This window comes from Schistocerca piceifrons, chromosome X (genome assembly GCF_021461385.2).
Source record: "Schistocerca piceifrons isolate TAMUIC-IGC-003096 chromosome X, iqSchPice1.1, whole genome shotgun sequence".
Classification (NCBI taxonomy): domain Eukaryota; kingdom Metazoa; phylum Arthropoda; class Insecta; order Orthoptera; family Acrididae; genus Schistocerca; species Schistocerca piceifrons.
Window position 1 is genome coordinate 753,331,028 of NC_060149.1, and position 72,089 is coordinate 753,403,116.

Consider the following 72,089-nt stretch of genomic DNA (forward strand, 5'->3'; position numbering starts at 1 on the left):
GCTTGTAAATCACAGTTTCTTCACGAAAATGGACGCTCGAAAAATGCTACGTTACCTCTCTTGTCCACATGCTGGTCAGGTTGTTCTGTCTGTGTCATACATAAATAACAGCGAACTTCATTAAAATTGTATAAGGCATAAAGGAAAGCTCCATGTCCAGTCAGTAAGACATCAGCAATTAAAACTTCCATTACAGCTAGCACGATTCAAATTTACAATAGTCTTTTACATAAGATAATATTAATCCCTCATTCTCACTTTTAAGTAAGAGCCCTAGGGTCATTCTTACTACGAGAGGCGTTCAATAAGTAATGCAAAATCTTTTTTTCCTCGGTCAATTTAAGTTAAAAAATTGCAGAGCCCGTTATGAGACATCTTGGAATATTCCTGCTTCAGTCCCTGTGGATTCGTGAAGTTCCGAAAAGTGCGGCGCAAGACGTGGCCTTCAAAATGGCGTCTGTAACGGAGATGCGTTCCAAGCACTCAGCTGTCGCTGAATTTGTTTTGGCGGAAGACCAGAGCATCGCAGATATTCTTAGGCATTGCAGAATATCTTTGGAGACTTGGCAGAGAGCAAAGGTTCGGTGAGTCGTTGGGCGAGTCTTTTGTCGTCATTGCAAAGGATCACGCAAACCTGCCCATCTCGCGCTTGCGGCCGGCCGCAAACAGCTGTGACTCCTGCAATGTTGGAATGTGCAGACACTCTCATTCTAGGTGATCGATAGATCACATACACCTCGCTGTTCAACTGGATGCCTCTGTTGGTAATGCTGATACACTCGTTCAGCAACTAGGGCATTTAAAGGTTTGTGCCTGCTGGCTTCCTCGCTACCTAACAGAAGATCATAAAGAGTTCCCCTTTGTTTGGCCCAATGGACGATTCACCCCACGGAAAGTAGTACGTGCACGATGGAAGGTTGTTGATGCAGCAAGACGTTGGGTCCGACGTCTACCAGTAGAGTGGTACCATGCGGGCGTACAGGCCCTCCCAGTAAGGTGACATAAGGCCGTCGCATTTAACGGAGGTTATATTGAAAAATAGGATTCCTTTACCCAAAAGAGTGAGAAATAATATGATATACTGGAAATCCTGAATAAAGCCAACGTGCTTTCAGAAAGAAAAGTTTTGCATTTCTTATTGAACGCCCCTCATAGATCACTGCTTCTATTCAGTAGCAGAATTTTCTAAATGCCAATCGAGCCAAAGCTTCCCTCCGGAATGGCTTCTTGATCTGCATCAGATGGGCTGCTGAGAGACAGGCTACTCTCCAGAACTCAGAAACTCAAGAAAACAAAGTTACACAACGGACTTTAATCAACACTAGTGATGAAAAGGGGTGCCCCAACACTGAGTCTTGAGTATTGACATTTCCACAATCCAGTATTAATAACTGCATAAAGGTATTGACTAACCATGAACTCAAAGACGTGGCTCATGTGAACCCAGATTTTATTACAAGAGTTCAGTGTGCACAAGTGATAATACACATTTCATTAAATTGAATTGCACACTCTACAAAGGACATTTGACTAACGTGAAATTAAATGACAGTAACACGGATATATTAGGCAAAGTTAAGCGATAGAAAAGTAGTATAGGTAGAAATCAGCTTCCTAGCCTAATTAATGACCTCAGCAGTTGAGTCCCATAGTGCTCAGAGCCATTTGAAGTGTAGATAAACAACAGTGATTGGGAGCGATCGTACCACAAAGAGAAATAAAATTAGTCATACAACTGTGCCTGTGCGTCTGGTCATGTGTGAGACTGCCTGAATTGAATGAAGTGGTAGAGAACTCCAAACTCCATTCTGTTCTAAGAAGCCGATGATGCCAGACGATCGGGCCATAGTTACCGAATGTTGGAGAACAGGCTGCAGATGATGTAAATGAATGCTGCTGGAACTCGTCTACCGAATCACGCGGCCTCTCAAGCAGCAGGAAGTCCGACCATTGCTGCCAAAGGGGGTAAAGTGAAAGTCTGCACTCCGTGTCCGTGTCAGAAAGGATAAGTGAAGAGAAAGGCTGTCCAAAAAGAGCTCTACGTCTGCTCTGTCCTCAACTTTGCGTCTAACACCATCCACCAATGAGGAAAAGTTTGTCCGTCCCTAGGAAATATTGTAATTGTTTTGTTGTTGTTATTATCCTACCAAAAACTGAGTAAAACGCCGTCTCAAATCGAGTGGTCTCCTACCTCTCTGTTCTGAAAATTTTGCACTGACGTGCCCACGTCATTGTTTTGCGTCTTAATTCCATCTATGTGCAGTCTTTCTCTCTGAAAAAGGACTCTACCATGCCACCCACCAAGTGGTGAAAAGAAAATAGTCTGAAAATGTTTTGCTCTTTTCGGACAAGGCAGGGAGAGAGAGACCTGTTCATATGGGCCCTCCTTTCGCCTTATTTCTTAGAACATCCTGGTCGAGATGCAATGTTATCAAGTGAAAGTATCTCACTGGAAGGGTCTAGCTGTGAACTATCCATTTAGTTGCTGACGCGAGCCTCCACAGAACAGCGTTTTTCAATTTTTCTGTTGAATACTCCTATTGTAGCCTGCTTCCAGAAAGGCTTAACGAAACTAATTTTGCTATAGGATGCCAGCTTGTCGCCAGCGCTCAACCAATACAGAGATCCAGCGGTCTCCCTGGAGAATTTCCAGATGAGGTGGATGAGGCCTCTGTCTGTGCAGCAGGTTTAAAAGCCCCTCAGCATGACGCAGCGTTGTGGTCGGGGGTCAGAGTGGTGGGGGGGGGGGGGGGTTCGGGAGGGTCAGGGGATGTTCGCAGGTTGATACAAGTCGTCTTAGATGAAATTTCTAGTTGATGTGATAAATGGCAGCTATCTTTAAATATGGAAAAATGTAAGTTAATGCGAATGAGTAGGATGAACAATCCTGATCGGATACAGTATTAATGGTGTCCTGCCTGATACACTCAAGTCGTTTAAATATCTGGACGTAACGTTGCAAAGCAATATGAAATGGAACGAGCATGTGAGAACGGTGGTAGGGAAGACGAATGGTAAACTTCGGTTTATTAGAAGAATTTTAGGAATGAGTTTGTCACCTGTAAAGGAGACCGCATGTAGGACGTTGCTGCGACCTACTCTTGAGTACTGCTCGAGTATTTGGAATCCATACCAGGTCGGATTGAAGGAAGAAGAAATTCAGAGGCGGGCTGCTAGATTTGTTACCGGTAGGTTCAAATAACACTAAGCGTTTCGGAGATGCTTCGCGAACTTAAATGGGAATTCCAGGAGGGACGGCTACGTTCTTTCCGAGAAACATAATTGAGAAAATTTAGCGAACCGGCATTTGAAGCTGACTGCAGAAATATCCCGCTGTCTCCAACACACATTACGCAGAAGGACCACGAAGATTAGAGAGGAGAAATTAGGGCTCATACGGAGGCATATAGAGAGTCGTTTTTCCCTCGCTCTATTTGCGAGTGGAACAGGAAAGGAAATGACTAGTAGTGGTACACGGTGCCCTCCGCCACGCACGCCAAGGTGGCTTGCGGAGTATCTATGTACATATAGTTGTAGATATACCTCCTGGTCTGTCGAAAGTTCGCTCTCTCAGAATCCTCCATTCACACATGCTAAAAAAAAAGCTTCCCTTACGTGCACAGAGACAAAATTAGAATATAAAGAAGGAAAATATAGTTTGACCTATACGATCGCTTACAGAGTAATAAATTTGATCAACCTACTTTGGTATAATCGATGTTTGATTATGTTCGCATATGAAAAGTATCAAGTCAAAAACAGCTTCACGCTTTTCAAATTTACAAAACATGTAAAATACAAGACTTTACAAAAGGAAGTGGCACATCTCCTACCGCAAATAGCACAAGCTCTCTTGTAGATAAGCCAAAATAATGATTTATATACGGAAATACTATGGTCAAATTTTCTGTATTTCATGTGGGTATATATGTGTGTGTGTGTGTGTGTGTGTGTGTGTGTGTGTGTGCGTGCGTATGTGTGTGTGTGTGTGTGTGTGTGTGTGTGTTTGTGTGTGTGTGTGTGTGTGTGTGTGTGCGTGTGTGTATGTATGTATGTATGTACGTGCAAAGCCATACACAGTATTTATAAACTAATTATGTATCCAACAATCTTGGAATATTTTATTATAAATAAATAAATATTGAATTGTGATCGAATCAGACAGTGACATGGAAAGCAATCTTGCTATTTGTTGGTATGTATTCTCTGGTATCTTCACGAAATCGAACAAATTCACTCGTGGGACAGAGCGTTCTTGTATGTACACAACTTCGAACACTATTGAACAATTTCTATTAAATTAATAAAAAAGTCACAAAAACTCTTCGAAAACGCTAAAGTGAATAAAAAGAACATTTTAGTGTAGCAGGACGCAAACCAATTCACTCTGATTCCGTGTCTGCACACTTATACCCACGACATCACGGTAAACTGGGTTAGTAGATAAACATGTCTTTCATCTTTCGATCCTCTGAAGACTTTAAACACCTATGAATCATTACCTGACATGTAATTATAACAAATCTACCAAAAAACGACGTGTTTCTGAAAATTCTTCAATGTGCCATTGCAGTGAAATGGCTTACTTTCGTAACTCGCAGATTACAATACGGAAAAAAACCAACTACGAAAATTTTTTAACTGCTAGTATGAGTTTTCCCTTCATTTTAATACGACAAATCGTAACAATAACGATGCGTTTCGAGAGATCCTCAATGTGCTGTTGCTTGGGAACAGCGTTATATTCACGGGACAAAAGTTATAATATGAAAACCGCCAAATATGGGCTTCAACTGGAAAAATCACGAAATCCAATATTTCTTTTTTAAAATTTATTGATTGGCTTTCGGGACGTAACCACACAGGCATTTCAATAGTTGAATTTCAAATTATAACGATACGAACGTAAGAACAAGACAACAGCCAGTCCCCGAGCAAAGAAAATGTTAAGACTGGTGGCCGAGCGGTTCTAGGCGCTTCTGTCTGGAACCGCGCGACCGCTACGGTCGCAGGTTCGAATCCTGCCTCGGTCATGGATGTGTGTGACGTTCTTAGGTTTGTTAGGTTTTAGTAGTTCTAAGTTCTAGGGGACTGATGACCTCAGAAGTTAAGTCCCATAGTGCTCAGAGCCATTTGACCCATTTTTTGTCCAAACTGGCCGGGAATCCAACCCGGCTCCTTCAGTTAGCAATCTGCACCGTTGATCTCGCGGCTACCGTAGTGGACTTCCGAATTTCTGCGTGCGACGTAGAATGCGATCTTACATCTCACTGGCCATGTTCCTCTCCATGAATCAAAAATCTGACTTTTCCCGCTCAGTCTTTCACGCTCTTGAATTTTGTGTAATCACAAAACTCGTCCAGCTTCCCGACCATGAACGTCTCATCGTCCCGTGTGAGTATGGCTTCCGTCAGTGCTGGCGATGTGACCACACTTCACGGTGAGTGGGTAGTGCTGCTGGCTTGCCTTTAAATGCCTTGTGGCGAAGGCAGTGTCGTCCAGGCAACTAACTCTGCCTGGCAATGCCCGGCAAAGGTAGTCGCTGAGCTGTTCCGTGTCTAGTGGTCTCCCAGTTCGACTCTCGGTGCTATAGGTGCTTGACTGACAGCCATATGGCACAGAAAAATATTCAGAGACGTATATAGTTGCACTCGGGGACGGTGACTAAGGTCGGTAGTACACTATCACATTTCTTTGCTAAAGAAATATGATAATATATTCGTAAAATTTCTTTGACAAGATCTTTGACGTGGCGTTAAAAAGGGGTATTGCACTTTCATTATATTTTTTGTCAGATTTAAAGATGACGGACAACAGCAACTAGTTACTATGCGTTGCAGTTGCTTGTACTACAACTTCATTGTATGTGCATTTGGAAGCGGAGCGGTGGAAGAAAAAGAAACGTACTTGGGTGAAGCCATGGGTTTTACGTCTAGATGATAAAAGCATTCAGCAAAACTTTTTATGAGAGGAGGACGTCAAGTCTTATATAAATTCCTTACGAATGGATGAGAGTGCATTACAGAATTTTTTGCTCAGTAAAGTGGCTCCTCATATTAAAAAACAGAATACCAAGCCCAGACATGCTCTATGTGCACAAGACAGGCTCACGTAACACTACGATTTCTTGCTACAGGAGGGAGCTATTCTAGCTTAAAATACAGCACTCTAGTACCACAGAACAAATTAACCAAAGCAGTTCTCAGAAATGGATTATCAGATCATGATGCACAATTGATTAACTTACAAAACCAAGCAGGGCGTACAGTTCAGAAACCTTGGATTATTACAGGTATTAAAGTGTCTTCGGAAAGAAAAAAAATTGTAAGAGACAGCAAGAATTAGTAAAGGCCCAGAAGTAATTTTACACGATAGAAATTATTGTACCATACTGAGAAAAGTTGCCAGAAAATAAAAAAGTACGTATATTAGAGGTGAAATTAACAACACGGGCAATAAAATCAAATCAATATGGAATATTGTTAGAAGAGAGACAGGAAAAGCAACCACTGGGGTAGGCAGTATTACTATTAAAGAGAATGAGACCATCTTAACCAACAGTACACAAGCAGCTTACGTATTTAGCAACCATTTCTTAAGAGTAGGTGAAAAAATGGTGAGAATAGTTCGAAAGAAAAAGCCAAGCAGTATATGGAAGAGTCAGGTTTGAGAAATGCTTGTCAGATTAATTTTCATCTAACAAACTCATGTGAAATAAGGAAAATCATAAAACCCTTGAAAAATAAATGTTCTGTTGTAGTAGATGACATCTCTAACAAAATATTGAAACGATGTGGAGCAGTTACAGCTGATGTTACGAGTCACATTTACAACGCATCACTAATTCTAGGTATTTTCCTAGACAGGTTAAAATATGCCATTGTCAAGCCTCTCTACAAAAAAGAGGACACCACAGATGTCAATAATTACTGGCCAGTGTCCTTGCTTACAGCATTTTCAAAAATCGTCAAGAATGTAATGTACACAAGAGTGGTTAGCCATCTCAACAATAATGGGATGTTTAGTATATCACAGTTTGGAATTCAAAAAAGCTGTTCTACTGAATCAGCCATATACAATTTCACTGCCACATAATACGAGGTGCATTCAAGTTCTAAGGCCTCCGATTTTTTTTCTCCGGACTGGAAAGAGATAGAAACATGCGCATTGTTTTAAAATGAGGCCGCGTTCATTGTCAATACGTCCCAGAGATGGCAGCACCGTACGACAGATGGAATTTTACCGCCAGCGGCGAGAATGAGAACTGTTTTAAATACTTAAAATGGCGACGTTTTCCTTACTTGAACAGCGTGCAATCATTCGTTTTCTGAATTTGCGTGGTGTGAAACCAATTGAAATTCATCGACAGTTGAAGGAGTTACGGATGTGTCGAAAGTGCGTTCGTGGGTGCGACAATTTAATGAAGGCAGAACATCATGCGACAACAAACCGAAACAACCTAGGGCTCGCACAAGTCGGTCTGACGACATGATCGAGAAAGTGGAGAGAATTGTTTTGGGGGATCGCCGAATGACTGTTGAACAGATCGCCTCCAGAGTTGGCATTTCTGTGGGTTCTGTGCACACAATCCTGCATGACGACATGAAAATGCGAAAAGTGTCATCCAGGTGGGTGCCACGAATGCTGACGGACGACCGCATGGCTGCCCGTGTGGCATGTTGCCAAGCAATGTTGACGCGCAACGATAGTATGAATGGGACTTTCTTTTCGTTGGTTGTGACAATGGATGAGACGTGGATGCCATTTTTCAATCCAGAAACAAAGCACCAGTCAGCTTAATGGAAGCACACAGATTCACCGCCACCAAAAAAATTTCGGGTAACTGCCAGTGCTGAAAAAATGATGGTGTCCATGTTCTGGGACAGCGAGGGCGTAATCCTTACCCATTGCGTTCCAAAGGGCACTACGTTAACAGGTGCATCCTACGAAAATGTTTTGAAGAACAAATTCCTTTCTGCACTGCAACAAAAACGTCCGGGAAAGGCTGCACGTGTGCTGTTTCACCAAGACAACGCACCCGCACATCGAGCTAACGTTACGCATCAGTTTCTTCGTGATAACAACTTTGAAGTGATTCCTCATGCTCCCTACTCACCTGACCTGGCTCCTAGTGACTTTCCAACAATGAAAGACACTCTCCATGGCCGAACATTCACCAGCCGTGCTGCTATTGCCTCAAGGATTTTCCAGTGGTCAAAACAGACTCCTAAAGAAGCCTTCGCCGCTGCCATGGAATCATGGCGTCAGCGTTGTGAAAAATGTGTAGGTCTGCAGGGCGATTACGTCGAGAAGTAACACCAGTTTCATCGATTTTGGGTGAGTAGTTAATTAGAAAAAAAATCGGAGGCCTTAGTACTTGAATGCACCTCGTAGAGTCTTTAAATAGTAAAATGTCACCAATAGGAGTTTTCTGTGACTTATCCAAAACATTTGATTGTGTGAAATATGACATTATGTTACAGAAATTACAATTGTACGGTATAAATGGAACAGCATATTTCTTTATATGAATTAAATTATTTAAGGTAGTTACCCACTTAATCTAACGGGGGTGAAATTACATTAGGTATTCCACAGCGTTCGATCATGGTTACCCTTCTGTTCTTGATATATGTGAATAACCTCCCTTCTTATCTGAAACAAGAAGCTAAACTGACACTGTCTGCTGATGATACGAACATAATTATTAATCCAGTAAAAGAAACTCCAATTGAAAAAGATACAAATAATGTCTTTAGAAAAGTTATTGATTGGTTTTCTGCGAATGGCTTGCTTTCAGCTATGAAAAAAGCACAGTACATCCAATTTTCTACTGTTAGGAGTCCAGTACCATCAATAAATATAACACATCAACAGAATTCAGTGGCGAGGGTAGAGCATACTAAGTTTTTGGGTGTACATATTGATGAGAATCTTAATTCGAAAATTCATATTTTGGATCTCAAAAGCGACAAGGTTCAGCAAATTTTGCAATCAGAATAACTGCTGATTTTGAGCGTATAGAAATTAGCAAGCTAACATACTTTTCATACTTTCACTCTCTGATGTCATACGGGATATCATTTTGGGCTAACTCAAAACTTAGGGAAAAAGTATTCACTTCTCAAAACAAAGTGGTTAGAATAATGTGTGGCACTCGTAGTCGTACATCTTGTAGGCATCTGTTTAAAAGGTTGTTCTCAACAGCATGGACCATAAAAAAAAGAAAACAGTGACATTCATGATTATAATACCAGAAAAAAGAAAGACTCACACTATCCTCTACTCAACCTATCTTTGGCACAGAAGGGGGTAATATATCCTGCTGTAAAACTTTTCGCTAAATTACCAGATGAAATAAAATGTCTGACAGACGGCAGTAATAATTTCAAAAATAAATTGAAATCATATCTCATTGACAACTCTTTTTATACCATGTTGTATGTTAACCGGGGACATAGAAACGACGGAGAGACTCCGTCCCCGCCGTATCCGCAGTGGTCCACAAACCCACGACGACTACCGCAGTCCACTTCACCACTCCGCCGCCCCACATCGAACCCAGGGTTATTGTGCGGTTCGACCCCCGGTGGACCCCCCAGGGAAGTCTCATACCAGACGAGTGTAACCCCTATGTTTGCGTGGTAGAGTAATGGTGGTGTACGCGTACGTGGAGAACTTGTTTGCGCAGCAATCGCCGACATTGTGTAACTGAGGCGGAATAAGAGGATCCAGCCCGCATTCGCCAAGGCAGATGGAAAACCGCCTAAAAACCATCCACAGATTGGCCGGTCCACAGGACCTCGACACAAATCCTCCGGGCGGATACGTGTCGGGGACCAGGCGCTCAGCCGGCCGGTGTGATGTCCTTAGGTTAGTTAGGTTTAAGTAGTTCTAAGTTCTAGGGGGACTGATGGCCACAGCAGTTGAGTCCCATAGTGCTCAGAGCCATTTGAACCACCAGGCGCTCCTTCCCGCCCGGAAAGGCGTGCGTTAGACCGCACGGCCAACCGTGCGGGCTTTCTATACCATAGATGAATTCATGAATAGGAAGAAATAAATCTATAGGAATAATATATGCATTTTGTGCCACTTAAGGGATTGTGGTAGGTAATAAAAACCTTAAACTTTGAAAAAAAAAGAAACCTTGATCCATGTGTACATGTCTTATGCACTTGACACGGTCCACTTCACAAAAGTTTCTGTGAGAGTGATCAATGGAACCAGTAACTAACTAAGTAACTAACCTCAGCGGCGACGGAACCATCCCGACTCGATCTGACCCCTACCACCCTGAAGTAGTACTGCTCGATCGCTGCTGTAGTACTGATTATTCATAGTGCTTTACAGTTCTCGTTAATACATATCGATAAAATAAGTATCGTACCAGCCTAATTTTGGGACCGCTCTATCGAATGAGTACGTAAAATTCCGCTTTAAAAATAATTGTCGTAGTAATGGGAGACAAACCTGCGCCTGTGAGTGACATGAGAGATTTGATGGTTAGCATCTCCTTGCGCTAGCTCCAGCTACATATCGCGAACACGAAATTGCAGGCATCTGCCGGAAATGCTTGAGAAAATACACCTGACGACGCTTAGGAGAGACACCCCGTACACTGCTCTGTAGCACATTTCCAAAATTTAGTGATAACGTTAATTTATTATCCAGGTATATGACAGTGGTAATGAGTATATTAATCTTGACGTCGCGCAGTTGCCTACGTTTATGTGATTTATGTCCATAGATTATGAATGAGCTGTTGATATCCCTGATTATATAATTTCATTTCAAATTTGTTTTATTTGTGTTATAGGCATAGCTAAAGAAAGTTGATGTATTTAGTGAGTAAAGGTTCACAAGAGCGCCGGCCTTTGTGGCTGAGCGGTTCTAGGCGCTTCAGTCTGGAACTGCACGACCGCTACGGTCGCAGGTTCGAATCCTGCCTCGGGCATGGATTTGTGTGATGTCCTTAGGTTAATTAGGTTTACGTATTTCTAGGTTCTAGGGGACTGATGACCATAGATGTTAAGTCCCATAGTGCTCAGAGCCATTTTTTTCACAAGAGTATTCGTGAAGTTTGAGATCGGTTTGTTCGTTCAAAATAATGCCTGGATGTTTCGTCGTGTACTGGGTGGTTAATACTAAAGTGCATCTATTCACAGAGGTTCAGTGGGGGCTGCAATTGTCGTATGGCAGCGAAACGTGGTAGATATTCTAATGCGTTAGTGAAAACCGACTTACGCTGGAAAAAAGTTAGTCCCAATATTGTCCCCCAGGTATAATTCTGACGCTGTAAATGCAAGAAACACGTATTGAAATGTTTCCATACATAAAATGTTAGAAACGGGACGTGGGAAGATTAGGTTCGACAAGGGAGAAAGGCATAATATTGATTTTAGTATTAATCGCCGCTTACACAGTTTCTTCAATATGAGCGCCGAAGACGTCGACGAGACACTGCATCTTTAAAGCCATGTCATCAACAACTGCTCGCAGCAATTCCGGAGCAATCTGAGCGACGCGTTCCTGTATAGTCGCCTTCAGATCAAGTAGAGACCGAACGTATCCCTGATAAACGCATTCTTTTAGATACCCCACATCGATTCAGATCAAGTGGTCTTGCAGGCCATGCATGTGGAAAACGTTTGGAGATAAAACGTTCGTGGAAGGTTGGATTAAGCAGATCTTTCGCTGGGCGAGCGACATGAGCCTATTGTGCATTAAAGCATTGGTTTCCAAACAGTTGTACTCTTCCGAAGCAGAAATCACGCGATGTACCAGGCCGTCTCAATACCATGCAGACGTCACGGTGCTCCTGATGAGCCCTCTAGGTGTATTATCTTCAGAAAAGAATGGACCAAAAATAAAGGTGTTTGTGAATCCACACGACACGGTCCTGAACGCGTGGTTTAATGGTATCCCGAATTCGGCAGTTCTTTGTATTCACTACCCCCTGTAGTGTAAAATGTGCCTCGTCACTCCATAGAATATTGGCCGGCCGTATGTCATCAACTCAGATTCGTTCCAGAAACCGGAGAGCAAATTCAGAACGTTGCTATGGATCATTAGGTTTCAGTTTCTGCACGGTCTGGTTCTTGTACGAATACCAGTGTAAAACAGACGGCTAAACTCTCCATACTGTTGACCATAGTGTTGACAATAGTGTTATTCCCATCACTTTTCTTAAATTTATGATAATGTAGGTTACTTCATTCTGGCAGTAAACACATATTTTGTTAGTAGAGAGCAACAATGACGTATAAAAGCACAAAAATGTGGAACACATTAAAGATTAAAATTTTTCTTGGAGTTAAAATGGTGGGACCCAAAATTTTGGCACTGAAAATGCAATTTTTAAGTTCATGTAGAGAGCAAATAGTTACATTTAATGATATCGCAAATATCAATTTTTGTAGCAGCAATAGTTAATATATACGATTTCTTTAACTTTCGCTCCTTTTTTCTAAAAACAGGAAACTTGTGGGTTACACCATTTCTGCAGCAAACCCCTCAACTGAAAACCCTGTTAAGTATGGGACACCTTAAGACTCTGCTATAAATCAGTCTAAATTATTGGTCCAACTGGTCATCACAATCACAAGTTATTATGATTCCCGTCCAGTCCGCACGGAGCCGTACCTATCTACCGCTACTCACGGAGGTCCAGCGTGGGCTGTAATTACGTACGGCAGCGAAACTTGGTAGAGATGCTAATTTGTAGATACGGCACAGATTTGCACTGGAAAACAAATTAGCTCCAATTGTGGCCATCAGGGGCAAATCGGGCGCTGTACACCGTTTGTATAACGGTATGGCATCCACTATGCCATTTGAAAAGCTATAACGTTAGTGAACAGTATGGCTGTCGAGAATAGAGACTGAGCGGTTCTAGGCGCTACAGTTTGGTACCGCGCGACCGCTACGGTGGCAGGTTCGAATCCTGCCTCGGGAATGGATGTGTGTGATGTCCTTAGGTTAGTTAGGTTTAAGTTGTTCTAAGTTCTAGGGTACTGATGACCTCAGAAGTGAAGTCCCATAGTGCTCAGAGCCATTTGAGAATAGAGACGTGGGCTATTAGGCAAACAATTTTATGTGAACAGCAGGAATTACATTGTTGCGCTGAGAGTATCGCAGACTGAAAGGTCTGAGATAATTGCGGATGCCATTAAAAAAGATGATAAATAAATTCGAAAACACGAGTAAGTAAGGTGCGGCATCAAGAAGAAGAAGAGGTCCTATCCTGATGGAAGTTATTGACGAAGTTTCTGTTGCTGTAACTGGCCACGCAGCACGTACTCTGGGTAGTGCTAGTGCTCTTGCAATGTCAAGGAATAAAGATATTGTAATGAATGAAGCACTCTCACCAGAACTGAAATTACATATCACATTGCATGCTATAAGATGCGGTTTTAGTTGGCGATGACGCTTTTTCATTAACACCAATAATTATTAACAGTAATACCTATTATCATTAACAGCAGTAATTACTGGAAGCACGCCGCATTAAGGAGAGAATGATTTGCAAACTGCTCTCTTGAAGCTAGATCTGTACTGTGGCAATATTTCAAAATTCAAACATATGTGAATTGGGAGCACTGTTGCGACGTTTTATATAGATGAATATTGAATAAAGCATGTAGCTTCTTGATTTGTGCAGCCTTCCCTCCTGTCAACAATATCCCTTTAAAAAATTACATTTGCTTGTATTTTTCTTATGTACTCCTAATTCAATAAATTTTGCCCTGCAGCTCAGATAGTGTCAAACTATCTATGTTCTGATCGCACGTGGCGGTCTCAGGAGCAACAATATGTTGCTTATTTTTGTAATCAGCATCACTGAAATCCCACAAACACCTATGCAAAGCATAGATATCCAAAAAGCGAACATTATTCTCCGTTCCGCACTTCATATTTCAGTTTGTCTACACTCTAAGAACACACATAACCTCAAAACTCATGCAACTAGTGTCACCAAAGTTGGAGCACGCCGAAAGTGTTTCGTTTCACCGACGAGTTGCGCAAACTCGTGGCGAGCATTTACAGTGGCCGGTAGCGCAGTTGCCTGCAACCTAGTATCGTCGTGTAAACTAGGCTTAAAGCCTTCGCTGCTTGGATATCCATGCTTTGCATAGGTGTTTGTGGGATTTCAGTGACGCTGATTACAAAACTCAGACCGTCATGTGCGATCAGAACATAGATGGTTTGACAGTATCTGAGCTGCAGGGCAAAATTTGTTGGGTTAGGAGTACATATACAACTGAATTAAGAAAAATACAAGCTAGTAATTATAGATGTGGTAATGCTCTCGTCTACAAGATTCTTTGTTAAGGTATATTGTTGACAGAAGGGAATGCAACACAAATCAAGAAGCTGCATCCTTTATTCAGTATTCATCTACTTAAAACGTCGGAGTAGTGATCCCCATTCACATATGTTTGAATTTTGAAATATTGCCACTGTACAGATATATCTTCAGAGAGTAGTTTGCAAACCATTCTCTTCTTAATGAGGCCTCTTGGTGTTAATGAAAATGCATCATCGCCAACTAAAACCGCATCTTATAACATGCCGAGTGTTCTCGATTGTAATGCACGCAATATGATATGTAATTTCAGTTCTGACAACAGTGCTTCGTGCATTACAGTATCTTTACTCCTTATTGGATAATTAACTCTACTTAGAAGAAACGTGAACAGTTCTGCTAACATTCTAAGATAACTGAAAGAACTTCTTGGGTCTTCCGTTATGAATTATTTCAGGAAGGATGCTGAGCAATCGTGCTAACGTCTATTTTTCGTTCAGTCACAAATCGAAAGACGTTTCTTATTTTTTTCGTATGCAGCGATCCAACGCAGTTACATTTAACTCCATCACAATTCGTGCGATGTGCAGCTGCCGAAACTTTCGTTTCAGACACGACTCAAAACGACGAAACTGAAGTGTATACTGGTGGCGCCGTGTCTACAGTCAAATCTGAAACCATTTTCGTGGAACTCATTCCACGCAACGAGTGGCGCAACCCAATGTCGTCGTGTAAACTAGGCTTTAAAGTCACTTCCGGCGATTGTTCAACTCGCGATAAGGGGGCGCTATCGGCATGCGTACCTCTGCAATGCCTCGGAGACGTAATTATCGTCGCTGTGCCTGTGTCCAATGCTTTGAAAGCCACAGACCTTGCTGGGCAGTTCAGTAAGCAGCAGCTTATTGGAGTTCCGAATGTGTTTCAAGGACTGAGATTGCAGTTCGCATGTGAAGTTTCTGCAGTGTTTGGAGGTAGTACTTGGTTGACTCTTGGAGTAACCACGCTGACTATGGCAGTCTTGAAGCTTTCCGAGATGCAAATATTCTTGCCTGGAAGCCATGGAGTGTAACAGAGACTTCAGGGATACTTGCATAGGTTCCATATGATAGTTTGGTTCCCGATAAGCCGTTTGTTTGGTCAAGAAGAAATAAGAAGGAGTTGAATTCTGATGAATACTTGTTTAGTTGGGACAAAGTAGGCAATGGAAATTGTAAAGTAAAAGTAGTTGGTGACTGCATTGCTGGATCACAAATTTACAGCACTACACTACGCAGCAGAGCACTACACTATACTATCCTACACTACTGTACTTGGTATCACGACCAAGGTGGATTCCCAGTTTGTCTTACTAGTTATCCCCCAGCGTGATGGCACAACTCAGGTTTCACAAGGGCTGTGCTACTGTGCCACCCAAGGTGTAGAGATTTGGTCTCCGGAAATCCTTCCTGGTCCTCCCCAAAGCAATTTCCTCACTGCTCCCGGAAAGTTGTTGTAGCTCGATGTTCTCCCTTGATGCGTTTCATTGTCATGACGTGTTGCCTTTCCTGCTTGTTTCTCAGTCATGTAGATTCACAGTTAATAAACTGGTATTTTAGCTGTCAGTCAGTTCAGCTTATGCCACAGTTCCTCATTATAGACCGTTGTATTACCGAAGACTTTCCTCTTCTGGTCTGTAACGTCTTATTTAATGGTATACTCCCAGACGATGTGGTCCGGGGTGCAGTCTACTGTACCTTCACTAGTATCTGTGGTATGCTGTCGTATTTTTAGTTAGCAGCTGAGATATGGACAACGTCCCAACAGTAGTGTATAGCTACTTGCGTCAGAAGGAAGTATGACATTCTGTTGTAAGTACTCCTCCCTGTTTCTGAGCTGTCCCGGATTTCTTGTCATTCTCTAATAATGGATGCCTTTATTGCTTTATTCGACGTGGGTCTTGCGCTCGCTATCTCTTTAACCCTGTCATAGTCGCCCTTTTTGAGCCAATACTGTGCACCTTTACTTCTCACCGAAGGCCTAGTATTACCAGCACTGCATCAGCCGGTGTTGTGCAATATGCGCCAGTCAGGAGAAGGAGTACACTTCTCTGAGCTCGCCGTCGAGCCTGTGCTGTCCTTACTTTTCTGCCTCTATGCGCCGAAACACCCGAACCGCAGCCCACAATAACGATTAACATTGCGTTGTGGTACGTTTTTAGTGCACTTTGTGGGAGCTGAGAAATTCCTTGGCCAGTTGTTGCTATTTTGTTTAGGATTTTAATGCCTCTCTGACAAACGACTTCTATATGTGCGTGAAAGTTTTGTTTCTCTTCGATGTTAATTCTAAGATATCTACGTATATACTTCTTTTCCTTTCATAGGTCTGTCATATATTCTAATCGAGGGCTGTCTCGTTCTTGGTTTTTTTTCCTTTTGGTAACATATTTACTGTTTTCTTTCCTACTTCGGGTAGTTTGATTTCTATGAACCACTAACTTAGTCTCTGAAGAACTACCCTTCTATTTTCCTCTTAGCCCTTATGTTGGCAGATACTTCAGGGCTATTACAAATGATTGAAGCGATTTCACAAATTCACTGTAGCTCCATTCATTGACATATGGTCACGACACACTACAGATACGTAGAAAAACTCATAAAGTTTTGTTCGGCTGAAGCCGCACTTCAGGTTTCTGCCGCCAGAGCGCTCGAGAGCGCAGTGAGACAAAATGGCGACAGGAGCCGAGAAAGCGTATGTCGTGCTTGAAATGCACTCACATCAGTCAGTCATAACAGTGCAACGACACTTCAGGACGAAGTTCTACAAAGATCCACCGACTGCTAACTCCATTCGGCGATGGTATGCGCAGTTTAAAGCTTCTGGATGCCTCTGTAAGGGGAAATCAACGGGTCGGCCTGCAGTGAGCGAAGAAACGGTTGAAGGCGTGCGGGCAAGTTTCACGCGTAGCCCGCGGAAGTCGACGAATAAAGCAAGCAGGGAGCTAAACGTACCACAGCCGACGGTTTGGAAAATCTTACGGAAAAGGTTAAAGCACAAGCCTTACCGTTTACAATTGCTACAAGCCCTGACACCCGATGACAAAGTCAAACGCTTTGAATTTTTGGCGCGGTTGCAACAGCTCATGGAAGAGGATGCGTTCAGTGCGAAACTTGTTTTCAGTGATGAAGCAACATTTTTTCTTAATGGTGAAGTGAACAGACACAATGTGCGAATCTGGGCGGTAGAGAATCCTCACGCATTCGTGCAGCAAATTCGCATTTCACCAAAAGTTAACGTGTTTTGTGCAATCTCACGTTTTAAAGTTTACGGCCCCTTTTTCTTCTGTGAAAAAAACGTTACAGGACACGTGTATCTGGACATGCTGGAAAATTGGCTCATGCCACAACTGGAGACCGACAGCGCCGACTTCATCTTTCAACAAGATGGTGCTCCACTGCACTTCCATCACGATGTTCGGCATTTCTTAAACAGGAGATTGGAAAACCGATGGATCGGTCGTGGTGGAGATCACGATCGGCAATTCATGTCGTGGCCTCCACGCTCTCCCGACTTAACCCCATGCGATTTCTTTCTGTGGGATTATGTGAAATATTCAGTGTTTAAACCTCCTCTACCGAGAAACGTGCCAGAACTGCGAGCTCGCATCAACGATGCTTTCGAACTCATTGATGGGGGCATGCTGCGCCGAGTGTGGGAGGAACTTGATTATCGGCTTGATGTCTGCCGAATCACTAAAGGGGCACATATCGAACATTTGTGAAAGCCTAAAAAAACTTTTTGAGTTTTTGTATGTGTGTGCAAAGCATTGTGAAAATATCTCAAATAATAAAGTTATTGTAGAGCTGTGAAATCGCTTCAATCATTTGTAATAACCCTGTATAATTACCCTAGGCGGTGCATCCTCTAGTGTTTGTTATACTCTGAAGCTGGATGAGTAATGCCTCTGCCGGCCGAAGTGGCCATGCGGTTAAAGGCGCTGCAGTCTGGAACCACTACGGTCGCAGGTTCGAATCCTGCCTCGGGCATGGATGTTTGTGATGTCCTTAGGTTAGTTAGGTTTAACTAGTTCTAAGTTCTAGGGGACTAATGACCACGGCAGTTGAGTCCCATAGTGCTCAGAGCCATTTGAACCATTTTTGAAGTAATGCCACTGTGCCAACATCCCAGAACTCAGGACCACAAGCAGAGCCCTATGGATAGACTTTGGTGATTTTTTTCACAATTTTCTTTCCAGGACACTCTAACTACATCTGCCTGTCCCTACAATAATCTCGCAGGGTGTTGTACAGACACCTGGGGTGATGAATCTGTTTCAGTCTTTTGAACAGGTCATGCCACTATAAGTTAGCAAGAGCCCCAGCCATATCAGTCACTATGCCTATAACGTACTATTCGTCTGAGGTGTTCACAATAATCATTGCGTGATTTATCGCATCCTCGGTGGATTTCCCTTTCCTGAAATCGTTCTTCAGGGAGCTCGTGCCTGTTACCTGTCTGTGGTCCCTCAGGTGGCGGCACAGAAGCTTTACACGTACTTTGTCAAGAACATTTGCCAAACAAATCGGACTGTAAAACTTCGGTTCTCTTGGGTCTTTTTCTTCCCCTTATTTTCGTGTAATAGTAGTTTAGATTTTCCAGATCTGCTTTTTATGGAAAGCACCAAACATGTGATACAATTTGGTCCTTGACCTTTGCCTCTCACGTTTCTACTCTACTTTGGTGTAATATTTCTTAATATTGTCACAAAATAAGCTGAGTAGCACGGTGGTGTAGTGGATATGATACTAAACTGTTGCCTTGAAGGTTGTGATTTCAAAACTCAGTTGGACTGTACAATTTTAATTTCTACATTCGGTTCGAGTACATTCTAAAAGTATCCACAAATGTCAAGAATAATTGTACTGGAATGTTCTGTAGCTGTATATATACTGTATGTGTTCTGGCTGGAGGCAGTTCGCTCTGCGCTCTTGTATGTGCAAGTGCTGAATAAGCCTTCGTTAAGTGAAGTTAGTGTTCGTCATTCACCTACTTACACCTTCCTCTACGTGACGATATTGTTGCTTGACTGTTCGATGGAAACTCAACCTTCTTTGTCGTTCTGTTTCCCCTAAGTATCTCTGGTAATATTTTGTCGCCTTCGTTGCTGTGCGTCCTAAGGACTGTAGGATGGTATTCCAGGGAGTTTTAATTCTTTTTTACGTCCTAACAAATCAGATACCTTGTCTTGCGCCGTCTGCAACGCTTGCACCAATTCGTCGGCTTTGGCCTCAGCAACAGATCCCCTTCCTAGTAGTGATTGTATCTTTAATTCTACCTTTACTACTTCCTAATTCGCTTTGCGTAGGCTGTGTAGTCGCTCTGGCTGTATGTTAGCGTCTAAGTCATTGTTGTGAAATACATTAGGTTATGGTCACTTGCTGCAAGTCCATCACAAACCTTCCAGATTGCAACGAGGTAACCGACTTCCGAGTCCGCGAGGGTGATATCTATTTTTGTTGCCACATTTGTGCGAGTTTGGAAAGTAGGCGGGTTGAGAAGCTTATTCATGAAATGAAGGTCAAGATCTTGTATAGTGTCCTGAAGACAGAGTCCTCTTTAATCAGTTACTTCTAACGCTGATTTCGCATTTGTGTCCATTACAAAAATGCGTCTGTCCTGTCGACCCAATGTAGCTGCTGTTTTTAAGTTTTCTGTATGTGGTTGTATCTCCCAGACTGTATTTAAAATATTGATTAGTTACGTAAAGTTTTCCTTAGGAAGTCGTTATTTTTATTGCCTCCACGTGTTCACCCCACAGTTGATGTGTGTTTGTCACTGTCATATTTTTATCTGGCACCATAATGCCGGGGATTGGATGACTACCTGATGTTATGATCTGTGCTGTAGCTGGCATATGGGTAAAATCCGATTTCTGGAATATGGCTCCTACATGCATAGTGTGTGTTGGTCCATCTACTCCAACACTTCCCGGATTTCTTGCACCTGGCCGATTTGAATCATTTGTCTATATTCTACTGTCGTTGGAAATGTTGGCTGTATCTGAATGCTATGGGAACCTAGTGAGAACATAGCTGAGAGACCTTTCTAATCTGCGAACCTACACATTTTGGACGTAAATATTCTCAATATCAAGTTTCTTCTGCCTCCTGTGAAAGACGACGCCAAGTAGTGCCTTTAGTTTCTCTGTATTTGGAGGCAAGTTGTTGACACTGAGCTGAATATGATCAATTTTTTCCGTGACAGCAATTTTATGTTACAGCCTATTGGACGAATGTCCATAATTAGGCGCCTTATTGCTATAGTCCACACATGCACATCGTTCAATTTAGCCAGCCTCGTTGCGTTTTCACATATTTCGTAAACCGACCGCGTGTCCGACCATAAACTTCTTCCACTTCTTATGTCTTGTCCATCACTTTTTATGTTCTCTTCGTAAGTTCTGTAGTCATCAGTAGGTTCCCCTATGATCAGCGTATTTTCATGATCTTGCTTTACTAGCTACAAGATCCTATCACACACCGTTACTATGACGTGTTGCGTGATGTCACACGTTACATTCATTCACACGTTACATTCAGAAAATGGAGGCATATTCTTCTTTAAGTCTTCCTTGTCTAGAGGTAAGCATGGTGTCCGTTCCCTGTTTCCCTTTCTTCTTAGCCACTTCCAGAAACTTCACTCCTTCTCTCTATTATTCTTAATATTGGACTTTTTACTGTCCATTTCATTATCACCCTTGTCAACATGGTTATTCACTTTGTCTGTTTTTGTCTCTGTGTCTCTTCTCATTCCACCCTTCACATTCGACAATAATCTTTTGGCTCCTTCTGCTTCCAGCTTTCTTTTGGACGGAGGTTTCCGTACCTTACAAGAATAACAGATCATTTTATAATCCGTTTGATTAAAGGGTTCGGGTTTAGTAGTTTTCTTCTTGGGAAGAGTATAATCTTCTTTGACTGCCGGTCTGATATTTGTTGCGTTTGTATTTACTCTGCTGTTCCTGTGATGCTCGTTAGCAGATTACTCAATTGCATTGATTGGCTATACCATCGATTCTTGGTGGAATATTTTATACATTATTAACGAAGTACACACAACGCTGGTGTAATAATCTACAAAATATTGGAGAACATTACACCAGTGTTGTGTGTTTTTCTTTCATAAGATTACTCAATGGTTCAGAATCCGTATTCCGTTCTTTGAGTTTCTCACTCCAAGAACATTTCGTTGCACAGTCTTTACCACGTTGGCTGCATGATTTCTTCCTTTTCGCACATGGGATTCACACTGGAGCTCACTTGCTATTTTTACAATCCAATTTCAGATGGTCGGATTCTCCACATTGGGAGAATATCGATTTGTTTTCCTTACCATACCATGAAGTGTGACCATAGTCATGAAGGTTATAGCGTTTGGTAACTACAACATAGTCCTTCATAGTGGTTTATTATAATCCTATGAATATTCTTTTACGTTTAACCAACTGTGCTCTGACTTTTGGATTTACTTCCTGCAAATAATTTACTGTTAGCTTCTTCCGTGGACTCGTTTTAAACCTGAACTTGGTTTCTTCTAAGAATTTTTTTCCTATGTGTGAATACCTCCAAGTTATGTCCGTATACTGACTCAATTAACTAACTTCTGGCGTGGTAACTGGAACATCACACACTATCTCTTTCGGTTTCCCCTTCCTAGGCAGTTCGTATTTCATTTCTTTATTAAGCCCCGAATTTAATTAATTAACTCTGTGGGACGTGTCTGTATCTGCTTTTCGCCTTTCTTTTCCTTAGATGTGATGAATGTATGCTACCTTCCTTGGCTTGCGTGGCCTCGGTGTTTAATTTTGTGACGGCTATCTGAGCAAAGGGCGTAGTGGTTGCCACGCTAATGAACGGCCATCTTGATTTTACGATAACGCAGTGCCTGCAGAGACAGAACGGTCGTTTGGCAAATGGACAACCAGAAAGTGATTAAACGAATTACAAAAGGCTGTCCACAAGGGTCGATCTGCGGCCCCATCTTCTGGGGCATAGTTATAGGACCGCTCCTGCAGTTGCTAGAGGAGCACATCTTGACAGATGGAGTTGTCGCTTATGCTGATGATCTACTCGTCGTAGTTTCAGCAAACAACCGTGCCCAGCTAGAAGAAAGAGCCAATGGAACACTTCGGACAATAACCCAATGGTGCACAGATAATAATATAAAGATAGCAGGAAACAAAACAACTTATACATTGCTATAGGGTATCCTTCGCAGGAACCCAATAGTCAAAATCGGGGACACAAACATAAAAAGACTAGCAGTCACACGCTATCTAGGAGTATACATTGATGAACGATTGAACTTCCACGAACACATGCGAATATGCACAAACAAAGCACAAAAGATACTACACAAACTGGCTAGGCTACATTCGGAATAATTCAGACTACCCCTGTCGGTAACACGAACATACCATTGCGCTCTCTTCGAGTCAGTACTATGCTTTGCTGCCAGTTCAGGCTGTGTTGCTGGCGGGGCCGGAAGGTTCTAACTGCCACACCACGTATCATTATAAGTCCGCATGAACTGTTTGTACAACCAACCTACACAGCCTATACCTCAACCTCCACTACACTAATAACTTCTGATCTGAAGCTTAAAGTTAGGTACCTCTTCAAGGGACCTACGCCTCCTGGTAAGAGGCGGCGCACGGCCTGGATGGAAGGATCTTAATTGTGGTTCCTCTCTTTTGAGCTCAACCCGACGGATACCTATGGTAGATCGGGGAAAACAACCGTTCAGGTCGTGTTGTCGGTGGGGCCGGGAGGTGGTTGCGCTTGATGTACTCTATTAGGAGCCTTGTAGGCTCAACACAAACCGTTGGCGTCATTACCTTTATTACTATTATCACAAGAACCCTTTCATTAGCAACTTTGAGCCAAGCACAAAATCAGTTACCTCTCTATTGTATATCGTAAATAGTTTAGCACGCTGGACATGGAGGTCTTAGTCTTAGTTTCTAGCTTTAACGTACCCTAATCTCTTCTAGTTAAGTTAGCTTTTGGGATGGTAGATGTTAAAGGCATGGTGAGCGATGGCCAGCGTCGTGAGGGTCATTCCAAGACCCGGGCCGCCGCCCACAACCAGGTGACGGGCAATTTACACCTGTCTCTTCTCTATTCAAGTCTCTTCCTTCCTTCTTTCTAAATATTTAATTTCGTTTTGTTTATTAATATCTCACTTGATTTTGTATTAGTTATAAGTTTTTATAATGCTGCACAACAAAAAGATATCAAATGGATGCAAACAAATAGAGCCCGCCTCCACGTGGCGGGACACGGGCAACGGTGTGAGTGGGGACAGGAGCCAGTGTGGTGGTACTTTCAGTCACATCGGACCCCGGACCCAGACACAGAGGCTAAGTGGCAACATACGACCCACCATAAGAAATTAGACAGTGGGTCATAAAAAATAAGCAGCTAGTGAAAACAAAAAAAAAAAAAAAAACAAGTATCCCAGTGCCTGTGTTATTCCGAATTACAGTGCAAAGTTCCTTCGGACACGCATGCATGCGGCCTCTACAGCCCTAGTGAAATACATATAATGTATTCGCTGTTGCGAATATGGGCAACCATCGGCTGTACAATGGAATGACGACAATGAAAATTCGTGCCGGACCGGGACTCGAACCCAAATTTCCCGCTTATCGCGAGTGGTTGCCTTACCATTTGACTAACCGAGCACGACTCCCAGCCATACCCAAACTTCTATTTGTCATTAAACATGTGTCTACAACCTGTAATCGTACATCCATTATGTGTATTCCTGTACAGGGGAGACATTTTGCTTGAAAGTCGCTTGTCCAGTGTCGGCGTATAAATACGATATTTCAGTGAGTGTGTTATTCCGAATTCCAATGCAACTCTCCTTCGGAAATGCATGCGTGTCTCCCCTGTACGAAAATATACATAATGGATGTACGAGTGCAGGTTGTAGACACATAGCTGACGACTTATGGAAGTTTGTGTCAGGCTCGAATAGTCAAAAGGCAAGACGACCTCGTGTGTCTGTGTTACTTGTTTCTGAGTGCTCCGAAGTTTTTGTGGAGGGCTTTGTTGCACTCTCTGTGTCGGTTTTTCCCTCATACATGTTTCACAACGTGTGGGTGAGATGCCTAGGCCTTGCTCTGTTGGTACTCACCTATACGCACAGACGCCGTCGTTGCCGGTGCCTGTGTTGTCTCCACAGTGGCCTTCGTCACACGCCTCCTCTGCAGCCGAATCCGATACCCCCGGCGGTTAGCGGTGTGACAGCTGGTGTGGGGGTCGCTGCTGACGTAACCTGCGCTTCACTTGGCTCGAAAGCTGACCCCGACGCTTCGCAATCCGACGCGGCACGGGGCGACCCGGGCCACGCAGAACGACTGTTACACGCAGGTGAATACGAGGAGAATAATTGTACACTGATTAACCTGAACATCATGATCGTTGCCCACAGCGACGTTGTATGCCGCCTGGTGGTGTTTCTGGCACGTGACGTACTAACAACAATATGTAGACACGGACGGGCAATCAACGTAGTGAAAATATAGGCTGAAAGTCGGTAAACATATTCGGATAAGCGACTTTGACAAAGGGTAGATTATTATTAGGCAGAGCCTGAAAACTGATCGAATTTTCACATGCTACGGTTGTGAACACCTACGGATCGAGTAGAAGGACAGTGAAACTAGCACTAGCTTCTAAATGGTTGGACGTCCTCTTTATTCACATGAAGTGCTGAGTGCTATTGTCAAGGGATTTCAGATCGATTCCGTATTTCTGGATTTCCGGAAGGCTTTTGACACTGTACCACAAGCGGCTCGTAGTGAAATTGCGTGCTTATGGAATATCGTCTCAGTAATGTGACTGGATTTGCGATTTCTTGTCAGACAGGTCACAGTCCGTAGTAATTGACGGAAAGTGATCGAGTAAAATAGAAGTGATTTCAGGCATTCCCCTAGGTAGTATTATAGGCCCTTTGCTGTTCCTTACCTATATAAACGATTTGGGAGACAATCTGAGCAGCCGTCTTCGGTTGTTTGCAGATGACGCTGTCGTTTATCGACTAATAAAGTCATCAGATGATCAAAACAAAATGCAAAACGATTTAGAAAAAATATCTGAATGGTGCGAAAACTGGCAGCTGACCCTAAATAACGAGAAGTGTGAGGTCATCCACATGAGTGCTAAACGTAACTCGTTAAACTTCGGTTATACGATAAATCAGTCTAATCTAAAAGCCGTAAATTCAACTAAATACCTAGATATTACAATTACGAACAACTTAAATTGGAAAGAACACACAGAAAATGTTGTGGGGAAGGCTAACCACAGGTTGCGTTATATTGGCAGGACACTTAGAAAATGTAACAGACCTACTAAGGAGAATACTTACACTACGCTTGTCCGCCCTCTTTTAGAATACTGCTGCGCGGTGTGGGATCCTTACCAGATAGGACTGACGGAGTACATCGAAAAAGTTCAAAGAAAGGCAGCACGTCTTGTATTATCGCGAAATATGGTAGAGAGTGTCACAGAAATTGGGCTGGAAATCATTTAAAAAAAGGCGTTTTTCGTTGCGACAGAATCTTCTCCCGAAATTCCAATCACCAACTTTCTCCTCCGAATGCGAAAATATTTCGTTGACACCAGCCTACATAGGGAGGAACGATCACCACGATAAAATAAGGGAAATCAGGGCTCGTTCGGAAAGATATAGGTGTTCATTCCATCCTCGCGCTATACGAGATTGGAATAATGGAGAATTGTGACGGTGGTTCGGTGAACCCTCTGCCAGGCACTTAAATGTGATTTGTAGAGTATCCATGTAGATGTAGACTCTTTGCAGAGCATGGGGTGTATAGGCTTCTCCGATCTAGATGGTCATCTGTGGTATCTCTGCCGAAAGAGAACAATGCTGGTGCAATCACACGTGTTTCGGAGTACACCATTCATAGTACATTGTTGAACATGGAACTCTGCAACATCCCACCGCAACATATTCACATGTTGACCCAACATCATCGTCAATTACGATAGCTATAGGCATGGGACCATCACTATTCGACCGTCGATCGATGCAAACGTGCTTTCACTTCGGGTGAATCACATTTTTGCTGCAGTAGTGATAGTCGTCTCCACAACCGCCGTCATAGAGGTGGACGGCGGCTCGAAACGTGCAGTGCGCCACGGTCGTAGGATGGTGGGAGCAGTATGATGCTATGGCAGACATTCTCCTGCGCTTGCATTGGACTTGTGGTGGTAATTGAAGGCACGCTGACAGCAGCAAACCACCTGCAGCCCTTCATGCTTGATGTCTTCCCTGACAGAGATGTCATCTTCTAGCGGTATAATATAGTCCATGTCTCGGAACCAGAACTGTCCTACAATGGTCTGAGATGCATTGTAGAGACTCTCGTTGATGTCTCGGTGACCAAATTTGCCTGTGTACGCAAATCAGCAGTCTTTTATTTACGCAAATTACATGACCTCTGCTTAGATGCCACATACCTTCACAAACCTACCAACAAACTGTCAGATGCCTGAAAGGCAGAATCAGTGATGTATTTCTTTTCAAATACAGACAAACAAGCTATTAAGCAGGTGGTCATAATGTCTTGGCTCATCATTGTGTTCTGTGGGTTGGGTGGGGTGGGCAGGGCAGCGGGTAACAGGGTGGCGATGGGAAGGCCATCCGGCCAGTCCCTAAATTAATCATGCCAACTCCGTTCCGACCTGATCTGCCTCTCTATCTCGCCTCAGCAGTTTTGGAGATAAATGCAATAGGGTACATTACGCCATCGACTTAGTGAGACAATACCAAGGCCGAAGCGGTAATGCAGTGTGTCAGCTGCCACAATTAAGGACATGAACGGCTCGTAGGCTGTAAGGCATGTTGGCCAAAGAAGAGCTTGCTTTGTGTCCCTGAAGGCTTTTTCACAAGCATGAGTCCAATTCCATTAGACATTTTTCCATAATAATTTTGGAAGTTGTTCTGCTATGGCACAGGGGACGAGTTTTCAATAGTAATTTAGTTGGTATAATACTGACTGTAGTTCCTTAGTGTCCTTAGGCGTCGGAAGGTTTTCGGCTGCCAGACTGTACTGTGGTGTGGGCTGAATTAGTGAGGCGCTTAGGACACGTCCTAGATATTCGACTTTTGGCACAAACAAACAGCATTCGTCCTTGTTGCACTTGAGACTGGCGTTCTGGACCACAGCAAAAAGAGTATTTAGGTTGTTTGGTATATCATAATTATTTTTACACGTAATGATAATGTCATCCAAATAGTTTGCTCTTCTTAGCAATCCTGAGTCAGATTTTCTACGTATCATTGAAAAATAACTGGAGTGTTGGCTATTGCAAACGGAAACTGTTGTAGCGGAATAGTCCAAATGGGGTGTTGATCACTAGAATACTTTGTGATGCCTCGCCCTAGGGGAGTTGAAGGTAAGCATCCCGCAAGTCAGTTTTTGTGAAGATATTGCCCTCTGCAAGGCGCACTATGATTTCTTCGACCTTGGGAATAGAAGAGATGTCGATGAAGGACCGGGCATTACGTGCATCCTTGAAATATTTAAAAACAGAGAGTGAACCATTTGGCTTTTGTACAATGACGTTCGGGATAGCCCATTGACTGTTTGGTATCGCTGTCAAGATACCTTCCTCCTGGAGCTCCATTTGGGCTTCTCCCTGAGCGCAAAGAAATGTTGTGTGCCTTGAAGAAGCGGTGTGTTGCTGACAGAACTAGGAAGAAAGGAGCCTCAAAACCTCTGACACCAGCAGAAGGTTGAGAAAGAAACTGGTTAGTATTTGTTGCATAAGGCTCATAAACCTGACCTGGCGATCAACTATTGTAGGCTGTTGCCAGTGTCATAGACTTCCAAGCCCAAGACGTTAAAAAGGTTAAGAATGTTCGTGGTCCCCCCCAAGTTGAGCACGTGGATGCTTGCTGTTAAGATGATAGTCCGATACTGAATTTAAGCAATGAACTGTCCTTTGACTTCAACAGTGGTGTTGCTGTAACTATGGAGTTGTCTGAGAATACCTGAAGTCGAAGTGAGCCTAGGTGAAGATAAGTCTTCCAAACAGTGATAGTCATGGAAGAACACATATCAGTCTGGAACACAATGGGAATGTCATTTACTTCCTCTGTGAGAGTTAACAGTCTGTAGGAGATGGGAAGCATTGCCTGGATGTGTGTAACATCTGGCAAGTAAGCATCGGTAACTTCATCTAATCCTGGATTCTGGGGGTCCATACGGGCACAATTCCCGTTCATTTTGAGAGATGTCTACAGATTTCAGCTGTATGTCTCGTTTTGCCGTGGGTGGAGCATTTTGCGCGGCGGTAATAGCACTGTTGCTGTGGATGCATTATGAGACAATTACATCAGGAGGGCAACCGCCGTGGACGTTATCCACGGCGGACGACTCAGTTCAGTGGCAGTGCAGTGGTTAGGGCTGAGACTGGGTTGTTGGACTGGCAAGAAACACTTGAAAGAGGTTCTACAGTTCTGTTCAAATTATGTGCAGGCACGTCTCCAAAGTAGGATCTTTGAGTTTTAGTAGGTAATTGAGAAGTTTTCTGTTTAGTGAGTGGACCAGGATCATGTCCCAGTCTAGAGAAGTTGTGTAAGACTGTTTACATTGGGGGTTCATACACTGAAAATGGCAGCCTATGGACAGACCCTACAACATGGCTATCCACTTCCTGTAGGATTTTGCAGCTAAAAAATTTGTAATGGGCAGTCGCAATATGCACTTATGGATCGAAATACCCTAGGAGGAAGGACTCCAAACGGTTGTATGTTCTTTAGCAAATAGAAGCCATTTTGTGTCTACACCTGAGGTAAACATTGGCAGCTTCATGTTTGACAGGAACGAGAAACAGCACGGCATTAGTTGTTCTTCAGCGAGAGCTCTGGTTGATGACCACTACTGTGGTCGGCGCCAGGCCCAGAGGACTCGGAGAAAGAAGAATGAGCTGGAGAGGCTCGAAGTTGGCCTAATTACTCGAGTAGTGCCGGAATGCAGCTAGATCTAGTTGAGGCTCCGTGACCTGTAGAGGCAAACAGATCCGCGAGGGTAGTGACCTCTGGTGACGCTCACATTGTCACCTCCCGGCCTGGTGAGCATGCGCAATCTTTTGTCTGTCAGCTGCTGATGTGACCGTTACGGCTTCACTGTGTTAGGTCGCTCGCCTGACTCTGGTATAAGAAGCGTTGCTGGTATATAGGGCCAACAGCCCATACACAGCAGGTTGTACAGTATAATTTACCGACATGCTAGTTTAAAATCACTTTTTGTGGAACAAACGATGGTCTAAATTCGACAACATATGAAAATTTTGAGGACTATTAATATTGGGATTGGTGCTGTACCTCTGCGATGAGTTTATGGAATTCATTTGTTTCTTATATAACTGTTGTTCGACTGGAATTCTTTGCCAATTACAAAACATTATAGACCACGGAACAACGCACGCAGAGCTTTTAAAGAAAAATCAATATAATTAAGCATTTAACTGTGAACTTCCAAAATTAAAAACAATGAAAGTAATATTGAAGCTTGTGCCTGGAACTTTATTTCATTCTACCTAGATTCATAGTGGTTAAGGGAAGAGGAAATTGTGGGCAACGTATCATCACTATGAACTACCTTGGCGTTAGTTTCACAGTTTCAATTACTTAATTATTAGTAAAAGTCGGACAGAAAACAAATCGAGATGACTGTACTAGAAAAAAAATGAATACTTTTTTTTTCGAACAATGTTTCATACGACTAAATTAATTATAGGGAGTACCAATTACTATAAGACCATTAAGATGACCTAAAATATACACATACGAATTTTAAAGTCTTGTATTTCTTTCATGTCATTTAGTTATATTGTCAAAACACAGTTAAGTGAACGTAACGTTTTCTTGAAGGAAACACGGAGAGTTTATCAGCATAAAAGCCTTCAAATTTGTTTTAAGCCCTGATATAGAATAAGGACATCTACAGCTACATTTATACTCCGCAAGCCACCCAACGGTGTGTGGCGGAGGGCACTTTACGTGCCACTGTCATTAACTCCCTTTTCTGTTCGAGTCGCCTATGGTTCGCGGGAAGAACGACTGCCGGAAAGCCTCCGTGCGCGCTCGAATCTATCTAATTTTACATTCGTGATCTCCTCGGGAGGTATAAGTAGGGGGAAGCAATATATTCGATACCTCATCCAGAAACGCACCCTCTCGAAACCTGGACAGCAAGCTACACCGCGATGCAGAGCGCCTCTCTTGCAGAGTCTGCCACTTGAGTTTGCTAAACATCCCCGTAACGCTATCACGCTTACCAAATAACCCTGTGACGAAACGCGCCACCCTTCTTTGGATCTTCTCTATGTCCTCCGTCAACCCGATCTGGTACGGACCCCACACTGATGAGCAATACTCAAGTATAGGTCGAACGAGTGTTTTGTAAGCCACCTCCTTTATTGATGGACTACATTTTCTAAGGACTCTCCCAATTAATCTCAACCTGGTGTCCGCGTTACCAACAAATAATTTGATATGATCATTCCACTTCAAATCGTTCCGCACGCATACTCCCAGATATTTTACAGAAGTAACTGCTACCAGTGTTTGTTCCGCTATCATATAATCATATAATGAAGGATCCTTCTTCCTATGTATTCGCAATACATTACATTTTTCTATGTTAAGGGTCAGTTGCCACTCCCAGCACCAAGTGCCTATTCGCTGCAGATCTTCCTGCATTTCGCTACAATTTTCTAATTCTGCAACTTCTCTGTATACTACAGCATCATCCGCGAAAAGCAGCATGGAACTTCCGACACAATCTACTGGGTCATTTATATATACTGTGAAAAGAAATGGTCCCATAACACTCCCCTGTGGCACGCCAGAGGTTACTTTAACGTCTGTAGACGTCTCTCCATTGCGAACAACATGCTGTGTTCTGTTTGCTAAAACTCTTCAATCTAGCCACACAGCTGGTCTGATATTCCGTAAGCTCTTACTTTGTTTATCAGACGGCAGTGCGGAACTGTATCGAACACCTTCCGGAAGTCAAGGAAAATAGCATCTACCTGGGAACCTGTATCTAATATTTTCTGGGTCTCATGAACAAATAAAGCGAGTTGGGTCTCACACGATCGCTGTTTCCGGAATCCATGTTGATTCCTACAGAGTAGATTCAGTGTTTCCAGAAACGACACGATACGCGAGCAAAACACATGTTCTAAAATTCTACAACAGATCGACGTCAGAGATATAGGTCTATAGTTTTGCGCATCTGCTCGACGACCCTTCTTGAAGACTGGGACTACCTGTGCTCTTTTCCAATCATTTGGAACCTTCCGTTCCTCTAGAGACTTGGGGTACACGGCTGTTTGAAGGGGGGGTGAAGTTCTTTCGCGTACTCTGTGTAGAATCGAATGGGTATCCCGTCAGGTCCAGTGGACTTTCCTCTGTTGAGTGACTCCAGTTGCTTTTCTATTCCTTGGACACTTATTTCGATGTCAACCATTTATCGTTTGTGCGAGGATTTAGAGAAGGAACTGCAGTGCGGTCTTCCTCTGTGAAACAGCTTTGGAGAAAGGTGTTTAGTATTTCAGCTTTACGCGTATCATCCTCTGTTTCAATGGCATCATCATCCCAGAGTGTCTGAATATGCTGTTTCGATCCACTTACTGATTTAACGTAAGACCAGAACTTCCTAGGATTTTCTGTCAAGTCCATTAGTAATTAAGGCTAGAAAACGGTATGTTGCTCTGGCCCCTAAACTGTAGTCAAAGATATGCTGGTAAAATAGAGGTAACCCCTGCCGTGTTTGCTAAATACAGATTCCTGTTATTTCTGAAACAGCTCGTGCTGTTGATCAATAATATCTATCATAATCGGTGAGTTGCACCACTACATCAGTGTAACAATTCCCAGATTTTTAAATCGGGACTTTCTTGATCTTCGTAAATTAACTCCATTTCGGCCTTGTGGCCTACATTAAAATACAGAATTGATTTTGATACAAAATTTACTTACCATAAAATATTTACGATAAAACATCAAGGAATAAATATATGCATACTAGTTAATGTTTAAGTACTGACTGATGACAATGTTGCTGCGGCTGAGAGCTGACCCTGGTAGTTGCAGAGGAATCGACAGTTCGTAAGTCAGGAAAAGGTCCCTGTTCGCTAGCCTGGATGTGGGTTTTAGAGGTCTTGGTCTCTGGAATCGAACTTCGAACTGTTAGTGAAACATGCCTGATTACAATAGTCCTTTATTTATTTTGTTGCAGAAACGGTACTGCAGCAGACAGGAGGCTGTTGCCTCTCAGTTACATACCTGCCTGCCGACACACACTGCGTGCCGATGTACCAGTCCAGCAGGCAGCACACACTAGCAGGACGGGCGCTGGCATCAACATGACCGCTGGAGGCTGGCACTGCTCCATGCCGACGTCGATGTGCGACATAAGTAGATCGTGACAGCCTGACTGTCCCATGATTGCAGCGTACCACATCAGGAAGACAGCGTTAAAATTATAGTACCCAGCATTGATAAAGTCGAAGGCGTATGCCCACACTGGGCAGTGATCAGCAGTAAGCAGGGCCAACAGGAACCAGTGGACAGCAACACTGAGGCGAGGCAGCCCCTAGTCCAGACTCAAACATGTGATGCAGGAGGAAGGTGGTCGCCAGCACAAGACTGTAGCCCACCAGGTGACCCTGCATATGGTCCCCTAACTCAGGTACGTGACTGCATCTTCTAGAGACAAAAACTTGGAAGGCGGCTGGGTGCATCATCTGGCGCTGCAGCTATCTTCCCCTCGAAGATGAAAGCTGATGAAAATTGTGGCGTTACACATCGCATACATACCCAATACTGAACAGAGAACGTCACCGAGCATCTGAGATCTTTTTTTTTGGGGGGGGGGGTTATTTAGTAGAGCTTGCTGTCCAGTTCTTCTCCTACAATAGCACCCTCACCCTGGAAGGAACAACAGGATGTAGCTGCCAGCTATCGCTACTGGGTAGCGATGACTTCAAATCTCCTGATTTCCTTCTTGTTTATTCACCTCCTGTATGAGGCTAACTGGAGCTGCAGTATTGCCCAACTTCACCCTTCTGAGGCACTGGCGGGCTTCTTCCACTTCGTCAGCATGCTTTATCACTCTCAACACACCGTCTTGTGAAACGCTGTTTGGACTTCAGGCTGACACTCACTTCCCTCTGTATACGTTGCTTCGCTGAGCATCGTAAAACAGTTGGGATGGTTGGATGGATGGATGTCGTGTGACTAGGGCCTCCTGTCGGGCAGACCGTTCGCCGGGTGCAAGTCTTCCGATTTGACGCCACTTTGGCGACATGCGCGTCGATGGGGATGAAATGATGATGATTAGGACAACACAACACCAAGTCCCTGAGCGGAGAAAAATCTTCGACCCCGCCGGGAATCGAACTCGGGCCCTTAGGATTGACATTCTTTCGCGCTGACCACTCAACTACCGGGTGCGGACGTACTAACAGTTCATCGTTCCTGACTGACTCATGATGCAACACTCCTCCTCCCTTGAAGCAACGTTGTCTCCAGATTGTGGCCTGCTTACATTTCTGGACAACAAATATGTTAATATATGTTCAATATGTTAACATATAAATACAGAGCTTTTCCTCTCCCTCTTACTGTAATTCTTAGCTTAAACCACAAAACTCATGGGCGATTTCTAAATAAGAACTTTATTTTCTACGGCTAGCCCACTCCGTTGGTAACTGACGCACTGGAAGATCAATACCTCGGGAAGTTTACAGCTGAAGACAGCAGTAGCAGAAAATGACCCATTCATGGTCATAAAGATATTGTTATGCTCATTATAATACTGTCACGTTTGCTGGAACATTTGATAACTGGCAATACGACTGAAGTTGACCTGGAGTGAAAGGCCACTTCTGTACAGCGCTGGACTATGGCGGCCGGTCATGGCGAGGATGAGAGCTGATGGTAGCTCAGATAAACAACATCGAAAATAATATGTTTTGTTATAACCCATGCGAGTTCACTTTTAACCCCATTCAGCATGTGGTGAGGATGGCACGTGGTGTATCGTGGCAGCGAGCTGACGGCCAGTGGAGTGTGACGTCTGCATCCAGGAATACTGGAATCAGAAGCTCGCTCAGGTGCGTGCACCACAGTTAGGCACGGTATGGCTGTCACGAATGTTGCCAGTGGTGCAGAAGATTGCCGAAATACTTATGGGGGAATGACAGCCTCTGAGGATAGATGCTGTTCCTGCAAGTGACAGTGCGTGATGTCAGAGCGCCCACACCAGCATAGAATTGTGAACGTCTCTACAGCCTTGCTCTGCTGTCCTTCAGGACGGTGGCCTGACTGCTGCTTGAGTGATCCTGGAGATGGCCCACCAGTGGAAAGACACGAAGTCCAGGAAGAAGGATTTGATGCTAGAAGATGATGCGGCAGTGGAGGCTGTCCCATATCTCTCCGGTGCCTGGCATATCCATCTCATCATCGTAGGCACTGCTGAACTCTTTGCTATAACTGAAGCTTATTTATACAACTTAGCAGGTCACTTGTCGTGCCAACACGCTGCTTCCAGCCAGGTTCAGAACAAAAAAGATGTGGCCTGGCGATATAGAACTTGCTTGGCATATCCTGCAAGAGCCTCATGTTGCCACTGCGTTAGCAGGATTGCGGTATTTGGCCTGGACCAACTCAAGCATAAACAGCCCAGTTGCTGCAGGCGATATGCTGATACTTTACGTCCTGGAGGTTGTTTATGGCACATTCAGTTATTGCGGCTGAGCTGCTAGTTTCCACAGTGGCGGCCAAAAAATAGTGGCGTCACTACACAATCTTTCTGCGCAGCTATCAACTCATCCTGTGAATGGATAAGGCCTGCTTTTAAGGTGTTATTTAACTAGGATAGGCTCTTAGTCGGCAACCTGTTTAATGTTTTTCCAGGTAGTAGAAGAAGGGCTGTATCAGATTCATTATACGTTGGGCGTTCGATAAGTAATACAACACTTTTTTTCTGAAAGTATGTTGGTGTTATTCGACACCATATTATTCCCTACTCTTTTGTCTACAAACCCCTATTTTTCAATATAATCTCCATTAAATGGGAAGGATTTATGTCACCTTACCAGGAGGGCTAGTATACCCGCACGGTACCACTTTACTGGTCGACGCCGGAGCAAACGTATTTCTGTATCAATAAGCTCCCCTTCACCCACGTACTGGTTCCCACGGAGTGTATTCTTCATTGGGCCAAACATGTGGAAGTCGGAAGGTGAGGAACCCACAGGACACACACCTTTAAGTATCCGAAATAGTGGAGTAGTGTGTCAGTACTACCGACAGCCACGTCCAGTTGAGCAGCGAGGTGTTTGACTTTGATCCGTCTATCACGTCAACTGAGAGTGTCCGCACGTTCCAATATTGCGGGAGTCACAGCTCTGTGTGGCCAGGGAGATCGGACAGGCTTGCACGACCTTGTTGCGATAATGACAGACGCCTCGCGCAGCGACTCACCGTTCTTTTATTCACTCCCAGGTCTCCGTAGACATTCTGCAAGCAACTATAAGTATCTGTGATGCTCTGGTTTTCCACCAGAAGTGACACAAAGACAGCTCTCTGCTTGGAAGGCACCTCCGTTACCGACGCCATTTTGAAGGCTACGTATAGACCGCCACTCATCCGAAATTCGTGATACTGTAGGAGCTGAAACGGAAACATTTAGTCCTGGCCTACAGCAGATTCCACATTTTCTTGACCGAAATCGTCAGAGAAAAATATGTTGCATAACTTACTGTGCGACTCTTATGGCTGTCTCTGTGACAGTAGCTGCGCGATGGATTGTAGTCCCCACTGTATCACATGTTGTACCATTAATTAATATCCCAGTAACTTTTAGTTCCAGCCTCGTCATTTCCCACGTTCTACCCTGTTCGTAACACTTCGCAGCCACTATCTCCGGAGCAAACACAGAGTAAATCCAGTGCATTCCAACCCTTTCAGCCGGCCGCTGTGACCGACCGGTTCTAGGCGCCTTAGTCTGGAACCGCGCTGCTGCTACGGTATCCTGCCTCGGGCATGAATGTGTGTGATGTTCTTAGGTTAGTTAGGTTTAAGTAGTTCTAAGTCTAGGGGACTGATGACCTCAGATGTTAAGTCCCATAGTGCTTAGAGTCATTTGACCCAACCCTCTCGAAATATAAGTGTGCATTCAGAATATGTCTTTCACATCCTGACACATCTGTTTCACCTAATATTAAATGTATCTCACATACTTGGGCGCTACGGTCGCAGGTTCGAATCCTGCCTCGGGCATGGATGTGTGTGATGTCCTTAGGTTGGTTAGGTTTAACTAGTTCTAAGTTCTAGGGGACTAATGACCTCAGCAGTTGAGTCCCATAGTGCTCAGAGCCATTTGAACCACATACTTGGGTGTCGGTCTGGACCATCTTGATTGGGCATTTTGTAAATCTTCCGCTTTGGTATAATCGGATTTCATCCATCGACACCAGTGCGTCGATTTCTTTCTCCTTAGAGATTAACAATACTTCTCGTATCTTAACCTGTAACATGTGCTCATAGCTTCCCATTTTACCAGATATGTGTAGATTGTAAAACATTCATAATGCGCTCCGATACTTGCTACTGGGAATAGAAAAAATATATGAAGCCGGACTCTTCAGATTCAAATCAAATGGTTCGAGTGGCTCTGAGCACTATGGGATATAGCATCTGAGGCCATCAGTCCCCTAGAATTAGAACTACTTAAACCTAACTAACCTAAGGACATCACACACATTCATGCCCGAGGCAGGATTTGAACATGCGGCTGTAGCGGTCGTGCGGTTCCAGACTGGAGCGCCTAGAAGCGCTCGGCCAACAGCGGCCGGCAAGTAGGGCTCTGTCGGTGTTGATTTCAGCTGTTGACAAACGGTAAAACAATGACAAGCTCTGTTCTGTTGGTTTCACTATATGCTGTACTTTTTCGTGTAATACAGACAGTTTGCTTATGCCATGTGTCCACACCTGCCCTGTCTAAATCGTCCGCTTCCAGGATATCAGATTAGCCTTCGCTAAAATTGCGTTGTCGGCATCAAAATTATCCACACTAACTTGAACCATGTATTCTCCATTCACTTCCTGCACACGTGCCATGCCCCTGCGTCATTGTGTTCCAATCACTTTATAACACACAATATAGCACTCCATAAGTCATTACCTATGCTTACTCAGAGTAGTTTTCCTATGCCTTTAAGTACTCTATCATGTGATCTGAGCCTTAATGAGTGTGTACTCATTTTAACCGGTTCAATTTTGATGTTAGGAGAAGTTTCCGACAATGTATCATTTGCAGCTGTCGCTCCCAGTCGGAACAATGTTCTATCGAATTCCACAATGTGCTACAATATGTTAATTTTTGTGTGATGCTTATTTAAGAAACTCAACCCCACGATTGCTCACAGCTCCTCATCAACATATGACAACCCTTCCACATGCTCTCAAAAACTCCTTGCTTCAATTCATAAACTGAGCAACGGTGTTCCCAGTTATGCCACTTCCCTGTCCCCTGCTTCATGTAATCTAGAATGCAGGGTAGGGAAATCAGTCCCTTCCTACCGAACAGGTTTAGACTCACTACCGCCACATGAGCCTCAGTGTCCATTAAAAATTGTGTTCCGTACCGTTTACCATACCAACTAAGCAACATTCCGCCTCTGCGTACGTCTTTGAAGCACTGAATTTCACTCGAAACGCCGTTTCGCCGTGGAGTCTCTATCACCCTTATTAGTATACCTACAATTCCGTGAATGGTGTACTACCACTCCGCACCCCACACTCCACGCTTATCCTGCACTCGCATTACTATATCCACCATCTCTGGCTGCGTAGCAATGGCGACAGCTAAACTCTTCAGGTTTTCCATCTGCACTCTCCCCGACGTATCATGTGGAAGCACCCTCAAAAAAAAAAAAAAAAAGTGCACCCCGTTCAGCGTCAATTTGTTGCGTTGTGCATTTATTTTCCTAATACTATCTGAAAACGTTTCTACAATCCATTTTTTGGATACCCCATTGAACTGCTCCCTAAACAGTGTGGTACTGTTCTGTTTACGATAGTGCTGAGTAAGACATTTCTGTGTTGCTCGGGTGCCGCGCGGATTGACCGCACAAGTTGAGGCGCCATGCCACTAATTGCGCGGCCCCTCCCACCGGAGGTTCGAGTCCTCCCTCGGGCATGGGAGTGTGTAAGTCTAGGGACCGAAGACCTCACCAGTTTGGTCCCTTAGGAATTCACATATATTTGGAAATTTTGTTGCTCAGGTGTACGTCCTTTATTCATCTACGCATTGAACATTACGTGCATCTTTGCCTCGCTCGTTAACCGTAATTTTGCCATGTGCAGACATACTACGTCCGATAGTGGCAGTCTGCAAATTATAAATAAATGCTGACACATCCTCAGTCGTTTTACTTAAAAAAGTGTTCTTTAGGATAGATGCAGTCAAATTCAATGAAGGAATGTGTACACGGATTGAAGCTTTAGTTTCTACCGCCTCAGTTAGTTCAACCTCTATACGCATGCTGCCTGTCGTCAAAGTATGTACTTGTCTTTGGAAAACAGAATTACTCCCCTTCAACTCAGCTACCTGTTTCACCAAAGGTTCAATCGCTCCCTGAGTTGGGATTTGTCATCGCTGTGAGCTTGACATTTGCGCAAGCTCTATCTACCAAAAATTCAATACACTTAAATTACACAAACATTCAAAGATAACCAGTAAAAGCACTTAGCCGTAACACATGAGGAAATACCTTCGCTCTTTCCGGTGGATGGTTATCCACCTCGATTCTGTACACTGATGTGCCTCACGCCAATAAAGTCGGGAAGTACTACATGTTTTTGGTACTGAATGAGTACAAGACAACTCTAGCCCCGCGAAACTATACTGTTGGCATCACACTAGTCATATGTAGTGTTCCCTGCGGTTTCCGCTAAACTAAGAGAAATTTGGGTCTCCTCCTGATTTCACAAATCGCACTTGTAAATTCCTATGCACATCAATTCCCTCTACAACTGCTGTGCCCAAGAACGGACGCCGCGCGGGGTAGCCGCGAGGTCTGGCGCCTTGTCAGGGTGCGCTCGGCTCCCTCCGTCGGAGGTTCGAGTCCTCCCTTGGGCATGGGTGTGTGTGTTGGCCTTGGCGTAAGTTAGTTTAAGTTAGATTAAGTAGTGTGTAAGCTTAGGGACCGATGTCCCATAAGATACCACAAATTTCCAAATTTCCAAGAACGGAAGACGCCACAAAATAGAAGTATCACTCATCAGACTCGCACAGTCAAAACTGAAACCCAGAGTTAGCGATGACGCTGCAGTTAGAGTGAAGCGTCCTCTCGAGGAATGGCAGCAGTCGACGTTGAGATATTTGACACCAGAATGTTGCAACTGAGAGCTGACCCCAACAGTGGCGAAGGAATTGGCCATTCCTCAGGAAAAGTTTCCGCTTCATCTCCTGGATGTGAGTTGTAACAATAGTGGTCAGTGGAATCGCACTGCGAACCATTAGTGAAACATGCCTGATCACAATAGTTCTTTTCTCACTTTGGTACAGAGACTGGATTGCAGGAAGCAGGAGACTAATGCTCCTCAGTGATGTAGTTGGCTGCCGACACAGTGCACGCCGATATCAGCAACCGCCAGACTGCACACGCTAGCAGTGACGGACGCTGGCTTGAGATTGGCCACAGGAGGCTGATGCTGCCATGTGGCGCCGTGGAGGTATGACAGGCGCAACTCCTAGCAGCCTGAATACCAAATGATTACAGAGTATCACACCGGTACCTAGCATGGTCGAAGTCAAAGGCATATGACCACACTAGGTGGTGATCAGTAATGATTAAAGGCCATAGTAACCGGTGAACAGCGACAGATCCTAGCTCATACTGGATCTTATGATCCACGAGGGAGGTGTTCTTCAGGAGGAGATATTCACTCTTTAGGTGACCCAATGTGCGAAGGTGCGAAGTTGTCTGCATACCATATGTAGCTTAGGCGGATGCCTGCAGCTACTGGAGACAAATTTCCCGTAAGATACTGGATGCTTCAACTGGCAGTGCAGCGGTCTTCGCCTCAAAGGTAACACTTGATGAAGATGGTGGCGTTCGAGATCACGTACATACATTACATGAGCCTCTACAGAGGACCAGAGAACATCAGCGAGCATCCGAGAGTGATAGTCTGATCTGCGGGGGTGGGGGTGTGGGGGGGGGGGGGGAGGGGTGGATGGGGTGGTGTATTTAAGAGAGTCGCTGGTCAGTACTTCTACTACATCAGCACCCCAACTCTGGAAGGGACAACATGCTGTAACGGCTAGCTGTCGCCATTGGGTGGCGATGACGTGATTTGTTTTGATACGCCCTCCTGTGACACTATGTCTTCGACTATAGGCTGATGCTCGCTTCCCTCTCCACGAAAGCGTTTTACTAAGCATCGCAGGAACAGTTAATCGCATCCAACAGAATTTTCGTGCAATAGTATTTTAAGGCAAAGATAGCTGTTTTGTAAATAAAAAAACAGTTCTACTGAGTTTCCGGAGGGGGTTGTGAATACGTGTGTCCAGTGAGTGTTTCACAGCTACACTGTCCCCGGAAACTCGTGTCCTCTGCTTCTGTGGTTACGCCATCACTGCAGGACAGCTGATGTCAGTACAAATAAATTTATATACTGTAAATTGATTGTAATGTGTTTCATTGGAAATAAGAATGTCAGCAAGAATCATTTGCTTCTCCTCACAGACTGTTTTACTCTGTTAGTTAGTTCCTGATATAAACCAAAAACAAATATCCTTCTATTATCTTCAAAAAGAAACAAAAAAATGCAGATCATTAACATTCACAAAGAAAATACGTGAGTACTGAATGGAGCTCAGACCCAAACCATACGTAGCACTAACACAGTCGGATGTTAGATGATTTCTTGTTATGTGACGTTGTAATGGAATTTTGTGCTCTCCCTATTCAAATAAGACTTCAGAACTGAATGCCTTGTCGGCCGCTGTGACCAAGCGGTTCTAGGCGCTTCAGTCCTAAACTACGTGGCTGCTACGGTCGCTGGTTCGAATCCTTTCTCGGGCATGTATGTGTGTGATGTCCTTAGGTTAGTTAGGTTTACGTAGTCCTAAGTCTAGGGGACTGATGACCTCAACTGTTAAGTCCCATAGTGCTTAGAGCCATTTGAGCTGAATGCCTTCCCACTAAATCTTTATTGTTCTATTTCATTTTGCAGTGCACCGTGAGCAACATCAAAAAACTTTTTTTTATACCACAAGAAGCACTAAACGGTCAAAGTTTGCTTATCAATACATTTCACTATCTCGTGGAAGGAATAATATATAACATAGTGAACTGATAAGTAAGTCCTTAAATGGAACTATAAATCTGTCATAACGTCGTACTGATATCAATAAAAAGTAACATATTGTGTTAATTGACTACCTCTTCAATATTGTTTTAAATACTTGTAAAGTGGCGATCGGCTGTACTTAGCAACACCGTCCATTTATTACAGGTTATGCTCCCAGACCACAGACAACGTGATAAAAGAGACTGACAGAATTCATTCAGCAGATGACGTGACCATTTGCAATACAGGGTTTAATTCAAACGAGTTATACACTTCGATTATGCTTTTTCTTCCAGCACAACGTCACTCACGTGAAGGCAAACTACGCTTGCATTGTTTAGGTACCTGATGAAGGGTGTGGCCTTCCGATTTATCGGCATTTGGCTGACAGGCTATGATCGATTTCGTTCCAGATCGTCGCCTTCCCTCGCCCTCCATTCTCACCGTCCTGCTTCATCCATCACTTTAGCAACGAGAGAGCAGTGCGTTTTCTAAGTGTACGAATATGCTGTCAACGGACTTGTTTATTGTAATCACTTTGTCACACTAAAAATAAACTAAATTTGATTCTCCTTCTCAATTAGAGATGAAGAAGTTCCATGTGCCAAACTGAATCTAAATAACACTATGGCCTGACAAAATAGGTGCGCGAAAATGAATTGTGTTAGTACGTGCCTATCAAATATATGGAAGACTAAACATTTATCTAGCTGCATATAACATTCCCTCTGAAATTTTTAAAAATAAAAATAAATATTTATCAGACAGAAACTCGTTGTTGTACAAGTAATTTGACATACTGCACAGATCAAATCATAAAGTAGTGTTTGCTTTTCTTGTTTAATCGCGTCGAGAGGTGCTTTTGAACTGTAGCCTGTTTCTATCAGGATAATGAGTATCTTGGGTTGTTAGCGTCTGGCGAAGGAAAACGGCCAATGTAAATAAAATTACACACTACCTGTTGCTACATTCTGTTCAATAACTACAACGGTCAGTCTGTTCTCGTCAGGCTATGATCGCGTTTGCTAAAATAATCATTACGGATTTAGAGTTCCGCGCTCTTAACCTCATGAATGAACACAGTTCTGGTGTAATGCACATAAATAATCCTTTATACAAATAGCACTACAGTACTGGCCATTAAAAATGCTACACCACGAAGATGACGTGCTACAGACGCGAAATTTAACAGACAGGAAGAAGATGCTGTGATACGCAAATGATTAGCTTTTCAGAGCATTCACACAAAGTTGGCGCCGGTGGCGACACCTACAACGTGCTGACATGAGGAAAGTTTCCAACGGATTTCTCATACACAAACAGCACTTAACGGGCGTTGCCTGGTGAAACGTTGTTGTCATGCCTCGTGTAAGGAGGAGAAATGCGTACCATCACGTTTCCGACTTTGATAAAGGTCGGATTGTAGCCTATCGCGATTGCGGTTTATCGTATCGCGACATTGCTGCTCTCGTTGGTCGAGATCCAATGACTGTTAGCAGAACATGGAGTCGATGGGTTCAGGAGGGTAATACGGAATGCCGTGCTGGATCCCAACGGTCTCGTACCACTAACAGTCGAGATGACAGGCATCTTATCCGCATGGCTGTAACGGGTCGTGCAGCCACGTCTCGATCCCTGAGTCAACAGATGGGGACGTTTGCAAGACAACAACCATCTGCACGAACAGTTCGACGACGTTTGCAGCAGCGTGGACTATCAGCTCGGAGACCACGGGTGCGGATACCCTTGACGCTCCATCACAGACAGGAGCGCCTACGATGGTGTACTCAGCGACGAACCTGGGTACACGAATGGCAAAACGTCATTTTTTCGGATGAATCCAGGTTCTGTTTACAGCATAATGATGGTCGCATCCGTGTTTGGTGACATCGCGGTGAACACACATTGGAAGCGTGTATTCGTCATCGCCATACTGGGGTATCACTCCGCGTGATGGTATGGGGTGCCATTGTTTCCACGTCTCGGTCACCTCTTGTTCGCATTGACGGTGCTTTGAACAGTTGACATTACATTTCAGATGTGTTACGACCCGTGGCACTACCCTTCATTCGATCCCTGCGAAACCCTACATTTCATCAGGATAATGCACGACCGCGTATTGCAGGTCCTGTACGGGCCTTTCTGGATACAGAAAATGTTCGACTGCTGCCCTGGCCAGCGCATTCTCCAGATCTCTCCCCAGTTGATAACATCTGGTCAATGGTGGCCGAGCAACTGGCTCGTCACAGTACGCCAGTCACTATTCTTGATGAACTGTGGTATCGTGTTGAAGCTGCATGGGCAGTTGTACCTGTACACGCCATCCAAGTTCTGTTTGACTCAATGCCCAGGCGTATCAAGGCCGTTATTGCGGCCAGAGGTGGTTGTTCAGGGTACTGATTTCTTAGGATCTACGCACCCAAACTGCGTGAAAATGTAATCACATGTGAGTTCTAGTATAATATATTTGTTCTAGTATAATATATTTGTGCAATCATCTGCATTTCTGCTTGGTGTAGCAATTTTAATGGCCAGTAGTGTAAGTTCATCATGATAAGTATTAATGCTAGAGTGACTTTGTTTCTGTTGTAATAATAGTCATATATGACATATTGCGACTCTGTGCAACATGGTCACAGAGAGCGAACACTTTGACCATGATAGGTTTGATACGTCTATACTGACAAAAGAAAACTGATTCTGTGAACTCTTTTATACGATGCCATCTCAGTTACGGGACTGATGTACTGGGGTGGACAAAAATACGGAAACATCAAAAACACGACGAATTACCATGCCTGATAAGGCGTAAGAAAACTGTTGGCATTCTGAACAGCTTCTGATCGTCTCAGAATGTCTATTTATAGGCCCTGTATGATTTTCAAGGTAATCGTACAACGAACTTCCTGCTAAACAGCGACAAGTTCTGGTAGCGATGATGGAGGTGGACAGCGATCACGTAACCTTCTCTCCAAAGTAGGCCACACACCCTCAGTATTATTGAGATCTGGCGACTTTGGTGGCCAGGGGAGATGAACAATTCATTCCCGAGCTCACAAAACCAGTCCTGGACGATACGAGTTGTGTGAACGGGGGCCATGTCGTCTTGGAACACAGCATAACTTTTGGGGAACAAACATCGTACCACGGGATGGACCTGATCAAGTAGTTGCGTCACGTAATCCTTGGCAATGATACGACCTTGCAGATTACCCATGGATCCCATGGATTACCACGACATGGCTGCCCAAATTATTACCGAATCCCCGCCATGTTTCACTCTCGGGACGCCTTCTTGGCCAAAAGTTGGAAACAGTGTGCAGTAAGACTCATTCGAACAAATGATTTGGTTCAAATGTTCAAATGTGTGTCAAATGTTATGGGACTTAACTGCTAAGATCATCAATCCTTAAGCTTACAAACTACTTAACCTAAATTATCCTAAGGCAAACACACACACCCATGCCCGAGGGAGGACTCGAACCTCCGCCGGGATCAGCCGCACAGTCCATGACTGCAGCGCCCGTATCTCGTGGTCGTGCTGGTAGCGTTCTCGCTTCCCACGCCCGGGTTCCCGGGTTCGATTCCCGGCGGGGTCAGGGATTTTCTCTGCCTCGTGATGGCTGGGTGTTGTGTGATGTCCTTAGGTTAGCTAGGTTTAAGTAGTTCTAAGTTCTAGGGGACTGATGACCATAGATGTTAAGTCCCATAGTGCTCAGAGCCATTTGAACCATTTTGCAGCGCCCTAGACCGCTCGGCTAATCCGGCGCGGCAAATGATTTTCTTTCACTGCTCAGTAGTGCATGCTTTATTGCTCTGGCACCACATTTTCCTGTTACGAGCATTTCCATCACTGATGTGTGTATTTCGAATTCCAGCTCGCCCTGCAGTTCCCTCCATACAGAGCCCCTTCTTGTTGTTTTAACGCTAGAAGCTATTCTCCATCCTATTCGATGATGTATGCTCAACTTTATAGTAATTTTATGAGGTTCTTCAACTGCATGAAAAAAGATACATCGAAGAGCTGCACCACGGGAGTGCATTCCGAAAGGAATGCTTTAATGCTGCAAGTGGGCAGAATAATCTGAGAAAGAAAAAAAAAATGTACCGGAAGCCAGATTCAGTCCAGGGACCTCACATTTAAATCTAGCCGCTTACTCGCTCAGATGAGGACTCCTTTGATGCTAGCAACTATAAAAAGTAGATAAGCACGCATAAAATTCTCGAACTGGAATTTCTCGAAAATGGTTGAGGGTTGCGACTTTCTGTATACATATGTGGAAATTCTTGTTGTGCCCTACACATCCTTTGAATATGAATAACATTGATGAGTGGATGCTCGTAGCTCCCCTTATTTGTAGGTCATCATGTAGGTCACAGCTGAATAGAATTTTGTGACGCGAAATGCATCACACAATCAGGAAAAGTTGGAAATTGGTGGTGAGGCCTTACTGGACCAAAGTACTGAGGTCATCGATTCCTAAGCTTACATACGACGTAATTAAATTTAAACTAACTTATGCTACGGGCGACACACACAACCCATTCCCGAGCAAGGCCTCGAACTTCCGTCGGTGGGAGCCGCGCGGACCGTGACAAGGCGCCTCTGATCGCGCGGCTACCCCGCGCGGCCACAATCTGTAAGTACCGCTAGTCACACACAGCTCTGCAGATGGGATTGGATACTATACGGAGGTCGTGGATGCTACCCTAACAACAAACGACAATCGCAACTTTTGCATTATCAGCCTTGCCATCTCAGAATGAAGCTGCTCGCTTCCGAATCACACAGACACAGACACACACACATACACACACACACACACACACACACACAGTATTTGTCTCTCTGTTTGCTCACTTAAATAAATCCAAGATGGACAGCCATTTCGCGTCACAAAATTCTTTATACCAGACATGTCCGATAGCAACATGTTGAATTAGTGCGTGGGTCATGGAAGCTGTGACGTTCCACATTCTTCAAAGAAGAATTCATCGCCACACATGCTTACGTTGTTCTACTGATATATATATATATTATACGGATTTGATCAAAGGAAAGACAAGCCTTAGTAATGCAAAGCATCCTTGATGAAGAGGCTGTTATCCAGATTGTATTCAATACGTAGAAATCAAGAGCATATTACATCGCAAATTACCACGCTTGGCGAATTTTCCGCTATGCTGCTCAATAATGCAAGCTACTACACTGAAGAGCCAAAGAGACTGGTACACCGGCCTAATATCGTGTAGGGCCCCCGCGAGCGCGCAGAAGTACCTGAACACAATGTGGCATGGACACGAGTAATGTCTGAAGTAGTGCTGGAGGGAACTGACACCATGAATCCCGCAGGGCTGTTCATGTATCAGTAAGAGTACGAGGACTTGGAGATCTCTTCTGAACAGCACGTTCCAAGGAATCCCAGATATGCTCGTGGCCAACGGAAGTGTTTAAACTCAGAAGAGTGCTCCTGGAACCACTCTGTAGCAATTCTGGACGTTTGGGGTGCCGCGCTGTCCTGCTGGAATTACCCAAATCTGTCGGAATGCACAATGGACATGAATTGATGCAGGTGATCAGACAGGATACTTATGTACGTGCCACCTGTCAGAGTCGTATCTACACGTAACATGGGGGCCCATATCACTCCAACTGCATACGACCCACTCCATTACAGAGCCTCCATCACCTTGAACAGTCCCCTGCTGAGCCGGCCGAAGTGGCCGCGCGGTTCTGGCGCTGCAGTCTGGAACCGTCAGACCGCTACGGTCGCAGGTTCGAATCCTGCCTCCGGCATGGATGTGTGTGATGTCCTTAGGTTAGTTAGGTTTAACTAGTTCTAAGTTCTAGGGGACTAATGACCTCAGCAGTTGAGTCCCATAGTGCTCAGAGCCATTTGAACCATTTAGTCCCCTGCTGACACGCAAGATTCATGGATTCATGAGGTTATCTCCATACCTATACACGTCCATCCACTCCATATAATTTGAAACGAGACTTTTCCCACCAGGCAACATGTTTCCATTCATCAACAATCCAATGTCGGTGTGAAGGGGCCCAGGCGAGGAGTAAAGCCTTCTATCGTGCTGTCATCAAGGGTACACGAGCGGGCCTTCGGATCCGAAAGCCCATATCGATGACGTTTCGTTAATGGTTCGCTCGCTGGCGTTTGTTGATGGCCCAGCATTGAAATCTGCAGCTATTTGAGGAAGGGTTCCATTTCTGTCATGTTGAACGATTCTGTCCAGTAGTCGTTGGTCCCGTTCTTGTAGGATCTTTTTCTGGCCGAAACGATGTCAGAGATCTGACGTTTTAGCAGACTCCTGATATTCACGATACACCCGTGAAATGGTCGTACGGGAAAATCCTCACTTCATCGCTACCTCGAAGATGCTGTGTCCCATCGCTTGCTTGCCGACTATAAAACCACATTTAAAAACACTTAAATCTTGATAAACAGCCATTGTAGCAGCAGTAACTGATTTAACAACTGCGCCATACGTCTTATAGAGGCATTGCCGACCGTAGCGCCGTATTCTGCCTGTTTACATATCTCTGTATTTAAATATGCATGGCTATACCAGTTTCTTTCGCGCTTAAGTGTATATTATCTTCATCAGGTGTCGTTTTTCACGTTTCCGTGCCTATGAAACATGTTTCAGTGAGATCCTTTCAAAATAACACTGGGCCACTTAACCAGCCAGAGACGGCGTTAAGGTTTCCATTGAAATCGCGAATATTTTTGATTCTGATCGATGGACGTCTATGCAATGGCATGCTTAACACTTGTCTAGCGTCCTCCGGACGGCCGCGAAACATCAGCGTAGACCGGCCCAAGCTCGATCAGTCTGACGCTAGGAACGAAATTGCTGCCATGTGGACAAGATGGCGGTCATGCCATGCTGTAGACCCATTGGCTGGTTTAGTATCCACCTGTCGCTGGGTACGACTTCTTCCATCAACTGGTTCCACACTTCATTGTAGTCGTAGCAGTATTCCAGTATGAATTAACATGTTATGCTATGACTAACCAAAATCCCGGAGACCTACTTCGAGTTCTATGCTCTAAGACTCTCACTTGACGATATTGCACACGTTGACACAAAAACAAGATAGAAATTGCGTCTACGTTCTCAGTTCGTCTCACGGCTTCCCTCCATCTGAACGTTGTTTAATACTTAAAACAATGATTACTATGAAAGGCCTAGGTTGTAAGCTATAGATCCTATGTCTGCAGACAAACACACTTACAGCTATTACGCTGTTCTACTCATCCTGCGAATTTGTAATCATTCTAGTCGTCCCTTGTGGAAGTTTTGATTTGCACAAACTTTAGTGTACGTTACCGTTCTGGTCGAGGATAATGTTTTTCTGTTAGTCAGAAGATATCGTTCACCACCTGTAAAAAAAATTTACGTAGTATTGCATATCGACTTCAGGAGAAGCTATGTTACATGAGGGACTCGCACGCCAAGGATTACGTACAAACTTAATTATTTGTAGACATAATGATAGTAATTTCCTGGGGTCCAGTACCCTCGTGCAAATCTTTCTGTTATGCGACACTTCGGCGACTTGCGTGTCCCTGACCTAGGTCAATTTTTCAGCCCTGGAAACTGGACCCACAATTTTGGAAGAAAGGAAGGAAGATTTGGTTTAACATCCCGTCCACATCGAGGTCATTAGAGACGGAGCACAAGCTTGGATAGTGTCAAGAATGGGGAAGGTAATCGGCAATGTCCTTTCGAAGGAAAGAACCCGGCATTTGCCTGGTGGGGTTTAGGGAAATCACGGAAAACCAAAATCAGGATGGCCGGACGCTGGTACCGTCGTCCTCTCGAAGGCGAGTCCAGTGGGCTACCACTGTGCCACCTCACTTGGTGGGAATACATTTTAATGTGGAATCAGAACCACTTCTTTCTGGCGACTCCTCACATCGTTGAGAGATCCGACTGTCATTTCATGACGCAATATCTGTTTCCAGGAACTCGTTTACCGCTAGATTACCGCGCCTGACATGTGTATAGATAGTTCAACTATGGGGTTCGAAGAGTGAGTTAGCGAGTGACTTATAAACTTAAATTTTTCAAACCACCTTGGGACCGTACACCTTAGTAGATACATAAATCTTAACTTGATACCTCGACACGTTTCTGAGAATAAAATGGCTCTGAGCACTATGCGACTTAACATCTGAGGTTATCAGTCGCCTAGAACTTAGAACTAATTAAACCTAACTAACCTAAGGACATCACACACATCCATGCCCGAGGCAGGATTCGAACCTGCGACCGTTGAAGTCACGCGGTTCCGAACTGAAGCGCCTAGAACCGCACAGCCACCGGGGCCGGCTCTGAGAATAAGGAGTCATAGTTAATGGACTGACAGGCAGAAGGAGAAGAATTGGGATTTCTTTTATTTGATGTAATGTCAAATTTACATTTTCCGGATATTTTCGTTTACTTGTACTGTGAACGCTTGATCCTTGCCAAATTTTATGATTCTAGTTCAACGGGAAGTACCCTATTGGTTTTTATTAGTGAGTTAGCGAGTATCAAAACGTGTGATGCATCTTTTGTGTGCACTGACTTAAAAGCTTGATTTTTTGAGGGCATTTACACCTTAATGTGCAACATAAATTTCAAAATGATACGTTTATCCGTTCTGGTGAAAGAAGGGTTTTGTCGACTGACGTACATCCACATCTCCATCATACACCGAAAGCAACCGAATGGTGTGTGGCGGAGGGTACTTCTGTTATCATCAACTGACTCTCCTACCCTGTTCCACACTGGAGCAGCGCGTGGGAAGAATGATTGTCGATAAGCCTCTGTACTGGCTCCAATTTCTCGAATTTTCTCGTTGTACATGAGGCAGACAGTCAAGGAATATTTTAGGGAATTGGTTTAAAAAGTTTATTTCAAAGGCCCAGTCAACTCTTTACAAGTGTTCTCCACGAGTAACTTACGCCGTGCCTACGTGACACAAGTCGGTTTTCTTTAAAAACCGAGGCAGTTCTGTCCAGTTAAAGCTGCTGACGAGAGACGCCTTGAGCCCTCTGTTGAAACTGCTAGTGAATTCGCGCCATTGGTTTTAGCCAATAGCGTCCGCGGGATACCGATGGCGTGTGTGGACGCTGGAGTGGTCTGCGGTGGTTCTCTCTCTTACAATCCAGACCTCGAGCAAAGCAGACGTCCTTTTGGAAGGCAGAGCCTCTGGCTCTGCTCTTCACGCCTGGCCACCAACGAAGTTAGCATGATCCGCTTCCCCTTCCGTTGTCCATTTCAATTAATTTTTCGACATCCTAGACTAGCCTAAACCTGGTAACTTCCGACCCTAGGCGGGCACCTTGTACATTGAAATACATCCTCTTTATTGTACCTAATTTCCTGTTTTGTCGTTTAACGGCAGCCCTGGACGCCCACTCTCTAATCCTGACCGCTCGACCACCTGCACACTGTCATCGCGAGACATATGTAACAACCGCCACGCCCCCTTTCCGAAACCGCGTGAGTCTGAGGCAGACACCTACATGCACATGCGGGGAAGAAGATTCCCCAGAACACACTGTCTATTTTCTGCGGGCAATACGCGAACAATTGACATACACTACACTTAGATTACACAGATACAGACATAGATATATACACAGCAATAAGAGACGAAGAACAATGGGCACAATTAAACGCACTGACAAACAGTATTTCAAAAACAACACATGAAGAGTATATGCGGACACGACATCACAGACATGCCTATGTGCAGCGTAACAGAAATCTCCAGAGGATGGACAGCGATACCCACAGTGACAACGAAAATAGTGACTATGAGGAGGAACAGGAGGAGGAAGCTGAGATGTGACAGTAAATAAACAAATTGCTGGCAATCTAGCCAAGAAAACACCAAATGCTGTACATGGATGAGCACCTAAAGTAGTTAATACATAGGATTAGTAAAAAATAGGATAAGCAACATTATTTCTCTACTAATAACCATTTGTGTGTGTGTGTGTGTGTGTGTGTGTGTGTGTGTGTGTGTGTGTGTGTGTGACTGGCGGTCAACGACTCGAAGAAACCATTCCGAGGTATTCACCGTCAGTCACACTCGGTGATGGTACTAACAAATCTCTCATCTATCCTATCTTCTTTTTATATTCTTCTTAAGAAAACAACAAAATTTTATTTATATTTCAACCTTAAATTATTGTAATTTTGAAAAGTATCATTCTTTGTAAATGTTGTAGAGAAAACAAAAGGAAAGAAAACTGTAAAAAGATGAAAAACGAAAATTGTAAGATGTACGACCTGTTTTAAACATCAGGTAACAGGTCTATAATTTGGCAATAAATAAATAAAAAGATAATAAAAATAAGTTTCTCAAACCTCGTATACCTTTACATGGTCGTGGTCATCACGCGAGATGTATATGGGAGAAAATAATATGTTGTCCGACTCTTCCGGAAAGTTTTCTCTCGAAATTTCAATATCAAAACCTTTTCCTGATGCTCAACGCTTCTCTCCTGATGCCTGCCAATGGTGTTCGTTGAGTATCTCGGTAACGCTATCGCGCCTATTAAACGATCCCGTGACGTAACGCGCCGCTCTTCGTTGACTCTTCATTATCTCTTCTATTAGTCTCACCTGGTAATGATCCCAACTGAAGAGAAATACTCAAGAATCGCTCGAACAAGCTCGATATAAGCTACTTCATTCGCGGATGAGTTACTTGTCCTTAAGATTCTTCCTATGAATCTCAGTGTGGCATCTGCATTTCATGCTATTTGTTTTACGTGGTCATTCCAGTTAATGTCGCTCTGGATAGTTAACTTACATATTTTACGGTAGATATTGTTTCCAGTGGCTCCTTATCAATAGTGTAGTTGTGCAGTAGTGGCTTTCTTTTCCTATATGCGCAATATGTTACATTTATTTACGTTCAGGGTCCACTGCCAGAGCCTACATAATTCATCAATCCTCTGCAGGTCTTTCTCCAAATCAGTACTGGTACGGTACGGAACCCTAACGATCATAGTGTCTCCCTTTTGTCAGAAAACGTTAGACACGCGTTTTGAAGTGAATGAGCATGACGGTTCTAATTCCCTGGCCATCCAGACGTAAGTGGAACTGATAACCAAGCAATTTAGTCCCTTTAATCTCCAAACCAACCAACCAAGCTGAAGTTGGTTTTGCGTCATGAATCTAAAATAGGCTAATTTTGGGATGGTTACCTTTAAGGGCCAAGTCCAAATTCCTTAGTCATAGTTTCTCATCCCGTGATAGAATCGATTTATAACAATCTCGCCCTCCATGGCATGTCCCTTCCTTTTTTGATGATATTGGTAACTATGTGACAATGGGTAATATATTGTGTCTATCCCCTCTATGATTCAAACGATGTTTCTGCACTCTTAGTAAAATCAGATACAAGGGTTGGAAAAAGAGTTTGAAACACCGCGAGAAATTAATGCTTGAAAATAAATGCATATGCTAGCCAAGCGTACAAGTTGCATTGTTGTACTTGACGATGACCGGCGACTAAGAAGTGGATTCAGTACGTTTCAAGCGTTAGTCGTGATCAGAACAGTGTTCTGCGTGGTTGGGATTGCAATATGTCGGAGCTAAGTGAATTCATTGGTAGGCAAACTGTAGGTGCTAGTATGTGCTTGTATGGTGGGTGTTTCCGTAACCAAGGCAGCCAAAGTTTTCGGCATTTCAAGAGGCACCACGTCGAAGAATTATACCGCATCCAGGGAAAGTGGAAAAACATCATCCGTTAAGTCGAAATGCGAACGGGCATTGAAGACGACTGTCACGAAAAATTGGAGAACGATAGTTGCAAACGTCACTGAAGAGCTGAATGCCGCAACCTGTCAACATTAAAACAAGAATACTGGAGCTCCGTAAGCAGGGAATTTCAGGTCGATCTGGAATCAAAAAATCAAAAAATGGCTCTGACCACTATGGGACTTAACTTCTGAGGTCATCCATCAGTGCCATAGAACTTAGAACTACTTAAACATAACTAACCTAAGGACATCACACACATCCATGCCCGAGGCCGGATTCGAACCTGCGACCGTAGCGGTCGCACGGTTCCAGACTGTTGTGCCTAGAACCTCTCGGCCACCCCGGCCAGCTCAAAAAGTCACTCATCAGTCATAAGTTATTGAGATGCCTGTAATAGGAAAACAGGGTGTCGAAACAATGAAACATTGGCTACAGATAAATGGAAGAAAGCCATTTGGTAGAATGCGGCTTACTGTACACTATGTGATTGCAGGCTTTCTCGACGTGTTCCACTGATGAAATCTTCTTTGGTGATCAGACGAGTGGTGGCGTCGTCTTGTCGCAAAGTTTCGATGAGTTTCATACCCACCATCTTCGCTTGCAAATGATGGGTAACATTCTCATCGAAACGTTACAAGACGACGCCATCACTCAGCTGATTAACCGTGAGGATTTCACCATTGTTGCACACTGTTTCCAACGTCTGGCCAAATTTTCGCCTCAAGAGTGAGATACGGCTGTCTGTGTGTGTGTGGGGTGGGGGGGGGGGGGGATTCGGTAATAATCTGGGCGGCCATATCGTGATATTCCATGTGAACCATGGGTGCTCTGTAAGGTCGCATTATTGCCAAGAATTATGTGACAATTTTATTTGATCACATCCTTTCGGTGGTACAATGTTTGTTCCCCAAATGTTATGATGTGTTCCAGGACGCACAGCTCGCATCTTCCAGGATTAGTTGTGACCACGAGAATGAATTGTCATGTGTCTCCTGACCACCACAGTCACCAGATCTCAATATTATTGAGCATTTGTGGTCTGCTTTGGAGAGAATGTTTTGTGATCGCTGTCCACCTTCATCATCGGTACCTGAACTTGTCACTATTTTTCAGGATGAATGGCATAAAATTTTCTTGAAAACCATACAGAACATGTACACTGGTGTCCAAAATTAAAGCAACAAATCGCTTTCTCCCCGTCCTGTGTCTAATTGACGATATAATCATACACACTGTCAACAGATGTCCCTACGATCGTGCTCTGCACGAAAGATGGTATTCCTGTCAACAAACATCCACGTCAACGATGACGCCAGGGCAACTATCAAACGAGGTAGTGTTTGTTGTCGCACATTCACAATCACTGTGAGCACAACCACAGGCGGTACAGTATGACACAGAGAAGACTCCTACCAGACTCTTTGTGGTGGAGGGCCATAAGAAAAATACACTCCTGGAAATGGAAAAAAGAACACATTGACACCGGTATGTCAGACCCACCATACTTGCTCCGGACACTGCGAGAGGGCTGTACAAGCAATGATCACACGCACGGCACAGCGGACACACCAGGAACCGCGGTGTTGGCCGTCGAATGGCGCTAGCTGCGCAGCATTTGTGCACCACCGCCGTCAGTGTCAGCCAGTTTGCCGTGGCATACGGAGCTCCATCGCAGCCTTTAACACTGGTAGCATGCCGCGACAGCGTGGACGTGAACCGTATGTGCAGTTGACGGACTTTGAGCGAGGGCGTATAGTGGGCATGCGGGAGGCCGGGTGGACGTACCGCCGAATTGCTCAACACGTGGGGCGTGAGGTCTCCACAGTACATCGATGTTGTCGCCAGTGGTCGGCGGAAGGTGCACGTGCCCGTCGACCTGGGACCGGACCGCAGCGACGCACGGATGCACGCCAAGACCGTAGGATCCTACGCAGTGCCGTAGGGGACCGCACCGCCACTTTCCAGCAAATTAGGGACACTGTTGCTCCTGGGGTATCGGCGAGGACCATTCGCAACCGTCTCCATGAAGCTGGGCTACGGTCCCGCACACCGTTAGGCCGTCTTCCGCTCACGCCCCAACATCGTGCAGCCCGCCTCCAGTGGTGTCGCGATAGGCGTGAATGGAGGGACGAATGGAGACGTGTCGTTTTCAGCGATGAGAGTCGCTTCTGCCTTGGTGCCAATGATGGTCGTATGCGTGTTTGGCGCCGTGCAGGTGAGCGCCACAATCAGGACTGCATACGACCGAGGCACACATGGCCAACACCCGGCATCATGGTGTGGGGTGCGATCTCCTACACTGGCCGTACACCACTGGTGATCGTCGAGGGGACACTGAATAGTGCACGGTACATCCAAACCGTCATCGAACCCATCGTTCTACCATTCCTAGTCCGGCAAGGGAACTTGCTGTTCCAACAGGACAATGCACGTCCGCATGTATCCCGTGCCACCCAACGTGCTCTAGAAGGTGTAAGTCAACTACCCTGGCCAGCAAGATCTCCGGATCTGTCCCCCATTGAGCATGTTTGGGACTGGATGAAGCGTCGTCTCACGCTGTCTGCACGTCCAGCACGAACGCTGGTCCAACTGAGGCGCCAAGTGGAAATGGCATGGCAAGCCGTTCCACAGGACTACATCCAGCATCTCTACGATCGTCTCCATGGGAGAATAGCAGCCTGCATTGCTGCGAAAGGTGGATATACACTGTACTAGTGCCGACATTGTGCATGCTCTGTTGCCTGTGTCTATGTGCCTGTGGTTCTGTCAGTGTGATCATGTGATGTATCTGACCCCAGGAATGTGTCAATAAAGTTTCCCCTTCCTGGGACAATGAATTCACGGTGTTCTTATTTCAATTTCCAGGAGTGTATAAGCAGGATAATCGCAAACTGTTTTGACCCGATAGCTTAACGTGAATAGTTCTATCGCTTCTCGTATATGGCGATAGTTTATAGAGACCGAAGCTGTATCCCAAATACCAGGGCAGGACCGACCATGTCTTACATCCGAAAAGAGAACCGTTATTTGGTTGTAAGGGCCCGACGGTACCACCTCAGCACTGCATGGTAACTGGCATCTGACCTCGCACCATCCACTGGACGTGATGTATCGAGACAAACAGTGTACAGAAGGCTTCGGTAGAGTGGCCTTTACTGTCAGAGACTTGCTTCACGCGTAACTCTGACGCTTCTACACAGAATGGAACGTCTTGAGTGGAAACGTCAACATGCCACCTAGACGGTCAAACAGTGGGCCAATGTTCTTTTCACAGATGAGTCCCGATTTGATCTGGAGAGTGGTTCTCGACGGATTCACAACTGGAGGGAACGTGGAACAGGATTTCGGGACCGACACATTGTGGAAGGAGACGGATATCAAGGAGACTCACTAATGGGGCCATTCGACCACTCGAACACCTCTTCATGAAATTGTGTGGATGAATCAGCAAGATTTAACTGCTGGCAGGTATCGTGAAGACAGCTTGGATCTTATGTGCGGTTGTTGCGAAATGCAGTGGGCCCAGCTTCTTACGATGGACGATAACGTTCGCCCTTACAGTGCACAGGTGGTTGATGTTTTCTTGGAAATGGAAGATATTGCATGCATGGCGCGGCGCGCTCGCTCTCCCAGTTTGAATCACATAGAATAAGTCTGCTATGTACTGTGGAGACGGGTTGCATCTCATCAGCATCCACCAACCTCTCTCCAAGATTTGCGAGCAGTAGTGCAGAAAGAATGAGAGTTACTGCCTCAATGTGAGACTGGTGACATCATTAGCCGGCCGGTGTGGCCGAGCGGTTCTAGGCACTTCAGTCTGGAACCGCGCGACCGCTACGGTCGCAGGTTCGAATCGTGCCTCGGGCATGGATGTGTGTGATGTCCTTAGGTTAGTTAGGTTAAAGTAGTTCTAAGTTCTAGGGGACTGATGACCTCAGATGTTAAGTCCCATAGTGCTTAGAGCCATTTTTTGGTGACATCATTCACAGCATGCCCCGTCGTTGTCAGAACTGTATTGCTGCGAGAGGTGGTTACACCCCATATTGATCACATTAACACATTAACCAACTGTCAGAATGTGTGTGCAAATCCCTTGAGACTGAAAAAATGAAGAACGTTTTTATCTACCGTTATGCATGTTGCAGTTATTTACATTCTGTATTCTGTACGCTGTTTCTACTTTACTATGGTGTAGGTTGTGTTCCATAAATGAACAGCACAGAGATAGAAGTGATGACACATTCTGCAGGACATGACCATCATTTTGCAGGATAATGCTCAAGCACATACAGTGCAAGCTGTTACTAACTTGTTTGACTGATGGTGCTGCTGAGTGCTATACCACCTACTGCACTCCTCTGACTTAAGCCCTCGTAAGTTCAACTCGATTTCTAAACCGAAGGAAACACCCCACGGCATTCGCTTCAGAACTGCTACAAATTCGTCGGGCAATAGACCGCGCCGCTCGAACTGTCAACACAACTGCCACTGCTAAGAGTATCCTTCGACTTCCACATCGCTGGCAACGGATTATACACAATGCTGGTAACTACTTTGAAGGTCAGTAAACCGTTGAAACACGTATCTGTTTTACACGAGCTGTAAATAAATAGTTACCACTATAAAAGTTCCAACCCTCGTACATAATGGATGTATGAGTGCGGTTCTAGACATATCGTTGACCACAAATGCAAATTTGAGTCTGGCTGTAAATCGTTCTCAGATACTCTAATGGTAAGGTGACCGCTCCCAATAAGTGGGAAATTTCTATTACACAACTGATGGTTGTCCATATTCGCAAGTGCGAATACATTGCATTTACTGGCCGTGCGGTTCTAGGCGCTGCAGTCTGGAACCGCGAGACCGCTACGGGCGCAGGTTCGAATCCTGCCTCGGGCATGGATGTGTCTGATGTCCTTAGGTTAGTTAGGTTTAACTAGTTCTAAATCCTAGGGGACTAATGACCTCAGAAGTTGAGTCCCATAATGCTCAGAGCCATTTGAACCATTGCATTTACTGGTAGGATTGGCCGAAGAGTGTAAAAGACTCTTGATTGGTGGATCGACTATAGGAAGGGAGAAACAGTATACTACCACAATCTTTTAATTTTTTTTTTTAAATTCAGCCTGAGTTCTCAGTCGGATCGCTGGGACGACGACTCCGTGTCGCTCATCGCCAGCCTTGGGCAAGCTTCGACAAGTCTGTTTTTCTCACTACCGCTCTCAAAAGTTCGTACTTGACAATACTACTAGTAACTGATATTTCTGTTAGCTCTCACCCCACGACTCAGACACTGACTTCTGTTGTCCAACCAGTCGCGTCTTTTGCTTTTTCTAATGTCTAGAACTAGTCTTTACTGTAGTAGTTAGTATGACTGCAAATAGTGTTAATCAGACCCCAGAGTTACTTGAGTCTCGTAGTGCGAATCTCCTATCGAGTCCCAAAATCCGCGCTTCTCGTAAGTGCCTGTGACAGTGTTTGGCGCTGATCCAAGCAATCAGCCTGCTTTCACTGGAAATTTCTCTTTCAGCATTTGGACCAAACGGCTTGGAAATTACCGATTGACCTGCAATCCCTTTTCTTCCCTCTAGCCTGTATTAGGACATGAGATTCTCACCTCGGATGAAGATACCATAGCGTGGAAGACATTTCCAGAATGACGACAAAGTGATTTCCGAGGTAGGGCGTTTGCTGAAGAGCCAAAATGCAGACTTGTAGAACTAATGCCTCCGTCAAGTAATCCATTGTTGTCAAATATGTGTCACGTTGAAGAGTGAGTTGGTATAAAAGGACTAACGCCCTCATCAAGTTTCATATTCGCAACTTGTTTTATTCAAAGTGATATAATAATTTATGTGCTGTGTTTCTGAGGCTATGTTCAAATACCTGATCGACAGCAGAATAGAGGAATGTAGGAAACGCCAAAAAATATTCCATTCAAGTTAATATATATACAGGACCAACGGCCGTTAATGCGGAGCGAGTCTCCAGTACGGATGTTACTCATTTCCCATTCCAGCAGGAGAGAGTACTACAGTTTAAGCTAGGTGAGAAGATGGGGACAGAAGTCTATCTAAGAGGTAATTATTGGGTGCTATCCAAGAAAACTAATTTATTTCCGCAGATTATATCTTTACTTGTGAGCGTGTGGCTCTGGAAACGGTCGCGACAGAAAGTTTTCTAAGAGGTTGGGAGACAAAATTACGTGGGCGCCAGCTGATTACATCAACTGGTAGCGGAGGCGGCCGACCTCTGCGGCTAGGTGACACGGCGGAGCGCCTCACAGACAGCGGATAGACTGAGGGAATTTCTCACGGGTCAAGTAACTTTATCGTCTTTCAGCTCCAAAGGCGTTAATTAACGAAACATCAAGGGGGCCCTTTGACACGGTAGAGGAACGGCATCAACCTGTAGCAGACGCGACCTCACGCTACACCGATCTGCGTGAAATAGGACGACTCATCAGAGCTCAGCTGGCACGTGGCATCTGGGTTCACGCTCCGTCGCAAGCAATTACCCTCTCGGCGTCCCATGGTACCCACACCAATACCAAATGCCGTGTATAAATATACTGCTAAGACACTATAACAAAATAGCGTTTGATGTGTTTGGAATCCTCCTTCAGAAGCTTTATAATGTGTTTCTTATTAATACATTATTTTCCTATTATGTACACTACTGGCCATTAAAATTGCTACACCAAGAAGAAATGCAGATGATAAACGGGTATTCATTGGACAAATAAATTATATTAGAACTGACATGTGATTACATTTTCACGCAATTTGGGTGCATAGATCCTGAGAAATCAGTACCCAAAACAACCACCTCTGGCCGTAATAACGGCCTTGATACGCCTGGGCATTGAGTCAAACAGAGCTTGGATGGCGTGTACAGGTACAGCTGTCCATGCACCTTCAACACGATACCACAGTTCATCAAGAGTAGTGACTGTTGTATTGTGACGAGCCAGTTGCTCGGCCACCATTGACCAGACGTTTTCAGTTGGGGAGAGATCTCGAGAATGTGCTGGCCAGGGCAGCAGTCGAAAATTTTCTGTATCCAGAAAGGCCCGTACAGGACCTGCAACATGCGGTCGTGCATTATCCTGCTGAAATGTAGGGTTTCGCAGGGATCGAATGAAGGATAGAGCCACGGGTCGTAACACATCTGAAACGTAACGTCCACTGTTCAATGTGCCGTCAATGCGAACAAAAGGTGACCGAGACGTGTAACCAATGGCATCCCATATCATCACGCAGGGTGATACGCCAGTATGGCGATGACGAATACACGCTTCCAATGTGCGTTCACCGCGATGTCGCCAAACACGGATGCGACCATCATGATTCATCTGAAAAAATGACGTTTTGCCATTCGTGCACCCAGGTTCGTCGTTGAGTACACCATCACAGGCGGTCCTGTCTGTGATGCAGCGTCAAGGGTAACCGCAGCCATGGTCTCCGAGCTGAATAGCCCATGCTGCTGCTAACGTCGTCGAACTGTTCGTGGAGACGGTTGTTGTCTCGCAAACGTCCCCATCTGTTGACTCAGGGATCGAGACTTGGCTGCACTATCTGTTACAGCCATGTGGATAAGATGCCTGTCGCCTCGACTGCTAGTGACACGAGGCCGTTGGGATTACCCTCCTGAACCCACCGATTCCATATTCTGCTAACAGTCGTTGGATCTCGACCAACGCGAGCAGCAATGTCGCGATACGATAAACCGCAATCGCGATTGGCTACAATCCGACCTTTATCAAGTCGGAAACGTGATGGTACGCATTTCTCCTCGTTACACGAGGCATCACAACAACGTTTCATCGGGCAACACCGGTCAAATGGTGTTTGTGTACGATAAATCGGTTGGAAACTTTCCTCATGTCAGCACGTTGTAGATGTCGCTACCGGCGCCAACCTTGTGTGAATGCTCTGAAAAGTTAATCATTGGCATATCACAGCATCGTCCTCCTTTCGGTTAAATTTCGCGTCTGTAGTACGCCATCTTCGTGGTGTAGCAATTTTAATGGCCAGTAGTGTATATTGCGGACTAAAGCGACGAAAGAAATTTTGTACCACGGCTGGGATTCGAACCCGGGTCTCCTAATCTGTAGGCGGACGCTCTAACCACAACGTTACCAAGAATAGTGGCTTTACCCAACTGCATGGACTGCCCTAACAAGCCTTCCTCCGTCATCCAAATTCCCATTCGCGCCTCACCCCACTCGATATTCCCCCTAAACTCGAATAGCATTGCAGAGACTCTTCAACAGTATTCGAATAGCACATTAGCAACGAACTATACAGGGTATTCCGCCTGAAACCCAGGCATAGGTGCTTTAATCAAATGAAACTACATGGTTCCACAGACCTTTTCAAGTTTCAAACCTGGGTTCGGATCTGGGTTGGAATCCTGGTCTTGATACAAATTTCCATTCGTCGCTTTACTCTGCATATAAACTGACGCGCCAAAGAAACTGGTATAGGCATGCGTATTCAAATAGAGAGATAAGTAAACAGGCAGAATACGGCACTGCCGAAGGCCCACTCGTGTACCCTAGTTGACTGCACAACACAAAGCTTTACGTCTTGCCTGGGCCCGTCAACACGGACATTGGACTGTTGATGACTGGAAACATGTAGCCTGGTCGTACGAGTCTCGTTTCAAGTAGTATCAGGCGGATGGACGTGTGAGGGTATGGAGACGAACCTCATAAATCCTTCGACTCTGCATGTTCAAATGGTTCAAATGGCTCTGTGCACTATGTGACTTAACTTCTGAGGTCATCAGTCCCCTAGAACTTAGAACTACTTAAACCTAACTAACCTAAGGACATCACACACATCCATGCCAGAGGCAGGATTCGGACCTGCGATCGTAACGGTCGCGCGGTTCCAGACTGTAGCGCCTAGAACCGCTCGGCCACTCCGGCCGGCGACTCTGCATGTCAGCAGGGGACTGTTAAAGCTGGTGGAGGCTCTATAATGGTGTGAGGCGTGTGCAGTTAGAGTGAAATGAGACTCCTGATACTTTGAGATACGACTCTGACAGGTGACATGTACGTTAGAACCCTGTCTGATCACATGCATCCATTCATGTCCATTGTGCATTCCGACGGACTTGGGCTATTTCAGCAGGACAATGCGACACCCCACACGTTTAGAATTGCTACAGAGTGGCTCCAGGAACACTCTTCTGAGTTTAAACGCTTCCGCTGGCCACCAAACTCCCCAGACATGAACATTATTGAGCTTATCTGGGATGCCTTGCAACGTGCTGTTCAGAAGAGATCTCCACCCCTTCGTACTCTTACGGATTTATGGACAGCCCTGCAGGATTCATGGTGTCAATTCCCTCCAGCACTACTTCAGACATTAGTCGAGTCCACGGCACGTCATGTTGCTGCACTTCTGCGTGCTCGCGGGGGCCATACACGATTTAACCAGGTGCACCAGTTTCTTTGGCTTTTCAGTGTATACATCATACATGTTTGAAAATTGAAAAGATCTCTGGAACCATATAGTGTCATTTGATTATTTTACTACCAGGTACCTTTGCAACCACTGCAAGTTCCTCATCAGATGGAGCGTATTTAAAGGACTGTATATGTTTTACCAACATTTGGTTAATAAAACATTGATTGAAATGGAAGACCTTACAGCAAAAACACCTTGACGGTACGGATCCAATCTGAAACTCTGCAATTTCTATTTCTTTGAATCGTGATGGTTAAAATCTCGACCTTATATGAGGTTATTTTCAGTACAGAAGAAAGCCGTTCCTATATATATGATGACTGTTGGGAGTGTCTAATGATACTGCAAGTTTTTGGTGATGGTCGCAACCCAACAAATCCAGAAGATACACTTGTGCGTATTATCACCTTCTTTCAGATCTTGAAAAAGTCACTTCATTGGCATATGGGACATAGCGGCTACATACGACAAATCGCCCAGACATCAGGCTGTAGTGTAATTAAATGCAGAGCGAATGGGGACAAGATGGACACAGACAACCAGCATGGTAAGAATAGTAGGGACGGCTCCGTTAAAAAAGACTACACCACGAGACGATCCTAGTTTTGTTCGATTGGCTGTGATGAATAGACGTATGACAAATAGTCGTTACAGAGTGTCATACGGAGCGTCGAGTACGAATTACTGGAAGCTGTGTTGAGTTCTCGAATTGTCAAGCGTCGCTTACTGTTCAAGTTGTACCTCAGACAACAGCTACACACATGGTGCAGAGCCAAGTAGCTGGGACGTTGAGCGGTATTTTGTGGTGATAGGCGATGAATCTCGCTTCTTTCTGTGGCCAGGTCACCGTCAATGTGTCTGTAGACGACCTGATGGAAGGTCACGGGAAGCAGTGACTTTAGAGACGCATACGGCCCCAACTCTGAAATCATCGTGTGAGAAGCTATTGGATATGACAACATGACTGATTTGGTAACTGTTGAAGGGAGCCTGAATGTTCATCAGTGTGTGGCAGGAATGGTAAACACTGTTGTCTTACCTTTCGTGACAGGGCCAGAAATGGTATATTCCAACAAGATAAGGTAAGGTCTCACACTGTAGTTCGCGCCACAAACGCATACCTTTCATAGGAATTCCCCGTTCTCTCATTTGTCATTCGTAGAGCACGTCTGGAATGTGACTGGAAGACGAGTACTTTCATACCAGTTTCCAACCACCCATCCAGTAATCTTCATAAGGTGACACGATATATGTTTCAGGCACAGCAAGAACTTCCTCAAGACGATATTGGGAGGCTGTTTGTGTCTGTACCAAACGAATACAAGAGATATTCTTGCTCGTGGGAGTCAAACCCCTTACTAATATTTATGATGGTCATCAGTTCCGAATTGAACAGAAGTTTAATCATTTAATATCCTTTATGTGATGAACACCTCCACAAAGGTTGAAAAATGTTGAATTTGTACTTCATGACGTAACAAATTTTATTTCCGTCAGTGTAAAAAGAGCTTGTGAATATCCACTACCTGCAGTGGCCAGAAATCTGGCGCTTGAGCAAATGAGTTTGTTAGAAAACGTTATGAAGCAACTGGTAGTAGATTCTGTACAAATCATCCACTATTTTAGCCGTTTGCAGGTCTTATCGTGAAAAAGTGATAAGATAGAGATAAAGAAATATTTCATCGGGGTGTTCTGAAATGGGATTGTAGATATTACCGAAAGTATTGTTCATGAAAGTCTCCAAACCCGTATATATATGAGAAAATAGTAAAATTTTGCAGAAGACTCTCTTATTAACTGGTTGAAGATCAATCAAACTTGATGTTGTACTATTTATATATCGATTCTCTGGATAAGTTCTATAGCCTAATGTAACAATAATGGATGAATTTCGAAGACTTATGTCCTTTTACTAAGACTGAAGACGTATTTGTGGTCTAAATATTGTGGAAAATTGTGTACCATGGAATCGATATCGGCAGATGTATCAGTAACTGGACGAATGTTGTACAGCTTGCCTCTCAGCAAAGGTAGCTTGTCTCCATGTAAGATAATTAAGTAGTGATATGCTGTTCAATCAGTGACTCTAATTTCGACAAGTACGTTTGATCTATAATAAGTGTAGCTGTTACATCTTCTCATTATGTTATTCAGTATAAGTTAATTTGTGTTGATCGCAATACAAAGGAGCAGCTCAATAACAGACTCAAGTTTTTCCACAACCATTTTCAGATTTACGAAAAGTGAAGTGAAACGGTTATCAGTGAGGGAAGTTGCATACGTAATACAAAATATAAGAAAATTAATTTTAAAAAAATTCAAAAATTAAGAAAGGGTACCATTCATAGCTCGTAAGGCAACTGGTATAGTTAAGAACATTGAGAACATTGCAAACAGCAAATTGTGACAGTGCCCAAAAGTGTCCAGCGCACTGCCACCAGGATCGACAGCAAACAAAAGACTGGCCGTGTCACTATGCGCCACCAGCAAGAGTTCCCAAACTCACTACATAGGAAACATGCAGAGTCTGGAAGCTACAAAAGCAGAAATTATAGTTACCATTCCAGTTAAAAGGTACAAAAAAATTCAAGTTGTAAGACATCGTGGCTTCCTGACCTTCATTGCTTACATATTCCGCCCTCACAATCATATTCCGCACATCAAGACGCTTCATTCAAACCCAAACTCGATAAGATAAAGTCAATGTTGTATGAATTCGTGTAAACGATATGCAGTTAACAAGTAAGCGCACCATGGTTGAAATACTCGAGGCTGGCGTTCACACATACATTCCAGACACGACGGTCACAGAAGCTTTTAGTTCGGGAGAGAAACCGCACAACGGGACGCCGGTCCCTTCAGAGGACAACTCAGCCTATGTCGGCCAGTGACCGCCCGTGTAGCGGACAGCGTGGGCCCGAGTGAAAGGGGGGAGCAACCCCATGTTCAGCTCAAAAGCAAATTCCGCTACATTGTGTGGGAGCAACCAGCCTACGCATTCTTTACACATAGCACGCAGTTTCAGAGATTTTCACAGGGAGACAGCAAACTCCAAACGCCAATGCTACAGGTTTCCAGATTGGTCGCCTCAAACGAAACGTCATTCTCCCGTTTTAGAAGAGCAACGCTGATTGGCAGACGATATTTCTGACGCCTTGAGCTGAAGGAATAATGGAAGAGACCGAAAGATATACCCCTTCACATCTGGCATGGAGAGGCACCGTTCTGTTGTCGCTCTTGGAGCGAGGAACAAGTCTCTCCTCAGTACTTCACTGGAAGAGTACCTCTGTCGAGAGCGAATCGAAGTGCTACTCTATATTGAGTCCTTGCGATTAAGCGTTGTTCACTGTGTTGGCCTACACACTTATTGTGCGGTGTGAACGGACAGAGTTATAGTTAAATGCCTGCGAACGAATTTTGAGTGGCATCGCGGTGGACTGGTTATCTGACCTGTGTACCACGCCAATAGTTAGACTAGGGGCGAATAGGAATCCTTGACTTCATCAAGGCATAGGGAGAGTTTGATTGGCGAAGGTCAATCCAGATAGAACGAGAGTTATCTTATTTGTCAGCAGCGAGCGGCGCAGACAGCAGTCATCGCAGCTTACGGTACTCTACAGCTATTGCGAGCCCCATATTTCCTCCACAACAGTACACTTCACTGCATTTCACATGCGACAGTCTCGACCGTACCTAGCAACATTCTAAAGGATAATTATTCAAGTTGAGTAGGCGTGCCTCTCAGCCATTCTTTCAAGTTAACTACCATCTTAAACTTTGTGTAGAAACTTCATTAGCGAATCCTATCCTTGAAAGGTAACTTCACATTCCGAAAAGAACCAGGATATAACTTGTTCAATTGATAACTAAAAGTGCCATTGTGATGTCTCTGAATTTTTGCAAAATAAATAATAACTTTTCTTAGTTTCATGTTTTTCTTACACTAAGTAGCACTACTCCAGTACCCAAGCATCCCACTAGTTACGTAAGAAATTTTGTGAATTTTTGTGTCATTTCCTTACAGCGGACGACTCCAGAAGATATTTATTGCTGAAAGTTTTTCAGGCATTTCTCTTTAGAACGTTAGGAGGGTCTGTCTGACTTCTGTAGTAGCGTGGGGGTGGAAATTGCATCTTGCAGGGGCCACAGGGTAAAGGGTACATATCAGATTAATCCGTTGAGCAGAATAACAGAATAACAGATCAACCTCACACCTCAGAAAGTTAAGAGAGGAAGCATTTTTAAAATCCTGATAAAAATAATCTGTTATGAAATTTCATGAGAAATCACTGTTAACGAAACGTTTATCATGACAGCAGTAATTTTATTAGGAAGCATTGTTACGGGACATCCTCCTCTAGCATTACTTTTCCTCAGCGGTAGTTGTCGATACCAGCGTTATTTCTCGAGTTTTGGACAGGTTAAAATTATCACAGTTGCTTTTCTAAAAGCTTTCATACAATTTTATACACAGCATACTATATTTCAAGCTAAAATTTATGAAAAGGAATTACTTTACAAAATATTTTTGTTTCGAAGCTATAATCGATAAGTACTAGTTTGAATGTACAGTCAAAATTATTATTTTTTAAACATTTGAAATTACGAATTATTTGCACACTTAAAATTTCTATTATTAATTACGCAATCCTGTAATGTTTACTGGGTTTATTTCTGGATTCTTTTATGAAATAATAATTGAAATTAATAATGTAACGAAAACTAGTAGGAATTCATTTTTTAAGAAAAATTGTAAACCCTTTGGAATACGGTTATTTCCGCAGAGTGTGAGAGTCGTAAGCTTGTCTGTGATGTGATCGGACGCAATTTTGTGAGAACAATGTAATTTCGGCTTTGATAATCTGAAAAACCAAATTACTGTATGATATCCTAAAATGTGAGAAAATCAGTGGAAAGTGTATATTCGTAACAAATTCTGCAACAACAATGTTCCAATTCATTTAGTTCAAACCAACCGTGAGGACATGATATGAGATTTTCAGCTTCAAGAATCAGACCTCCAGACAAGACGAACTGAAGCTATCTTAGCATGTAAGTTTATTGTAATCTTCGCTCCTCTCAAATATTCATGAAAGACTTTACTTGGACTGGGGGGGGGGGGGGGTCGGATTACAAAAAGTTACACAGGAAGATGTAAAACATGAAAATATAAATGTTACGTGGGTGAGGGCGCCATTAACAACGCAGAAGTAGAAATGAGTACAGACACCAGGATTCATAAGAAACATATCATAATCAGAATTGTTCTAAAATCTATGTAACTGGGAAAATTACTGAAGAAAAAGTAAAATGTAAAGAAGAAAAATGCTGTGTAGTCGAAAGAGTGAAAACACATAACCACATATGCTGCTAAAATCCAAAAATAAGCAATCCTCAGCATACAGACGGCGTCCGAGTAGCTTACTGCAGCCAGGTTGCGGCGGTACCTTTTCTTGGGGTTAATAAACAGACGTCTGAGTCTTTATTCACTATAGCACGACACAAATCCAACTTATGGACGCCATCAGTGTAAACTCAATGCCAGGTCTCTGGTCCCGAGGTTCACTTATGGTGTCAAGTTTTTTTATATCTTTGTGGAATCCAAATATTGTTAACTAAAACTCGTTTTCGTAACGCAGCATTTTTGTAAACAACTCATATAAACGCTAATTTGTAACATATGACACGCTTATCGACTGTTGTCATTCGGTTGGTATTCGCAAGAACTAAGAATAATGCGGGTATGTGCAACGTACCGCAACATATCATGTGACGCTTAGCGTCTACTCAAAAATTTCTTAAAAACATTTCCACACCAGGTTAAGGCACGTGATGTCACAAAAGCGTTGAACAAAAAATTCATTTAATAACAAAATGAAGCAGCCTGAATTCTAGCTGAATTTTCATTTATATAAATATTAACTTAAAAGGTTTTTTTTCTGTTACATATTACTTTTTCAGAGTGTATATTAATGTGGTAGCAGCCATACTTCATTCCACTATTACATCCTTAAACCTGCCTTCTATCTTAGCGATATAAAAAAGTGAAAATTTTACAATACGTAAAAGGATTGAGAGAATTTATGGGTCAAGTGTCTCATGCTTAAGGAAATTTTGAGCTCATGTCAAAACTGCTATTAGATTTTGCGAGCCTATAATTTTTCCTAGATTACGGATGATTTAATATTCAGATTTATATTTTAGTAGTACGAAAGTAAACCCAAAAGTAAGGTCTCCTATTTTTTTATAAGTACAGAATTCTGTTTGTGTGGCAGTTGGTCACACTGTTATGAAGAGTGCTTCACGCGCTGTGTGTAAACGTGCACACGCCACGCTGAGGCGCTCAGTCTTGGCTTGGTAGCCGTTGAGAATGGAGCTCCCGTTGGATGTTAGCGCCAAGTGCGAATTGCCCGCAGTTATTCGGTTTTTGAACGCAAAGGGCACTGCACCGATTGAAATCCATCGCCAGTTGACGGAAGTGTGAGTCGTGCATGGGCGCAAAAACGTTCGTAAGTGGTGTGGAGAGTTTGCAGCTGGTCGGACCGAAATTCACGACGAACGAAGGAGTAGGAGACCGTCAGTTTCTGAGGAGACAGTGTTGAAGGTTGAGCAAAGCATGCGCGAAGATCAGTGGATCACCCTGGATGATCTCTGCACGTTGGTTCCTGAGGTTTCCCGAAGTACCGCTCACAAAATTTGAACGGAAACATTGAACTACCGGAAGGTGTGCGCAAGATGGGTGCCACGCATGCTGACTGAGGACCACATGCGGCAACGAGTTGATGCTTCCCGCGCATTTCTTCACCGCCTTGCAGCCAAACAGGACAACTTTCTGGACTCAATTGTCACGGGTGACGAAACCTGGGCATACCACTTTACACCTGAGACCAAGCAACAATTACGCCAGTGGCAGCATCCTTCTTCGCAGCATGGCGGCGAGCTGGTATGGCATGGGCATACAAAAACTGCCACAGCATCTACAAAAATGCATCGACGGAAATGGTGATTATATCGAAAAATAGCTAAATATTCAAGCTGTAAGTTGATGTAAACTATTGTTGAAATAAACAGATCTATGTACGTATAAAAAAATAGTAGACCTTACTTTTGTGATTACCCTCGTATTAATTCAGCTGATTCGGTTGTATTACAATTGTATGTGTAAAACATGAACTTTTGTCTTCCAACATTTGCATAATACTTTTCAAAACACTCTTTTAATTGAATCTGAGTTTTGGAGTCAGCCAAATGGCTTGACCCCATGAAACCTATTATCTCATTGTAATCTACATCTACATCTACATGACTACTCTGCAATTCACATATAAGTGCTTGGCAGAGGGTTCATCGAACCACAATCATACTATCTCTCTACCATTCCACTCCCGAACAGCGCGGGGGAAAAACGAACACCTAAACCTTTCTGTTCGAGCTCTGATTTCTCTTATTTTATTTTGATGATCATTCCTACCTATGTAGGTTGGGATCAACAAAATATTTTCGCATTCGGAAGAGAAAGTTGGTGACTGAAATTTCGTAAATAGTTCTCACCGCGACGAAAAACGTCTTTGCTTTAATGACTTCCATCCCAACTCGCGTGTCATATCTGCCACACTCTCTCCCCTATTACGTGATAATACAAAGCGAGCTGCCCTTTTTTGCACCCTTTCGATGTCCTCCTCAGTTCATCGTTGCAAAATGTGGAGTAAGATGTTAAAATGCTTTCTTCCAGGAAACCTAAAATACAATTTCGGAAGGATCGTATGGTATCAATGCAGTCTGCAAGGGATCGGCAATATTTTACTGCTGCATAAGTATGTCTTACGTATAAGGAAAAAATGGAGTTCACTTGATATAAATTTTGGTTATGTTCAAAGAGTTTATTGTTAGGTGCCATGATCGACTTTGCTGGTTGATCGATGAACGCACTGCCGAGTACTTAAGTGTCAATTGCAGAGAAGTCATGTAGATGATAACTCATGATCGATCATCAAATTATATTACAAGGCTCCACCGAGGTGCAGTCTCTCTCAAACGTCGATGGATCATGGAAAAAACGAATCTCGTTGTCTTAGAATTAGTTCGCAAGAAGTAAAAACAAAACTTAAAGTTCAACAAAGAGATTCATTAACTAAATCAGACACTCACTCTTCAGAGCAAATCATCAAAGATATTGAAAATTAAATTCTTATTGAATTACCGTTGTTCGTCCAAGATTCGATCAAGTACATTCTTCATTTTCCACAAGGCTTAAATGTCTTCTAATACATCCAGCAATCTCCATTTTGGTGCGATGTGCAAAAGTTCCGTATATGGTATACACTACAAATGAAAGACCCTCGCTAAGTTTTTTTGTCTACAAATTAAGGATAATATCATGAACTACTGTACGAATTTTAGATAGACTTATTTACGTGCAAAGTTTATGAATGTAATTTATTACAGCTACACCAAATGCGTCGCTCGGTGGTAGATAGTGCTGACCATGCGACTCCCTGGCGGGTCATTAGTTAATTTATAATATTTAGTGATGTAGTCATACAGAAAAACAGATGCATGCTGCAAGAAATTCGCATGCAAAGAGAAATACCTAAATTAATGACTGTATCTACACATTCATACTCGCTAATGCTCGGGCTGATTTCGAATAATTCATTTTATAGCGTGTGGTTGCCTTCATAAAACTTCGGACTGGCCCAGGGTAGCCGCGCGGTCAGGGGCGTCTTGTCACGGTCCGCTCGGCTCCCCCCGTCGGAGGTTCGAGTCCTCCCTCGGGCATGGGTATGTGTGTTGTCCATAGCATTGTTGTTGTTGTTGTTGTTGTTTTTGTGGTCTTCAGTCCTGAGACTGGTTTGATGCAGTTCTCCATGCAAGCTTCTTCATCTCCCAGTACCTACTGCAACCTACATCCTTCTGAATCTGCTTAGTGTATTCATCTCTTGGTCTCCCTCTACGATTTTTACCCTCCACGCTGCCCTCCAATACTAAATTGGTAATCCCTTGATGCCTCATAACATGTCCTACCAACCGATACCTTCTTCTGGTCAAGTTGTGCCACAAAC